Here is a 72,089-nt window from a genome sequence, read left to right as displayed (position 1 = left end):
AATGTAGTTTCCCTATCCCAGCATACCTTGGTACAATCCCACAATGCAACACTCTAATTGTTACTAAAGCACAGATTATAAATTTAACCACCACTAGATGGTGCTATAGCACAGCAAACCAAAACACTAATAGTACTAAACTTTAATGCATAATACGAACCACACTGTCCTTACTGGAATAGACAGAACACTCCCCGCTTGGCATCAACTGATGCCACCTACAGCTCTTTTGGCGAAAACAGTAAGACAAGTTCCACAACCGGTCTGAGGAATAATCTATTCTCCCCAGACTTGCCTATTTTGACCTCGACCTTACGCACCTTCCCGTCTTTGCTTGGGAATATTTTAGTGGCCACTCATTGCGGCGAGACTGGCTGTCTTTCATGAGAACGACATCACCTGTTTTGATGTTTGGTTTGTCGGTCTGCCACTTCTTCCTTTGTTGTAAGGTGGAGAGGTACTGCTTCCTCCATCTGTTCCAAAAGGTATTGGAGAGACTTTCTACTTGTCTCCATTGTCATCTGTAGAGGTCCTTGTTGCTAAATTCTTCAGGTGGAGCGCTGAGAACGCTGGCTTTCTGAGTAAGTAACATGGCAGGAGTGAGAATGGTCGGATCCCCAGAGTCACTAGAAAGTGAAGTCAATGGTCTAGCATTTTAATGATGACTGAAACTTCTGCCAAGAATGTGGTGAAACTTTCATGTGTGAGTCTTGCGCTACCTGCTTGCAAGAAAATGGAGTCAAGGATTCTGCGTGCCATTCCTATCATCCTTTCCCAAGCACCTCCGATGTGAGAAGAGTGTGGCAGATTGAAAGTCCAGGTGCATCCCTGCTCATTCAAGTATCTTTCCACACTGGCGGTGTCTAGGTTGGAAGGAATTTGAAGTTCTTTCACTGCTCCTACAAAGTTGGTACCTCTATCGGAGCGTATGTGCTTCACGGGGCCTCTGATGGCGATGAAACGTCAGAGTGCATTTATGAACCCTGAAGTGTCCATGGACTCAATTACTTCAATGTGGACTGCTCTGATGGACATACAGGTGAACATAACCGCCCAGCGTTTGGCGTTGACTTGGACTCTTCTAGTATGCTGTGTAACCACAGACCATGGCCCAAATACATCGAATCCGATGTTGGTAAAGGGAGGTTCTGTACTATGTCTGTCCGATGGCAGATTGGCCATCTTCGGCTTTTGAGTCCTGCCATGGAGTTTGCGACAAATCACGCAATTGTAAATGAGTTTACTCACGTATCTCTTTGCTCCAACTATCCATAGTCCAGCAGCTCGTAGATTTCCTTCGGTGAACAGTCGGCCCTGATGTTTCACCAAAACGTGGTGATGTTGCACAAACAGGGTCATGCATGATGATGTCCAGGAATTATTATAGAGCGTTTCTCTCCAAATTCCACTTCAGCTTCTTGAAGACGACCTCCAATTCTTAACAGCCCATCTTGGTCGATGATTGGATCAAGCTTCTTCAAGACACTGTCTCTAGAAATATTTTGGCCTTTATTGAGGTTATCTAATTCTTTGGGGTAAAATTCACATTGTATGGTGCGAATTATAACGTTCTTGGCATTTTCCATGTTTGGAACAGTAAAGGCAAGCTTGCAGTGGTACCAACCATTGCAAGGTTTCGGAATGGCGGGTGATGTTGACTTATAGGATCGAGCCACGTGAATCAAACAAATGAGGGCACGAACAAGCGAGTTCGAAGTTGAGAACTTGTTGAAATGGTGGGATTTGAGGTGATTGTCTTTAGTCACCGTACGTTGACTGGATACCTGAGGGCGGATTTCCTTATCTGCCTCTGGATCTACCAGTTCAAAGGTGTTTGACCCGTCAATGTATGGGGTTGAACGGTATAAGAATGTAGGGCCAGTAAACCAGGTTGTGTCCTTAAGGTGTCTTGCTTCAATGGATCTGGTCATGTGGTCCGCAGGATTGTGGTGTGTGGACACATAGTGCCACTGTTTAGGGTAGGTGGATCTCCTGATCCTTAGCACCCGATTCCTGACATAGACATAAAAGCGACGAGTTTCATTGCAAATGTACCCCAGCACTATCTTGCTGTCAGTGTAGAACTCGACTTCTTTGACTTCCAGGTTGATTGCTGTCGAGATAAGTTCAGCTAACTGCTGCTAGCACAGCTGCACAGAATTCCAGTCTGGGTATTGTGTGTTCACAAAGTGGGGCCAGTTTTGTCTGGCTCATAACAAGCCTTACATGGCATTGTTTGTTGATGTCGGTAATTTTCAAATACGCTACTGCTGCAATTGCTTTGGTTGAGGCATCACAGAAGGTACAAAGCCTTGCATCTTGACTTCTGTTGATGGCACAGAAGCATATGGTCATGTCACGTAGAGACTTGACAGGGCTTCTAAAGAGTTCTTCCATCGTACCCACAATTCTGTTTTCTCGCTGGGAAGCCGATCATCCCAATCAGACGTCTCTTGGGTGAAGTCTCTCAACATCATTTTACCTTGGATAGTTACAGGGGTTACAAATCCCAGAGGATCATACAAGCTGTTTACAACGGACAGGACACCTCTACGCATGAAGGGCTTCTCTTCTTCGCTGATCTGGAAGGTGAAAGCAGCCTTTTTCAAATCCCAGAGTAAACCTAGGCTCCGCTGCATGGGAAGGGAGTCCATGCTTAAATCCAAGTCTTTTAAATCGGTTGAGTAATCTTGAGAGGAAAAGGCTGCCATTAGTTTTGGGCTGTTGGAAGCAATTTTGTGCAACCTCAAATTAGACGAAGTGAGCATTTCGTGTGCCCTTTTTAGGAGACTGACTGCCAACTCATCTGTGGGTGTGGATTTCGGGCAGTCATCTACATAGAAATCCTTTTCTACAAACGATCTTACGTCTGATCCATACTTGGCTTCACCCTCTCTGGCTGAATGTCTATGGCCAAAGATAGCGACAGCAGGGGAGGGGCTGTTCCCAAAGATGTGTACCTTCATACGATATTCCTCAATATCCTTGTAGGGGTCATTATCGCGGTACCAGAAGAACCTCAAGTGGTTTCTGTGTTCTTATTTAACAAGGAAGCAGTGAAACATCTGTTGTATGTCGGCCATAAATGCTACTGCATCTTTGCGGAAACTAAGAAGTACTCCCAGAAGTCTGTTATTGAGGTGTAAACAAGACAGAAAGACATCGTTTAAAGAAACCCCTTCATATCTGGCACTTGAGTCAAATACCACTCTTATCTGACCTGGTTTCTTTGGATGATACATGCCGAAAATAGGTAAGTACCAACATTCCTTGGAATCTTGAAGTACAGGTGCAATTTCCGCGTGGCCACTCTGGAATATTCTCTCCATGAAGGTAAAGAAGTGTTCTCTTGTTTCTGGTGTCTTCTGCAGTTTGCGTGTAAGGGAGACAAATCGACTGTAGACAAGTTCTCTGTTGTCGGGTAAGCGTTGCCTCTGTGGTTTGAATGGTAAAGGTGCGACCCAACTCTTTGATTCATCTCTTACTATCTCTCGCTCCATGATGTCCAAGAACAGTCTATCCTCTATGGACGTTGCTACCTGGTTGTCTTCTCTTGTCCTGTGGAAAACTGTGCACCCTATATGATCTTGCTCACCGTCGTATGCATGGTCTTCACAGGAAGGATCAGCTAACGGACAAGGTGGAGGGGCGTTGTGTGGCAATTCTTTATTCAGGAAGCTGCTCTCGCATGGCTGGAAGAGAGACGGACGTCCATTTTCGAGAGTATTGGTGAGCATGTTGTTGACTGATGTCGGCCTGTGTGCTCCACCCAAACAGACGTCTCCCACGATGACCCATCCTAGGTCAAGTGTCTGGGCATATGGGGCATTTTGTGGGCCGTTAATCTGTCCTCTAGCCTTGTGGACCCGTAATATGTCTCTTCCGAGGAGTAAGAAGCGACCCCTGTAGAAGCCGCAGGAGAAATAAAACATGCACAGCTCTGTGTATCAGGAAAGCGCCGTCATGTGACATATTGTGCTTCACTATGATTGGACTGGGGATTGTAGCTACACGCCTATGGAAGTGGCTGTATCTATGACGAATGGAAATGCTTTGCAGTGATAGGTGGGGGATTGTTTGTTTATATTTTACTAACGGGACTCTTTGTGCTATTATGCTTTAAATTATGTGCATAAAAACGATCAGAGATAGCGGTTGGATGTTAGATCAGGCGATAATATAGTGGGATTGTTTTTATCTGTATATGTTTTTTTTTTTTATGTGATGGGATTGTGTTCCCAATTATGTGCATAGCCTATTGGTGTTTTGTTAATTAGTGGGTGTAACTTTGTGTATATAATGGTGGTTAGAACACTGTGTACTGTGCTTGAAAATGGTCTCTGGGCTTTCCCCCATCAGCAATATCTGCCATCATGGGAATGTACTCATGCCCCTCAGCTAGAATTAAACTTAATGGATCATTGACAGACTCGTTCCAGATCCACAACGGCACGAGGCAGGGCTGCCCCTTATCCCCGTTATTATTTGTATTATCAATTGAACCACTCTTACAAGCCATCCAACAATGTAATGAAATAACAGGCCTACAGATACAAGGAGCCCACTATAAAACTGCGGCGTTTGCGGACGATCTTTTATTGGTAATCTCTAGACCACTGAGGAGTATCCCAGCCGTACTAGCTATCCTGGAAAAGTTCAGCAAATTATCAAATTTCAAAATAAATGAAACAAAATCTGAATTCTTGAATTTAGGCCTGCCAATACATGTAGTAAATAAGCATAAACTAACATATTCATTCCCTTGGCAACCGAAAAGCCTTAAATACTTGGGTATACAGTTGTGCGCGTCAGACAAAGACTTATTTGAACTAAATTTCAATCAGCTACTGAGAAATACAACCGAAACCCTTCACTCTTGGAAGGATAAACATCTGTCATGGGTAGGCAGAAAAAATATACTAAAAAGCATAATCCTGCCAAAGTTTCTTTATGTATTTAACATGCTTCCTGTTATGATTAGGCAACTCAGTACCACAGTGAACATAGAGGTCAGAGCACATACAGTGATCTGACAATAATCCAAAAACATAGAACGAGCTCTGAGACGTGGGAACTCTGTTGACCGCAATCCCTAATCCTATCCAACAACACTAGAGGCAGCCGTGGATTGCGCCTAACGCTACCTATGCAACTCGGCACAGCCTGAGAAACTAGCTAGCCTGAAGATAGAAAATAAGCCTACCTTGCCTCAGAAATACCCCAAAGGAAAAGGCAGCCCCCCACATATGATGACTGTGAGTTAAGATGAAAAGACAAACGTAGAGATGAAATAGATTTAGCAAAGTGAGGCCCGACTTTCTGAACAGCGAGGAGAGGAAAGGTAACTTTGCAGTCAACACAAAACCCTAAAAACCACGCAAAGGGGGCAAAAAGACCCTCCGTACCGAACTAACGGCACGGAGGTACACCCTCTGCGTCCCAGAGCTTCCAGCAAACAAAAAGATAAGCTGGACAGAAGATAAGCAAACAAAATAGCAAAGGAAAACTTAGCTATGCAGAGCAGCAGGCCACAGGAACGATCCAGGAGGAAAACAAGTCCAATACAGGAACATTGACAGGAAGCCAGGATCAAAGCACTAGGTGGAGTTAAGTAGAGCAGCACCTAACGACCTCACCACATCACCTGAGGGAGGAAACTCAGAAGCCGCAGTACCACTTCCCTCCACCAACGGAAGCTTACAGAGAGAATCAGCCGAAGTAGCACTTGTGACCTCAGGAGGGAGCTCTGCCACAGAATTCACAACAGTACCCCCCCCTTGAGGAGGGGTCACCGAACCCTCACCAGAGCCCCCAGGCCGACCAGGATGAGCCACATGAAAGGCACGAACAAGATCGGGAGCATGGACATCAGAGGCAAAGACCCAGGAATTATCTTCCTGAGCATAACCCTTACACTTAACCAGATACTGGAGTTTCCGTCTTGAAACACGAGAATCCAAAATCTTCTCCACAATATACTCCAACTCCCCCTCCACCAAAACCGGGGCAGGAGGGTCAACAGAAGGAACCATAGGTGCCACGTATCTCCGCAACAATGACCTATGGAATACGTTTTGTATGGAAAAAGAATCTGGAAGGGTCAGACGAAAAGACACAGGATTAAGAACCTCAGAAATCCTATATGGACCAATGAAACGAGGTTTAAACTTAGGAGAGGAATCCTTCATAGGAATATGACGAGAAGATAACCAAACCAGATCCCCAACACGAAGTCGGGGACCCACACAGCGTCTGCGATTAGCAAAACGTTGAGCCTTCTCCTGGGACAAGGTCAAATTGTCCACTACCTGAGTCCAAATCTGCTGCAACCTGTCCACCACAGTATCCTCACCAGGACAGTCCGAAGACTCAACCTGTCCTGACGAGAAACGAGGATGGAACCCAGAGTTGCAGAAAAATGGCGAAACCAAGGTAGCCGAGCTAGCCCGATTATTAAGGGCGAGCTCAGCCAAAGGCAAAAAGGACACCCAGTCATCCTGATCAGCAGAAACAAAACATCTCAGATATGTTTCCAAGGTCTGATTGGTTCGTTCTGTCTGGCCATTAGTCTGAGGATGGAAAGCCGAGGAAAAAGACAAGTCAATGCCCATCCTACCACAAAAGGCTCGCCAAAACCTCGAAACAAACTGGGAACCTCTGTCAGAAACAATATTCTCTGGAATGCCATGTAAACGAACCACATGCTGGAAGAACAATGGCACCAAATCAGAGGAGGAAGGCAATTTAGACAAGGGTACCAAATGGACCATCTTAGAAAAGCGATCACAGACCACCCAAATGACTGACACCTTTTGAGAAACGGGAAGATCTGAAATAAAATCCATAGAGATATGTGTCCAAGGCCTCTTCGGGACTGGCAAGGGCAAAAGCAACCCACTGGCACGAGAACAGCAGGGCTTAGCCCAAGCACAAATCCCACAGGACTGCACAAAAGTACGCACATCCCGCGACAGAGATGGCCACCAAAAGGATCTAGCCACTAACTCTCTGGTACCAAAGATTCCAGGATGACCAGCCAAGACCAAACAATGAACCTCAGAGATAACTTTATTCGTCCACCTATCAGGGACAAACAGTTTCTCCGCTGGACAACGATCAGGTTTATTAGCCTGAAATTTTTGCAGCACTCGCCGCAAATCAGGGGAGATGGCAGACACAATTACTCCCTCTTTGAGGATACCCGCCAGCTCAGATACACCCGGAGAGTCGGGCACAAAACTCCTAGACAGAGCATACACCTTCACATTTTTAGAGCCCGGAAGGTATGAATTCACAAAGTCAAAACGGGCAAAAAACAACGACCAACGAGCTTGTCTAGGATTCAACCGCTTGGCGGACTCGAGATAAGTCAAGTTCTTATGATCAGTCAAGACCACCACGCGATGCTTAGCTCCTTCAAGCCAATGACGCCACTCCTCGAATGCCCACTTCATGGCGAGCAACTCTCGGTTGCCCACATCATAATTTCGCTCAGCAGGCGAAAACTTCCTGGAAAAGAAGGCGCACGGTTTCATCACTGAGCAATCAGAACCTCTCTGCGACAAAACAGCCCCTGCTCCAATCTCAGAAGCATCAACCTCGACCTGGAACGGAAGCGAAACATCTGGTTGACACAACACAGGGGCAGAAGAAAAACGACGCTTCAACTCTTGAAAAGCTTCCACAGCAGCAGAAGACCAATTGACCACATCAGCACCTTTCTTGGTCAAATCGGTCAATGGTTTAGCAATACTAGAAAAATTGCAGATGAAGCGACGATAAAAATTAGCAAAGCCCAAGAACTTTTGCAGACTTTTCAGAGATGTCGGCTGAGTCCAATCATGGATTGCTTTGGACCTTAACAGGATCCATCTCGATAGTAGAAGGGGAAAAGATGAACCCCAAAAATGAAACCTTCTGCACACCAAAGAGACACTTTGATCCCTTCACAAACAAAGAATTAGCACGCAGGACCTGAAAAACCGTTCTGACCTGCTTCACATGAGACTCCCAATCATCCGAGAAGATCAAAATGTCATCCAAGTACACAATCAGGAATTTATCCAGGTACTCTCGGAAGATGTCATGCATAAAGGACTGAAACACTGATGGAGCATTGGCAAGTCCGAATGGCATTACTAGATACTCAAAATGACCCTCGGGCGTATTAAATGCAGTTTTCCATTCATCGCCTCGCTTAATTCGCACAAGATTATACGCACCACGAAGATCTATCTTGGTGAACCAACTAGCCCCCTTAATCCGAGCAAACAAATCAGATAACAACGGCAAGGGGTACTGAAATTTAACCGTGATCTTATTTAGAAGGCAGTAATCTATACAAGGTCTCAGCGAACCATCCTTCTTGGCTACAAAAAAGAACCCTGCTCCTAATGGCGACGATGACGGGCGAATATGCCCCTTCTCCAGGGACTCCTTCACATAACTGCGCATAGCGGCGTGCTCAGGCACAGATAAATTAAACAATCGGCCTTTTGGGAACTTACTACCAGGAATCAAATTGATAGCACAATCACAATCCCTATGCGGAGGTAGGGCATCGGACTTGGGCTCATCAAATACATCCCGGTAATCAGACAAGAACTCTGGAACCTCAGAAGGGGTGGATGACGAAATTGACAGAAATGGAACATCACCATGTACCCCCTGACAACCCCAGCTGGACACCGACATGGATTTCCAATCTAATACTGGATTATGGACTTGTAGCCATGGCAACCCCAACACGACCACATCATGCAGATTATGCAACACCAGAAAGCGAATAACCTCCTGATGTGCAGGAGCCATGCACATGGTCAGCTGGGTCCAGTACTGAGGCTTATTCTTGGCCAAAGGCGTAGCATCAATTCCTCTCAATGGAATAGGACACTGCAAGGGCTCCAAGAAAAACCCACAATGCTTAGCATACTCCAAGTCCATCAAATTCAGGGCAGCGCCTGAATCCACAAATGCCATGACAGAATACGATGACAAAGAGCAGATCAAGGTAACGGACAGAAGAAATTTTGACTGTACTGTACCAATGGTGGCAGACCTAGCGAACCGCTTAGTACGCTTAGGACAATCAGAGATAGCATGAGTGGAATCACCACAGTAGAAACACAGCCCATTCAGACGTCTGTGTTCTTGCCGTTCAACTCTGGTCAATGTCCTATCGCACTGCATAGGCTCAGGTTTAAGCTCAGGTAATACCGCCAAATGGTGCACAGATTTACGCTCACGCAAGCGTCGACCAATCTGAATGGCCAAAGACATAGACTCATTCAAACCAGCAGGCATAGGAAATCCCACCATGACCTCCTTAAGGGCTTCAGAGAGACCCTTTCTGAACATAGCTGCCAGCGCAGATTCATTCCATTGAGTGAGCACGGACCACTTTCTAAATTTCTGACAATATAACTATCTCATCCTGACCCTGACAAAGAGCCAGCAAATTTTTTTCTGTCTGATCCACAGAATTAGGCTCATCGTACAGCAATCCGAGCGCCAGGAGAAACGCATCGATATTACTTAATGCAGGATCTCCTGGCGCAAGAGAAAATGCCCAGTCCTGAGGGTCGCCACGCAAAAAAGAAATAACAATCAAAACCTGTTGAACTGGGTCACCAGAGGAGCGAGGTTTCAAGGCCAGAAATAGTTTACAATTATTTTTGAAACTCAGAAACTTAGTTCTATCACCAAAAAACAAATCAGGAATAGGAATTCTTGGTTCTAACATAGATTTCTGATCAATAGTGTCTTGAATCTTTTGTACTCTTGCCGAGAGCTGATCCACAAATGAAGACAGACTTCTAATGTCCATCGCTACACCTGTGTACTGAACCACCCAAATGTGTAGGGGAAAAAAAGGCAAAACACAGTGCAGAGAAAAAAAAATGGTCTCAGAACTTCTTTTTTCCCTCTATTGAGAATCATTAGTACTTTGGCTTCCTGTACTGTTATGATTAGGCAAATCAGTACCACAGTGAACATAGAGGTCAGAGCACATACAGTGATCTGACAATAATCCAAAAACATAGAACGAGCTCTGAGACGTGGGAACTCTGTTGACCACAATCCCTAATCCTATCCAACAACACTAGAGGCAGCCGTGGATTGCGCCTAACGCTACCTATGCAACTCGGCACAGCCTGAGAAACTAGCTAGCCTGAAGATAGAAAATAAGCCTACCTTGCCTCAGAGAAATACCCCAAAGGAAAAGGCAGCCCCCCACATATGATGACTGTGAGTAAGATGAAAAGACAAATGTAGAGATGAAATAGATTTAGCAAAGTGAGGCCCGACTTTCTGAACAGAGCGAGGATAGGAAAGGTAACTTTGCGGTCAACACCAAACCCTAAAAACCACGCAAAGGGGGCAAAAAGACCCTCCGTACCGAACTAACGGCACGGAGGTACACCCTCTGCGTCCCAGAGCTTCCAGCAAACAAAAAGATAAGCTGGACAGAAGAAAAGCAAACAAAATAGCAAAGGAAAACTTAGCTATGCAGAGCAGCAGGCCACAGGAACGATCCAGGGGGAAAACAAGTCCAATACTGGAACATTGACAGGAAGCCAGGATCAAAGCACTAGGTGGAGTTAAGTAGAGCAGCACCTAACGACCTCACCACATCACCTGAGGGAGGAAACTCAGAAGCCGCAGTACCACTTCCCTCCACCAACGGAAGCTTACAGAGAAAATCAGCCGAAGTACCACTTGTGACCACAGGAGGGAGCTCTGCCACAGAATTCACAACAGCTTCCAATCCAAATCCCCTCATTCTTCCTCTCTAAAGTGCACTCCCTTTTTTTTAGTTATATCTGGCGGAAAAGTAAACCGCGAATTAATTCAAAAACTCTAACATTACCAAAAGAGATGGGAGGAATGAACGCTCCGGACATAATAAAATATCATGCAGCACACATTTCAAGAGCAATTAACTGGATCAGAAACACTGAAAGCAAACAATGGATAAATATAGAAGAAGAAATGTCGCCTCTCCCTTTGCGCTCTATACTACTCGGACAAAACGATGACCTTGCCCCAACAAAAATAAAAAACATTCACACCTTAGCCACAATTAAAGTATGGGAAAAATATCGCCATAATTTGGCTCCACCTTTATCCCCCTTAGCAAAAATCGCAGACTTGTTGGATTCCCTTCCAAAACAAGCTACACAAATCCCATTAGAGCGCATACTGAAAGATGGCGTCCCTATACCATTGGAAGATTTACACAAAATCCCAGGTCTCTCTGGCCTAACTTTCCTGCAGCACAGAAAACTCTCTCATATAGCAAATCAATATAGTCGCCAGGCCGATCTCAACAGACCATTAACCGCCTACGAAAGTCTATGTGCTGGACTGAGACCTCCTACCAAGGTTCTGTCAACTATCAATCCTTAATTAAAATAGACATAACATTGAAGCGCGCCTACCTGGCCAGATGGGAAAAGGACTTGGGTTGCACCTTTACTGACTCACAAATCAAACACATTTATAGGAACTCACACGGTCACTCAAAATGTGTGAGAATCCAAGAAAATTCTTTTAAACTAGTCACTAGATGGTATATCACACCCAAGCAGATCCAAAGATGGCATCATGCTGCGTCCGCTGACTGCTGGAGATGCGGCATTGAAGTAGGCAACTACTTACACATATGGTGGTCCTGCCCCTCTTTAGCCCCCCTCTGGAAAGAGGTTAATTCTATGATATATAAACTACTAAATAAGCGCACTACATGTAAACCCGAAAATATATTCCTACACATTCCAATTTGGACAAATACATAGTAACATAGTAAGGCCGAAAAAAGACATTTGTCCATCCAGTTCAGCCTATATTCCATCATAATAAATCCCCAGATCTACGTCCTTCTACAGAACCTAATAATTGTATGATACAATATTGTTCTGCGCCAGGAAGACATCCAGGCCTCTCTTGAACCCCTCGACTGAGTTCGCCATCACCACCTCCTCAGGCAAGCAATTTCAGATTCTCACTGCCCTAACAGTAAAGAATCCTCTGTGTTGGTGGAGAATCCTTCCCTCCTCCAGACGCAAAGAATGCCCCCTTGTGCCTGTCACCTTCCTTGGTATAAACAGATCCTCAGCAAGATATTTGTATTGTCCCCTTATATACTTATACATGGTTATTAGATCGCCCCTCAGTCGTCTTTTTTCTAAACTAAATAATCCTAATTTCGCTAATCTATCTGGGTATTGTAGTTCTCCCATCCCCTTTATTAATTTTGTTGCCCTCCTTTGTACTCTCTCTAGTTCCATTATATCCTTCCTGAGCACCATGCCCAAAACTGGACACAGTACTCCTTGTGCGGTCTAACTAGGGATTTGTACAGAGGCAGTATAATGCTCTCATCATGTGTATCCAGACCTCTTTTAATGCACCCCATGATCCTGTTTGCCTTGGCAGCTGCTGCCTGGCACTGGCTGCTCCAGGTAAGTTTATCATTAACTAGGATCCCCAAGTCCTTCTCCCTGTCAGATTTACCCAGTGGTTTCCCATTCAGTGTGTAATGGTGACATTGATTCCTTCTTCCCATGTGTATAACCTTACATTTATCATTGTTAAACCTCATCTGCCACCTTTCAGCCCAAGTTTCCAACTTATCCAGATCCATCTGTAGCAGAATACTATCTTCTCTTGTATTAACTGCTTTACATAGTTTTGTATCATCTGCAAATATCGATATTTTACTGTGTAAACCTTCTACCAGATCATTAATGAATATGTTGAAGAGAACAGGTCCCAATACTGACCCCTGCGGTACCCCACTGGTCACAGCGACCCAGTTAGAGACTATACCATTTATAACCACCCTCTGCTTTCTATCACTAAGCCAGTTACTAACCCATTTACACACAATTTCCCCCAGACCAAGCATTCTCATTTTGTGTACCAACCTCTTGTGCGGCACGGTATCAAACGCTTTGGAAAAATCGAGATATACCACGTCCAATGACTCACCGTGGTCCAGTCTATAGCTTACCTCTTCATAAAAACTGATTAGATTGGTTTGACAGGAGCGATTTCTCATAAACCCATGCTGATATGGAGTTAAACAGTTATTCTCATTGAGATAATCCAGAATAACATCCCTCAGAAACCCTTCAAATATTTTACCAACAATAGAGGTTAGACTTACTGGCCTATAATTTCCAGGTTCACTTTTAGAGCCCTTTTTGAATATTGGCACCACATTTGCTATGCGCCAATCCTGCGGAACAGACCCTGTCGCTATAGAGTCCCTAAAAATAAGAAATAATGGTTTATGACAGAGCAGCCGACAAATTAGCTCAATTCATCATAGCAGCTGGGAAATCCTTGATCCCATTGCACTGGAACACCAAGACAATACCCACAAACACCGAACTACATCTTAAAATAGAACAACTATATCATATCGAGGAACTGGCTGCCAGAGTCAATCATAATTTAGTAAACTTTAATTATGTCTGGAAACCTTGGACCCTCTACAGGACACAACAAGCTTTCCTCTCGAAGATAGCAGAAACAACACCTTAAGCCATTATACTAACATCCCAGGTATGAATCCCCCCCACCCCCATCCCTACTCTTTTAACCCTAACTTGCATTTCCTTTCTTCTTCTAACCTTTTTTTTCCTCGAATGTACAAATTGATTTCTCTTCTTACCAGATTTTTTAGTCAAATTTAGGTCAAGAATAGAGTATACTTGGTCAGACAATAAGATACTATATATGTTTGAATGTATATATATCTGACAAATAGCACTTAAAGAATTAGTAACAAGCGATATTCTTGTATTACACTCTATATTCTAAAGTTGATTTATGTCTTCGTTAACTCACTGAAAATGATTGTATTAACATGTTTTCAATAAAAAGAACATTGAAAGAAAGAAAGAAAATGGTCTCTGGACCGAAACGTCGCCAAAGGAGGCAGAATAAAATGTAAGATTTAATCTTCACTACATTTTGAGGCTCTGGTTTTTTGATTTATCCGTATCTGCAGCTAAACTAGTCTGTAGGTATTCCTTTAAGGCCTCCCTCTCGGGAATCGTCAGATTAAATAAACAACTCTAAGGAAGTGTGGCACCTGGGACGAACTCAATTGCGCAGTCGTAATCTCTATGGGGTGGTAGAGCTTGCGACTCAACCTCCGAAAATATCTTCCATAAATCCTGAATGGCTTTAGGTAGCTCCTTCTTTACAACAGCAGCAATGTGAACATTACAATAATTACCATAACACACCTTACCCCAGGACCTTATAGCACTAGACGACCAGTCCAGCAAAGGATTGTGCATTTTTAACCAGGGTAAACCCAGGACGACTGGGCAAGGTACATTAGCAAGGACAAACAAGTCTATGCACTCCTAATGTTCCATATTCACAATAAGTGGGAACCCGGTAACCATTCGATAAAATACACCGATGTTCCAGAGGACTGTTATCAATAGCCACAACAGGAATAGGAGATGACAATGGTTCAGAATCAAACTTATATTTGTCTAGGAATTGTTGATCAATGAAATTAAGTGCAGAACCACAATCCACCATTACCTGAAAATCAATGGAATGACCATGATATGTGGTATTACCAGAAAAAAAAAAACTCCTGCCAACTGTAAAAACGCAATATGAACTGGAGTGTTACTCCTACTGACCTTTGTTTTTTCTTTCCTTATAAGAACCTTACATTGCTTAATAAAATGGTCAGCCTTACCACAATACAAGCATAACCCTTCAGAAAACCTCTTCTCCCTCTCCTGGGAACAAGATGACATCGCCCCAAGTTGCCACGGTTCCCCGCTGTCAATGGGGCTATGCTGAGAGACTGGGTTCAGCATTATAAGAGCCTTCTCTTTATTCTGTCTGCCTCTTAATCTTCTATCCACACTGATAGCTAACTGTATCAGGTGCAAGATATGCAATGAGCAAATCTTTAACTCTCTCACTCAAACCTGCTAAAAACTGACTCTTGAGCACTGGGTCATTCCACCTCTGCGGACCATCGTCTGAACTGGGTGCAATACCTCCCAGCATCAGCAGAACCCTGTTTAAGCCGTCTGAGCTCTGCCTCATCTGATGTGACCCAAGCAGGATCATCATATAAGAACCCCATAGCAGAAAAAAATGCTTCTACTGATGTCAAACAAGGATCATCAGGATGTAATGAAAATGACCAGATTTGGGGTTCACTTCACAATAAAGACATAATAATCCCCAAACGCTGTAATACACTCTCTGAGGATCTGGGTCTAAAATATAATAAACATGCATTTTTAAACGTAAAAAATTCCTGCCGTTTACCAGAAAAAAAATCAGGTAATCCTACCTTTGGTTCTTCAGAGCGTGCTCCAGGGCAATTACTCACATGTTGTTGCAGGTTGGCTACTTCCAAAGTTAACCTTTGCAAACATTGAGCAAGTTCTAGGACGCTGCACGTATTGAAGGAATCCGGGAAAATATATATATTTTTTTATATATGTGGCTAGACAAACTGTTACGGAACTGCAACACAGAACTAGGATAGAAGGGGGAAATCTGACCCTGCACTGAGACTGGGCTGATACCCTACGATGGAGTGGGTGACCCATTCCTTGCAACTAGACCCACTGACGATCCTAGGTTAATCTCAAGCGAAGACCTATAGATAGGAGGAAGGAGGTCCCTAAAAGATCTAAGGACTGGGTATAAAAAATAGGTCACCTCCTAATAGAAAATACAGAGAAGGCTGCAGAAACCAAACAAAAACAAAAACTAAGGATAGCAGATTAACACTGTTGTCCAGCAAAGAATGGGAGGCAGGTGCTGGGTAATAAAGGGTGATACAATCACCTAACCTAAGGCAACCCAGCACCAGGGGAAAAAGACCAGCAGCCAGAATACCACAACAAGATGGCGGATGGTCAAAAACAAAACAGATTCTTACACTTGAACCCAACAGAAGAGAGAGAGGACCCTTCTTATAAGAGCTTACAATCTACTGGAGAGAGAGGACCCCACTGACCATAAGAGTTTACACTCTACAGGAGAGAGAGGACCCCACTGATCATAAGAGCTTACACTCTACAGGAGAGAGAAGATCCCACTGACCATAAGAGCTTACACTCTACAGTGGAGAGAGAGGACCCCACTTACCATAAGAGCTTACACTCTACAGGAGAGAGAGGACCCCACTGACCATAAGAGCTTACATTCTACAGGAGAGAGAGGATCCCACTGACCATAAGAGCTTACATTCTACAGGAGAGAGAGGATCCCACTGACCATAAGAGCTTACACTCTACAGGACAGAGAGGACCCCACTGACCATAAGAGCTTACACTCTACAGGAGAGAGAGGACCCCACTGACCATAAGAGCTTACACTCTACAGGAGAGAGAGGACCCCACTGACCATAACAGTTTACACTCTACAGGAGAGAGAGGACCCCACTGACCATAAGAGCTTACACTCTACAGGAGAGAGAGGACCCCACTGACCATAAGAGCTTACACTCTACAATAGAGAGAGGACCCCACTGATCATAAGAGCTTACACTCTACAGTGGAGAGAGAGGACCCCACTGACCATAAGAGCTTACACTCTACAGGAGAGAGAGGACCCCACTGACCATAAGAGCTTACACTCTACAGGAGAGAGAGGACCCCACTGACCATAAGAGCTTACACTCTACAGGAGAGAGAGGACCCCACTGACCATAAGAGCTTACACTCTACAGAATAGAGAGAATTCTGCTGACCATAAGAGCTTACACTCTACAAGAGAGAAAGAGGACCCCACTGATCATAAGAGCTTACACTCTACAGGAGAGAGAGGACCCCACTGACCATAAGAGCTTACACTCTACTGGAGAGAGAGGACCCCACTGACCATAAGAGTTTACACTCTACAAAATAGAGAGAATTCTGCTGACCATAAGAGCTTACACTCTACAAGAGAGAAAGAGGACCCCACTGATCATAGTAACATAGTAACATAGTTAGTAAGGCCGAAAAAAGACATTTGTCCATCCAGTTCAGCCTATATTCCATCATAATAAATACCCAGATCTACGTCCTTCTACAGAACCTAATAATTGTATGATACAATATTGTTCTGCTCCAGGAAGACATCCAGGCCTCTCTTGAACCCCTCGACTGAGTTCGCCATCACCACCTCCTCAGGCAAGCAATTCCAGATTCTCACTGCCCTAACAGTAAAGAATCCTCTTCTATGTTGGTGGAAAAACCTTCTCTCCTCCAGACGCAAAGAATGCCCCCTTGTGCCCGTCACCTTCCTTGGTATAAACAGATCCTCAGCGAGATATTTGTATTGTCCCCTTATATACTTATACATGGTTATTAGATCGCCCCTCAGTCGTCTTTTTTCTAGACTAAATAATCCTAATTTCGCTAATCTATCTGGGTATTGTAGTTCTCCCATCCCCTTTATTAATTTTGTTGCCCTCCTTTGTACTCTCTCTAGTTCCATTATATCCTTCCTGAGCACCGGTGCCCAAAACTGGACACAGTACTCCATGTGCGGTCTAACTAGGGATTTGTACAGAGGCAGTATAATGCTCTCATCATGTGTATCCAGACCTCTTTTAATGCACCCCATGATCCTGTTTGCCTTGGCAGCTGCTGCCTGGCACTGGTTGCTCCAGGTAAGTTTATCATTAACTTGGATCCCCAAGTCCTTCTCCCTGTCAGATTTACCCAGTGGTTTCCCGTTCAGTGTGTAATGGTGATATTGATTCCTTCTTCCCATGTGTATAACCTTACATTTATCATTGTTAAACCTCATCTGCCACCTTTCAGCCCAAGTTTCCAACTTATCCAGACCCATCTGTAGCAGAATACTATCTTCTCTTGTATTAACTGCTTTACATAGTTTTGTATCATCTGCAAATATCGATATTTTACTGTGTAAACCTTCTACCAGATCATTAATGAATATGTTGAAGAGAACAGGTCCCAATACTGACCCCTGCGGTACCCCACTGGTCACAGCGACCCAGTTAGAGACTATACCATTTATAACCACCCTCTGCTTTCTATCACTAAGCCAGTTACTAACCCATTTACACACATTTTCCCCCAGACCAAGCATTCTCATTTTGTGTACCAACCTCTTGTGCGGCACGGTATCAAACGCTTTGGAAAAATCGAGATATACCACGTCCAATGACTCACCGTGGTCCAGCCTATAGCTTACCTCTTCATAAAAACTGATTAGATTGGTTTGACAGGAGCGATTTCTCATAAACCCATGCCGATATGGAGTTAAACAGTTATTCTCATTGAGATAATCCAGAATAACATCCCTCAGAAACCCTTCAAATATTTTACCAACAATAGAGGTTAGACTTACTGGCCTATAATTTCCAGGTTCACTTTTAGAGCCCTTTTTGAATATTGGCACCACATTTGCTATGCGCCAGTCCTGCGGAACAGACCCAGTCGCTATAGAGTCACTAAAAATAAGAAATAATGGTTTATCTATTACATTACTTAGTTCTCTTAGTACTCGTGGGTGTATGCCATCCGGACCCGGAGATTTATCTATTTTAATCTTATTTAGCCGGTTTCGCACCTCTTCTTGGGTTAGATTGGTGACCCTTAATATAGGGTTTTCATTGTTTCTTGGGATTTCACCTAGCATTTCATTTTCCACCGTGAATACCGTGGAGAAGAAGGTGTTTAATATGTTAGCTTTTTCCTCGTCATCTACAACCATTCTTTCCTCACTATTTTTTAAGGGGCCTACATTTTCAGTTTTTATTCTTTTACTATTGATATAGTTGAAGAACAGTTTGGGATTAGTTTTACTCTCCTTAGCAATGTGCTTCTCTGTTTCCTTTTTGGCAGCTTTAATTAGTTTTTTAGATAAAGTATTTTTCTCCCTATAGTTTTTTAGAGCTTCAATGGTGCCATCCTGCTTTAGTAGTGCAAATGCTTTCTTTTTACTGTTAATTGCCTGTCTTACTTCTTTGTTTAGCCACATTGGGTTTTTCCTATTTCTAGTCCTTTTATTCCCACAAGGTATAAACCGCTTACACTGCCTATTTAGGATGTTCTTAAACATTTCCCATTTATTATCTGTATTCTCATTTCTGAGGATATTGTCCCAGTCTACCAGATTAAGGGCATCTCTAAGCTGTTCAAACTTTGCCTTCCTAAAGTTCAATGTTTTTGTGACTCCCTGACAAGTCCCCCTAGTGAAAGACAGGTGAAACTGCACAATATTGTGGTCGCTATTTCCTAAATGCCCAACCACCTGCAGATTTGTTATTCTGTCAGGTCTATTAGATAGTATTAGGTCTAAAAGTGCTGCTCCTCTGGTTGGATTCTGCACCAATTGTGAAAGATAATTTTTCTTGGTTATTAGCAGAAACCTGTTGCCTTTATGGGTTTCACAGGTTTCTGTTTCCCAGTTAATATCCGGGTAGTTAAAGTCCCCCATAACCAGGACCTCATTATGGGTTGCAGCTTCATCTATCTGCTTTAGAAGTAGACTTTCCATGCTTTCTGTTATATTTGGGGGTTTGTAACAGACCCCAATGAGAATTTTGTTACCATTTTTCCCTCCATGAATTTCAACCCATATGGACTCGACATCCTCATTCCCTTCGCTAATATCCTCCCTTAAAGTGGACTTTAGACAAGACTTTACATAGAGACAAACCCCTCCTCCTCTCCGATTTTTACGATCCTTTCTAAACAGACTGTAACCCTGTAAGTTAACTGCCCAGTCATAGCTTTCATCTAACCATGTCTCGGTTATTCCCACTATGTCAAAGTTACCTGTAGATATTTCTGCTTCTAGTTCTTCCATCTTGTTTGTCAGGCTTCTGGCGTTTGCGAGCATGCAGTTTAGAGGATTTTGTTTTGTTCCAATCTCCTCACTGTGGATTGTTTTAGAAATGTTCTTACCTCCCTTCTGAGTATGTTTTCATAAGAGCTTACACTCTACAGGAGAGAGAGGACCCCACTGACCATAAGAGCTCACACTCTACAGGAGAGAGAGGACCCCACTGACCATAAGAGCTTACACTCTACAGGAGAGAGAGGACTCCACTGACCATAAGAGCTTACACTCTACAGGAGAGAGAGGACCCCACTGACCATAAGAGCTTACACTCTACAAGAGAGGGAGAGGACCCCACTGACCATAAGAGCTTACACTCTACAGGAGAGAGAGAAGACCCTGCTGACCATAAGAGCTTACACTCTACTGGAGAGAGAGGACCCCACTGACTATAAGAGTTTACACTCTACAGGAGAGAGAGAAGACCCTGCTGACCATAAGAGCTTACACTCTACTGGAGAGAGAGGACCCCACTGGCCATAAGAGTTTACACTCTACAAAATAGAGAGAATTCTGCTGACCATAAGAGCTTACACTCTACAAGAGAGAAAGAGGACCCCACTGATCATAAGAGCTTACACTCTACAGGAGAGAGAGGACCCCACTGACCATAAGAGCTTACACTCTACAGGAGAGAGAGGACTCCACTGACCATAAGAGCTTACACTCTACAGGAGAGAGAGGACCCCACTGATCATAAGAGCTTACACTCTACAAGAGAGAGAGAGGACCCCACTGACCATAAGAGCTTACACTCAACAGGAGAGAGAGAAGACCCTGCTGACCATAAGAGCTTACACTCTACAGGAGAGAGAGGACTCCGCTGACCATAAGAGCTTACACTCTACAGGAGATAAAGGACCCCATTGACCATAAGAGCTTACACTCTACAGGTGAGAAAAAGAGTGGGCCCCACTGACCATAATGGTTTACACTTTACAGGAGAGAGAGATAAAGAATTCAGCCAACCACAAGAGCTTGAAAACAACAGGAGAGAGAGAGGACCCCGCTGACCATAAGGGCTTACACTGTACAGTAGATAGATGACCCCGCTGACCATAAGAGCTTACACTCTACAAAATAGAGAGAATCCTGCTGACCAAAAGAGCCTACACTCTTCAGGAGAGAGAGGACCCCACTGACTATAAGAGCTTACACTCTACAGGAGAGAGAGGACCCCACTGACCATAAGAGCTTACACTCTACATGAGAGAGAGGACCCCACTGACCATAAGAGCTTACACTGTACAGGAGAGAGAGGACCCCGCTGACCATAAGAGCTTACACTCTACAGGAGAGAGAGGACCCCACTGACCATAAGAGCTTACACTGTACAGGAGAGAGGACCCCACTGACCATAAGAGCTTAAACTCTACAGGAGAGAGAGAGGACCCCACTGACCATAAGAGCTTACACTCTACAGGAGAGAGGACCCCACTGACCATAAGAGCTTACACTCTACAGGAGAGAGAGGACCCCACTGATCATAAGAGCTTACACTCTACAGGAGAGAGAAGACCCCACTGACCATAAGAGCTTAAACTCTACAGGAGAGAGAGAGGACCCCACTGACTATAAGAGCTTACACTCTACAGGAGAGAGGACCCCACTGACCATAAGAGCTTACATTCTACAGGAGAGAGAGGACCCCATTGACCATAAGAGCTTACACTCTACAGGAGAGAGAAGACCCCACTGACCATAAGAGCTTAAACTCTACAGGAGAGAGAGAGGACCCCACTGACCATAAGAGCTTACACTCTACAGGAGAGAGGACCCCACTGACCATAAGAGCTTACACTCTACAGGAGAGAGAGGACCCCACTGACCATAAAAGCTTACACTCTACAGGAGAGAGAGAGGACCCCACTGACCATAAGAGCTTACACTGTACAGGAGAGAGAGGACCCCGCTGACCATAAGAGCTTACACTCTACAGGAGAGAGAGGACCCCACTGACCATAAGAGCTTACACTGTACAGGAGAGAGGACCCCACTGACCATAAGAGCTTAAACTCTACAGGAGAGAGAGAGGACCCCACTGACCATAAGAGCTTACACTCTACAGGAGAGAGGACCCCACTGACCATAAGAGCTTACACTCTACAGGAGAGAGAGGACCCCACTGATCATAAGAGCTTACACTCTACAGGAGAGAGAAGACCCCACTGACCATAAGAGCTTAAACTCTACAGGAGAGAGAGAGGACCCCACTGACTATAAGAGCTTACACTCTACAGGAGAGAGGACCCCACTGACCATAAGAGCTTACATTCTACAGGAGAGAGAGGACCCCATTGACCATAAGAGCTTACACTCTACAGGAGAGAGAAGACCCCACTGACCATAAGAGCTTAAACTCTACAGGAGAGAGAGAGGGCCCCACTGACCATAAGAGCTTACACTCTACAGGAGAGAGGACCCCACTGACCATAAGAGCTTACACTCTACAGGAGAGAGAGGACCCCACTGACCATAAAAGCTTACACTCTACAGGAGAGAGAGAGGACCCCACTGACCATAAGAGCTTACACTCTACAGGAGAGAGAGGACCCCACTGATCATAAGAGCTTACACTCTACAGGAGAGAGAAGACCCCACTGACCATAAGAGCTTACACTCTACAGGAGAGAGAGGACCCCACTGACCATACAAGCTTACACTCTATAGGAGAGAGAGAGGATCCCACTGACCATAAGAGCTTACACTCTACAGGAGAGAGGTCCCCACTGACCATAAGAGCTTACACTCTACAGGAGAGAGAGAGGACCCCACTGACCATAAGAGCTTACACACTACAAGAGAGAGTGTCATGATCCCAATGGCAGGGGATCATAAAAAGGACAAGCACAGATACAAACAAGCTCTAGGGCGATAGAACCTGAGCTGACCGTGACCCTGAACCTAACACACAAATAAAAGTAGCTGGGGAACGTGCCTACGATGATCCTAGACGTCTCGCTCCAGCCGAAGATCTAACTTCCCCTATCAGAAGAAACACAGACCTCTCTTGCCTCCAGAGAAATACCCCACAGCAAATAGCAGCCCCCCACATATAATGACGGTGAAATGAGAGGAAAGCACATACGTAGTATGAAAACAGTTTCAGCAAAATGAGGCCCGCTAAAGCTAGATAGCAGAGGATACAAAAGTGAACTGCGCGGTCAGCGAAAAACCCTTCAAAAAACCATCCTGAAATTACTTGAACTCATGTGCCAACTCATGGTACATGAAAAGCAATTTCAGCCCACAAGAGCAACCAGCAGCAGAGAATCACATATCTGCAGGCTGGACTAAAAACCAAATTAAGCAAAACACAAAACAGGAAAATCCAAACTTAGCTTGTCCAGAAGGTTCTAGGAGCAGGGAGCAGAGGTAACAAGACACACTGGATACATTGATAACCGGCGAGGAAATGCCAGCAAAGCCAGGTTAAATAGGAAACTCCCATATGCTGATGGAACAGGTGGAACCCAGAAACCCAGGAAAGACAAGTCACCCAGTACCATCAGTAACCACCAGAGGGAGCCCAAAAACAGAACTCACAACAGTACCCCCCCTTGAGGAGGGGTCACCGAACCCTCACGAGAACCACCAGGGCGACCAGGATGAGCCCTATGAAAAGCGCGAACCAAATCATCAGCATGAACATCCGAGGCAACCACCCAAGAATTATCCTCCTGACCATAACCCTTCCACTTGACCAAATACTGGAGTTTCCGTCTGGAAACACGAGAATCCAAGATCTTCTCCACAACATACTCCAATTTTCCCTCCACCAGCACTGGAGCAGGAGGCTCAAGAGAAGGAACAACAGGTACCTCATACTTCCGCAACAACGACCGATGAAACACATTATGAATAGCAAACGATGCCGGGAGATCCAAACGAAACGACACAGGGTTAAGAATTTCCAAGATCCTATAGGGACCGATGAACCGAGGCTTGAACTTAGGAGAAGAGACCTTCATAGGAACAAAACGAGAAGACAACCACACCAAGTCACCAACAAGAAGTCGAGGACCCACTCGGCGACGGCGATTAGCAAACTGCTGAGCCTTCTCCTGGGACAACTTCAAATTGTCCACCACATGACTCCAAATCCGATGCAACCTATCCACCACCATGTCCACTCCAGGACAATCAGAAGGTTACACCTGACCAGAGGAAAAACGAGGATGAAACCCCGAATTACAAAAGAAAGGAGAAACCAAGGTAGCAGAACTAGCCCGATTATTAAGCGCAAACTCGGCCAGCGGCAAAAAGGTAACCCAGTCATCCTGATCAGCAGAAACAAAACACCTTAAATAAGTTTCCAAGGTCTGATTAGTTCGTTCAGTCTGGCCATTCGTCTGAGGATGGAATGCAGACGAAAAGGACAAATCAATGCCCATCTTAGCACAGAAAGTCCGCCAAAATCTAGACACAAACTGGGATCCCCTGTCAGAAACGATGTTCTCAGGAATCCCATGCAAACGAACCACATTCTGAAAAAACAGAGGGACCAACTCAGAGGAGGAAGGCAACTTAGGCAAGGGTACCAGATGAACCATTTTAGAAAAGCGATCACACACAACCCAGATGACGGACATTTTTTGAGAGACAGGGAGATCCGAAATAAAGTCCATGGAAATGTGCGTCCAAGGCCTCTTCGGGATAGGCAAAGGTGACAACAATCCACTGGCCCGAGAACAGCAAGGCTTAGCCCGAGCACAAACCTCACAAGACTGCACAAAAGAACGCACATCCCTCGACAAGGAAGGCCACCAAAAAGACCTGGCCACCAAGTCTCTAGTACCAAATATTCCAGGATGACCTGCCAACGCAGAAGAATGGACCTCGGAGATGACTCTACTGGTCCAATTATCCGGAACAAACAGTCTCTCAGGCGGACAACGATCAGGTTTAGCCACCTGAAACTCCTGCAAAGCACGTCGCAAGTCTGGGGAGACAGCAGACAAAATCACCCCATCCCTAAGGATACCAGAGGGCTCAGAATTTCCAAGGGAGTCAGGCACAAAACTCCTAGAAAGAGCATCCGCCTTCACATTCTTTGAACCTGGCAGGTATGAAACCACAAAATTGAAACGAGAGAAAAACAGTGACCAACGAGCCTGTCTAGGATTCAGACGCCTGGCAGACTCAAGGTAAATCAAATTTTTGTGATCAGTCAAGACCACCACACGATGTCTAGCACCCTCTAGCCAATGACGCCACTCCTCAAATGCCCACTTCATGGCCAAAAGTTCCCGATTACCAACATCATAATTCCGCTCAGCCGGCGAAAACTTTCTAGAAAAAAAACGCGCATGGCTTCATCACTGAGCCATCGGAGCTTCTCTGTGACAAAACCGCCCCCGCTCCAATCTCGGAAGCATCAACCTCAACCTGAAAAGGGAGCGAAACATCTGGCTGACGCAACACAGGAGCAGAAGAAAACCGGCGCTTAAGTTCCTGAAAGGCCTCCACAGCCGCAGGAGACCAATCAGCAACATCAGCACCCTTCTTAGTCAAATCCGTCAAAGGCTTAACAACACTAGAAAAATTAGTTATAAAACGACGATAGAAATTAGCAAAGCCCAATAACTTCTGTAGACTCTTAAGAGATGTAGGCTGCGTCCAGTCACAAATAGCCTGAATCTTGACGGGATCCATCTCAATAGTAGAAGGGGAAAAAATATACCCCAAGAAAGAAATCTTCTGGACTCCAAAGAGACACTTTGAGCCTTTTACAAACAAGGAATTGGCCCGCAGGACCTGAAACACCTTCCTGACCTGCTGAACATGAGACTCCCAGTCATCAGAAAAAACCAAAATATCATCCAAATACACAATCATAAATTTATCCAGATATTCACGGAAAATATCGTGCATAAAGGACTGGAAGACTGAAGGAGCATTAGAAAGTCCAAAAGGCATTACCAAATACTCAAAATGGCCCTCAGGCGTATTAAATGCGGTTTTCCACTCATCACCTTGCTTTATTCGTATAAGATTATACGCACCCCGAAGATCAATCTTAGTGAACCATTTAGCCCCCTTAATGCGAGCAAACAAATCAGTCAACAATGGCAAAGGATACTGATATTTTACGGTAATCTTATTCAAAAGACGATAATCTATACAAGGCCTCAAGGAACCATCTTTCTTGGCCACGAAAAAAAAACCTGCTCCCAAAGGGGACAAAGATGGACGGATATGTCCCTTTTCCAAGGACTCCTTAACATAATCCCGCATAGCAGTATGCTCTGGCACTGACAGATTGAACAAACGACCTTTAGGAAATTTACTGCCCGGAATTAAATTTATAGCACAATCGCAATCCCTGTGAGGAGGAAGCGAACTGAGCTTAGGCTCCTCAAAAACATCCCGATAGTCAGACAAAAACACAGGAATCTCAGAAGGAGTAGATGAAGCGATAGAAATCGGAGGTGCATCATCATGAACCCCCTGACAACCCCAGCTTAACACAGACACTGATTTCCAGTCAAGGACTGGATTATGAGTTTGTAACCATGGCAGACCAAGTACTAGAACATCATGCAAATTATACAGTACCAGGAAGCGAATCACCTCCTGATGAACGGGAGTCATACGCATGGTCACTTGTGTCCAGTACTGAGGTTTATTCATAGCCAAAGGTGTAGAGTCAATTCCCTTCAAAGGAATAGGGACTTCCAGAGGCTCCAGACTAAACCCACAGCGATTGGCAAATGACCAATCCATAAGACTCAGGGCAGCACCTGAATCCACATAGGCATCGACGGAAATGGATGATAATGAACAAATCAGAGTCACAGACAGAATGAACTTAGACTGTAAAGTACTAATGGCAACAGACTTATCAACCTTTTTTGTGCGTTTAGAGCATGCTGATATAACATGAGCTGAATCACCACAATAAAAGCACAACCCTTTTTTCCGCCTATACTTTTGCCGTTCACTTCTGGACTGAATTCTATCACATTGCATTATCTCAGGTGACGGTTCAGACGACACCGCCAAATGATGCACAGGTTTGCGCTCCCGTAAACGCCGATCAATCTGAACAGCCATAGTCATAGACTCATTCAGACCAGCAGGCGCAGGGAACCCCACCATAACATCTTTAATGGCCTCAGAAAGGCCATCTCTAAACTTTGCAGCCAGAGCGCACTCATTCCACTGAGTAAGTACCGACCACTTCCGAAATTTTTGACAATAAATTTCTGCTTTATCTTGCCCCTGAGAGAGGGCCAACAAAGCTTTTTCAGCCTGAATCTCTTGGTTAGGTTCCTCATAGAGCAAACCCAATGCCAGAAAAAACGCATCTGCATTAAGCAACGCAGGGTCCCCTGGTGCCAATGCAAATGCCCAATCCTGAGGGTCACCCCGCAGGAAAGATATAATTATCTTGACTTGCTGAGCAGGGTCTCCAGAGGAGCGAGATTTCAAAGAAAGAAACAACTTGTAATTGTTCCTAAAATTCAGAAAACGAGATCTATCTCCAGAAAAAAACTCTGGGACAGGAATTCTAGGTTCAGACATAGGAGCATCTACAACAAAATCCTGTATATTTTGAACCTTAGTGGCAAGATTATTCAGGCTGGAAGCCAAACTCTGGACGTCCATGATAAACAGCTGAGATCAGAGCCATTCAAAGATTAAGAGGAGGAGGAAGTAGCCAGGCTGCAATAAGGCTAGGCAGCAAACTCTGAGGGGGAAAAAAAAAAAAAAAAACTTCCTCAGACTACTTATCCTCCTACTTCAGCCAATACAATTAACACTTTGTGGGCCGGTTATACTGTCATGATCCCAAAGGCAGGAGATCACAAAAAGGACAAGCACAGATACAAACAAGCTCTAGGGCGATGGAACCTGAGCTGACCGCGACCCTGAACCTAACACACAAATAAAAGTAGCCGGGGAACGTGCCTACGATGATCCTAGACGTCTCGCTCCAGCCGAAGATCTAACTTCCCCTATCAGAAGAAACACAGACCTCTCTTGCCTCCAGAGAAATAACCCACAGCAAATAGCAGCCCCCCACATATAATGACGGTGAAATGAGAGGAAAGCACATACGTAGTATGAAAACAGTTTCAGCAAAATGAGGCCCGCTAAAGCTAGATAGCAGAGGATACAAAAGTGAACTGCGCGGTCAGCGAAAAACCCTTCAAAAAACCATCCTGAAATTACTTGAACTCATGTGCCAACTCATGGTACATGAAAAGCAATTTCAGCCCACAAGAGCAACCAGCAGCAGAGAATCACATATCTGCAGGCTGGACTAAAAACCAAATTAAGCAAAACACAAAACAGGAAAATCCAAACTTAGCTTGTCCAGAAGGTTCTAGGAGCAGGGAGCAGAGGTAACAAGACACACTGGATACATTGATAACCGGCGAGGAAATGCCAGCAAAGCCAGGTTAAATAGGAAACTCCCATATGCTGATGGAACAAGTGGAACCCAGAAACCCAGGAAAGACAAGTCACCCAGTACCATCAGTAACCACCAGAGGGAGCCCAAAAACAGAACTCACAACAAGAGAGGACCCCACTGACCATAAGAGCTTACACTCTACAGGAGAGAGAGGACCCCACTGACCATAAGAGCTTACACTCTACAGGAGAGAGAGAGGACCCCACTGACCATTAGAGCTTACACACTACAAGAGAGAGGACCCCACTGACCATAAGAGCTTACACTCTACAGGAGAGAGAGGACCCCACTGACCATAAGAGCTTACACTCTACAGGAGAGAGAGGACCCCACTGACCATAAGAGCTTACACTCTACAGGAGAGAGAGGACCCCGCTGACCATAAGAGCTTACACTCTACAGGAGAGAGAGGGCCCCACTGACCATAAGAGCTTACACTCTACAGGAGAGAGAGGACCCCACTGACCATAGGAGCTTACACTCTACAGGAGAGAGAGGAGCTCACTGATCATAAGAGGTTACACTCTACAGGAGAGAGAGGACCCCACTGACCATAAGAGCTTACACTCTACAGGAGAGAGAGGACCCCACTGACCATAAGAGCTTACACTCTACAGGAGAGAGAGGAGCTCACTGATCATAAGAGGTTACACTCTACAGGAGAGAGAGGACCCCACTGACCATAAGAGCTTACACTCTAAAGGAGAGAGAGGACCCCACTGACCATAAGAGCTTACACTCTACAAGAAAGAGAGGACCCCACTGACCATAAGAGCTTACACTCTACAGGAGAGAGAGAGGACCTCACTGACCATAAGAGCTTACACTCTAAAGGAGAGAGAGGACCCCACTGACCATAAGAGCTTACACTCTAAAGGAGAGAGAGGACCCCACTGACCATAAGAGCTTACACTCTACAGGAGAGAGAGGACCCCACTGACCATAAGAGCTTACACTTTACAGGAGAGAGAGGAACCCAGTGACCATAAGAGCTTACACTCTAAAGGAGAGAGAGGACCCCACTGACCATAAGAGCTTACACTCTACAGGAGAGAGAGGACCCCACTGACCATAAGAGCTTACACTCTACAGGAGAGAGAGGACCCCACTGACCATAAGAGCTTACACTCTACAGGAGAGAGAGAGGACCTCACTGACCATACGAGCTTACACTCTACAGGAGAGAGAGAGGACCCCACTGACCATAAGAGCTTACACTCTACAGGGAAAAGAGAGAGGACCCCGCTGACCATAAGAGCTTACACTCTACAGGAGAGAGAGGACCCCACTGACCATAAGAGCTTACACTCTACAGGAGAGAGAGGAGCTCACTGATCATAAGAGGTTACACTCTACAGGAGAGAGAGGACCCCACTGACCATAAGAGCTTACACTCTACAGGAGAGAGAGGACCCCACTGACCATAAGAGCTTACACTCTACAGGAGAGAGAGGACCCCACTGACCATAAGAGCTTACACTCTAAAGGAGAGAGAGGACCCCACTGACCATAAGAGCTTACACTCTACAGGAGAGAGAGGACCCCACTGACCATAAGAGCTTACACTCTACAGGAGAGAGAGGACCCCACTGACCATAAGAGCTTACACTCTAAAGGAGAGAGAGGACCCCACTGACCGTAAGAGCTTACACTCTAAAGGAGAGAGAGGACCCCACTGACCATAAGAGCTTACACTCTACAGGAGAGAGAGGACCCCACTGACCATAAGAGCTTACACTCTACAGGAGAGAGAGGACCCCACTGAACATAAGAGCTTACACTCTACAGGAGAGAGAGGACCCCACTGACCATAAGAGCTTACACTCTACAGGAGAGAGAGGACCCCACTGACCATAAGAGCTTACACTCTACAGGAGAGAGAGGACCCCACTGACCATAAGAGCTTACACTCTACAGGAGAGAAAGGACCCCACTGACCATAAGAGCTTACACTCTACAGGAGAGAGAGGACCCCACTGACCATAAGAGCTTACACTCTACAGGAGAGAGAGGACCCCACTGACCATAAGAGCTTACACTCTACAGGAGAGAGAGAGGACCTCACTGACCATAAGAGCTTACACTCTACAGGAGAGAGAGGACCCCACTGACCATAACAGTTTACACTCTACAGGAGAGAGAGGACCCCACTGACCATAAGAGCTTACACTCTACAGAAGAGAGAGGATCCCACTGACCATAAGATCTTACACTCTACAGGAGAGAGAGGACCCCACTGAACATAAGAGCTTACACTCTACAGGAGAGAGAGGACCCCACTGACCATAAGAGCTTACACTCTACAGGAGAGAGAGGACCCCACTGACCATAAGAGCTTACACTCTACAGGAGAGAGAGGACCCCACTGACCATAAGAGCTTACACTCTACAGGAGAGAGAGGACCCCACTGACCATAAGAGCTTACACTCTACAGGAGAGAGAGAGGACCTCACTGACCATAAGATCTTACACTCTACAGGAGAGAGAGGACCCCACTGACCATAACAGTTTACACTCTACAGGAGAGAGAGGACCCCACTGACCATAAGAGCTTACACTCTACAGAAGAGAGAGGATCCCACTGACCATAAGATCTTACACTCTACAGGAGAGAGAGGACCCCACTGAACATAAGAGCTTACACTCTACAGGAGAGAGAGGACCCCACTGACCATAAGAGCTTACACTCTACAGGAGAGAGAGGACCCCACTGACCATAAGAGCTTACACTCTACAGGAGAGAGAGGACCCCACTGACCATAAGAGCTTACACTCTACAGGAGAGAAAGGACCCCACTGACCATAAGAGCTTACACTCTACAGGAGAGAGAGGACCCCACTGACCATAAGAGCTTACACTCTACAGGAGAGAGAGGACCCCACTGACCATAAGAGCTTACACTCTACAGGAGAGAGAGAGGACCCCACTGACCATAAGAGCTTACACTCTACAGGGAAAAGAGAGAGGACCCCGCTGACCATAAGAGCTTAAACACTACTAGGAGGAGAGAAAGATAGAATCTTGTTGATCATATGAGCTTACATTGTACAAGTAAAGACCCAGTAACCATAACAGTTAAACTACAGAAGAGAGAGATTAATCCAGTGACTCTGCCATACAACCTGTGCTCCACTGGGAACTGCTGATCTGTGATGGCCTAAGTACTGACCACCACTGTACAAAGTATGTTAATTCATAAGATGTCATAGTTGCAGGGCATTAGGGGGAGGCCCCTGCAGAAACGTAAAAAGACATTAGTGCACTCTCTGATGCTTCAAACTTTGGCCAAGTTTTTATTTTGCGAAGCTCAAATTGAATCTCAAAGTGTTCGAAACGTGCATGATACCACAAATTTCATGAAATTTGTCTCAAACTTGATCTTCCATGGATTGATCCGCTCAACTCAAATCGAAATGTATAGTATGCAGCACATGAATATAACAAAATCTTTTTTTTATTCAAAAGTTGTTCATCTTGCACCAGATTGCTTAGGAAATGCTGAATTAAGAGCAACGTAAAAGAGGACACGACTGTATTATAAACACATCCAGCTTTTCTAAGCTCTCATTCATCTGTATGCAGTAAAAAAAAAAATTAGAAGAAATTAATTGCAAAATGTTTCAAAACTTTTTACCATTCCCTCAATATTTACAAGTTCCATGCAACATGTGAAAAAAATCTATAGATAATATGGAAACATGTGTCACATGAACACATAGAAAAAAGATCCTTTAAAGGTTCATAGCTAGTGATGAGCGAGTGTACTCGTTACTTGAGATTTCCCGAGCACACTCAGGTGTCCTCCGAGTATTTTTTAGTGCTCGGAGATTTTGTTTTCTTTGCCGCAGCTGGATGATTTACAGCTATTAGTCTGCTTGATTGCATATGTGGATTCCCTAGCAACCCGGCAACGCCCACATGTACTTAGCCTGGCTAATAGCTGTAAATCATTCAGCTGCGGCGATGAAAACTAAATCTCCAAGCACTAAAAAATACTTTGAGGCCACCTGAGCGTGCTCGAGAAATCTCGAGTAACGAGTATACAGTGGGGCAAAAAAGTATTTAGTCAGTCAGCAATAGTGCAAGTTCCACCACTTAAAAAAATGAGAGGCGTCTGTAATTTACATCATAGGTAGACCTCAACTATGGGAGACAAACTGAGAAAAAAAAATCCAGAAAATCACATTGTCTGTTTTTTTAGCAATTTATTTGCATATTATGGTGGAAAATAAGTATTTGGTCAGAAACAAACAATCAAGATTTCTGGCTCTCACAGACCTGTAACTTCTTCTTTAAAAGTCTCCTCTTTCCTCCACTCATTACCTGTAGTAATGGCACCTGTTTAAACTTGTTATCAGTATAAAAAGACACCTGTGCACACCCTCAAACAGTCTGACTCCCAACTCCACTATGGTGAAGACCAAAGAGCTGTCAAAGGACACCAGAAACAAAATTGTAGCCCTGCACCAGGCTGGGAAGACTGAATCTGCAATAGCCAACCAGCTTGGAGTGAAGAAATCAACAGTGGGAGCAATAATTAGAAAATGGAAGACATACAAGACCACTGATAATCTCCCTCGATCTGGGGCTCCACGCAAAATCCCACCCCGTGGGGTCAGAATGATCACAAGAACGGTGAGCAAAAATCCCAGAACCACGCAGGGGGACCTAGTGAATGAACTGCAGAGAGCTGGGACCAATGTAACAAGGCCTACCATAAGTAACACACTAGGCCACCATGGACTCAGATCCTGCAGTGCCAGACGTGTCCCACTGCTTAAGCCAGTACATGTCCGGGCCCGTCTGAAGTTTGCTAGAGAGCATTTGGATGATCCAGAGGAGTTTTGGGAGAATGTTCTATGGTCTGATGAAGCCAAACTGGAACTGTTTGGTAGAAACACAACTTGTCGTGTTTGGAGGAAAAAGAATACTGAGTTGCATCCATCAAACACCATACCTACTGTAAAGCATGGTGGTGGAAACATCATGCTTTGGGGCTGTTTCTCTGCAAAGGGGCCAGGACGACTGATCCGGGTACATGAAAGAATGAATGGGGCCATGTATCGTGAGATTTTGAGTGCAAACCTCCTTCCATCAGCAAGGGCATTGAAGATGAAACGTGGCTGGGTCTTTCAACATGACAATGATCCAAAGCACACCGCCAGGGCAACGAAGGAGTGGCTTCGTAAGAAGCATTTCAAGGTCCTGGAGTGGCCTAGCCAGTCTCCAGATCTCAACCCTATAGAAAACCTTTGGAGGGAGTTGAAAGTCCGTGTTGCCAAGCGAAAAGCCAAAAACATCACTGCTCTAGAGGAGATCTGCATGGAGGAATGGGCCAACATACCAACAACAGTGTGTGGCAACCTTGTGAAGACTTACAGAAAACGTTTGACCTCTGTCATTGCCAACAAAGGATATATTACAAAGTATTGAGAAGAAATTTTGTTTCTGACCAAATACTTATTTTCCACCATAATATGCAAATAAAATGTTAAAAAAACAGACAATGTGATTTTCTGGATTTTTTTTTCTCAGTTTGTCTCCCATAGTTGAGGTCTACCTATGATGTAAATTACAGACGCCTCTCATCTTTTTAAGTGGTGGAACTTGCACTATTGCTGACTGACTAAATACTTTTTTGCCCCACTGTATATCACTATTCATAGCATATAAATAAGGAGCAGAGTTGAGCAAAATTATTTGCAGCACGTTGGTCTTGTAGCCACATCAGTAGACTTTGCCAGCCAAACTAGAGCATTGTGTTATGAACTGGTGGTTTAGGAGCAACATGGGACGAGCTCTGAAGGAGGTGGTACCTGTACTGACCGCAGTCCCTAAGCTCAACACAGCACTAGAAGTAGCCGTGGGATGCTCCTGTCACTCCCTAGGCACCTCGTCACAGCCTGAGAACTAACTACCCCTAAAGATAGAAACAGGAAAACTATCTTGCCTCAGAGAAAATCCCCAAAGGATAGATAGCCCCCCACAAGTAATGACTGTGAGTGGAGAGGAAAAAGACATACGTAGAATGAAACCAGGATGTAGCACAGGAGGCCAGTCTAGCTAGATAGATAGGACAGGATGGAATACTGTGCGGTCAGTATTAAAAACTACAAAAATCCACACAGAGTTTACAAAAATCTCCACACCTGACTAAAGGTGTGGAGGGTAAATCTGCTTCCCAGAGCTTCCAGCTTAACCGAATTAATCCATACTGACAAGCTGGACAAAACATAGAATGCACAGAACGAATAAGTCCACAACATGTGGACAGAAAAGAGCAAAGAAAGGACTTATCTTTGCTGAACTGGTCAGGATATCAGGGAAATCCAAGAGAGATGTGAATCCAACCAGGAACCATTGACAAGTGGCACTGGCTGAAGGAAAGAGCCAGGCATAAATAGCCAAGCAGAAAGACAATCAGTGGAAGCAGCTGCAGACTGCTAAATCCAAGGAGCAGCTATTCCACTTAAAACCACCGGAGGGAGCCCAAGAGCAGAACTCACAAAAGTGCCACTTACAACCACCGGAGGGAGCCCAAGAGCGGAATTCACAACACGTGAGCCTCCTACTTAGGTTGGCATTTGCCGTGCCTCTTCTGATTAGCAATGTCATTAATATGTGGTCAAATTCACACATCAAATAATGAAATCAAACTTATCAAAAAAAGAACCAGAGATGCCGCTGATAAAAAAAAGTTTCACGGTGCTCAGTTCTGGACATGGACAACGGATGTGACCACTGGACCAGGACCCTGAAAATCTAATTACTCAACTCAAATGATGAATATTACAAGCAAATACAATCCATTTGCACTCAGAGTCTAATAAAATACTTTTTACCATATAATTTTATCAATGGTTTATTTTATTGCTGTTATACATGACACATTTATTGATTATTTCCTTTAGAGATTTCTTGATGTCCTTATTCCTCAGACTGTATATAATGGGGTTGACCAATGGAGTGAATACAGTATATAGCAGGGATAGGATCTTACTGATGTTCACAGTCTGCTCTCCTTTCGGGAAAAGGTAAACGCTCAATAAGGTACTGAAGAATATGGAGACCACAATGAGGTGGGCGCTACAGGTGGAGAAGGCTTTCTGTCTACTGACATTGGACTGAAATCTCAAGATGGTGACAATTATTTTAGCATAAGATACAATAATAACCGCGAGAGGCATGAACAACACGATGAAACACATTACAAAGATCTCTAACTCAAGAGCGTAAGTACTTGAGCAGGAATTTTCAAATAAAGGAACGTAATCGCAGAAAAAGTGGTCAATGATATTTGGTCCACAGAAACTCAACATCGATATTGTTACAGAATACATCAACGCGACAGAACAACCCATCGCCCAGCAAATGGTGGACAATATAACACAGCGATCCCTTGTCATGATAGAGGTGTAACGAAGGGGATTACAAATGGCCACGTATCTGTCGTAGGACATCACAGCGAGAAGAAGACAGTCAAATACTTCTGAGACACTGAAAAAATATAACTGAGTCATGCAACGTGTAAAAGAAATTGGCTGTCCATTTTTCAGTAGGATTTGGAGCATATTGGGGACAATATCGATGGATAGCAAAAGGTCGCTGATGGAAAGGTGTGAGATGAAGAAGTACATTGGAGTGTGGAGGATCTTGCTGGTGGACACCAGGGTGATGATCAGGAGATTCCCACATAATGTCCCACAGAAAGCCACCAGGAGTAGACAGAAGAGGAAGATAGTTGAATGGTGGTTGCTTTGAAATCCTAAAAGGAAAAAATGTGTTTCTGTGGTCAAATTGTTCACCTGAATAGATAGCAAAAGAAGAAAGTAAATAAGTAAAAACATTAATTCAAACAAATGTATATGTATAATATAATACAGTGCAAGACCAGGAATACCCCTAATGCCATTTTTAAGAGGTTATCTGGTCCAAATTAATAAGTCTGCAGTGACTCTGTGTGACTGCAGACTTATGAATCCCCCCAGCGCATGCACTGTCCACTGCCGGGATTCGTTGGTTTCCGAACCGGGACCGGAGGGTATGTATAAGTTATAAAATCTCCCGGCCAGTGGATGAAGCCTAGCTCTCCTGAGACTTGTATGGAGCAAGACTACACCCACTGACCGGGGGTTTGTAAAACTCATGCATACCCTCCAGTCCCGGGTTAGAAACCGGCGACTCCCTGCAGCACACAACACATGCGCTGGTGCGGGATTCATACGTCTGCAGTCACACAGAGTCACTGCAGACTTATTGATTTGTCCTGGACAACCCCTTTATCTCAGTCTCAAGGACTTAAGGTACCTTCACACTGAGTAACTTAACAACGATATCGCTAGCGATCCGTGATGTTGCAGCGTCCTGGATAGCGATATCGTTGTGCTTGACACGCAGCAGCGATCTGGATCCTGCTGTGCCATCGTTGGTTGGAGCTAGAAGGCCAGAACTTTATTTCGTCGCTGGATCTCCCGCAGACATCGCTGAATCGGCGTGTGTGACGCCGATTCAGCGATGTCTTCACTGGTAACCAGGGTAAACATTGGGTTACTAAGCGCAGGGCCGCGCTTAGTAACCCGATGTTTACCCTGGTTACCATTGTAAATGTAAAAAACAAACAAACACTACATACTTACATTCCGTGTCTGTTCCCTCGCCGTCAGCTTCCCACACTGACTGTGAGCGCCGGCCGGCCGTAAAGCACAGCGGTGACGTCACCGCTCTGCTTTACGGCCGGCCGGCGCTGAAACAGTGCAGGGAAGCTGAGGCCGGGGGACTGACACTGGAATGCGCTTAGTAACCCAATGTTTACCCTGGTTACCAGGGGACTTTGGCATCGTTGGTCGCTAGAGAGCTGTCTGTGTGACAGCTCTCCAGCGACCATACAGCGACGAAACAGCGACGCTGCAGCGATCGGCATCGTTGCCTTTATTGCTGCAGCGTCGCTTAATGTGACGGTACCTTTACAGTACAGTTATCTGTGATTGTAGCATTTCAAAACCCATTGCACCAAATGAGGAGAGAGTTTTCTTGGTTTCTTCTCTTTGCTAAAAAAAAGAGTGGGAGTTCAGGCCTGATTTGGATTTTTGTTTTATATGTACGAGTTCTATATTTTTCACAGATGGAAAATGTACCCATTATACTCTATGGAGCTATCCACATCGCCATATTTTTTTTTTTTTATTGCAGACCTTGTATCTGCAAAATAAAATAATCATAAAGAGATTTATTGTTACATATATGGAAATCACTGATGGAACTCAGATCTAAAACACTGAGGAAAATCCGTCCATGTATAAACGTAAGAGACAACAATCACAAACATCTGAAGGAGGCCTAAATGGCAAAGATTTTTTTTTTTCGTTCTCTGGTCATGAAGATCATTCTTAGACAGCTGAGAATCTGGCCCAAGGTTACACAACACATCTGGACTCTGCAGTAATATAAAGCTCTGGTGGGTTCAGCTGTCATTAATATGTACGGCTAGGTTTATTTTAGAGCTCGTCTTTGCAGAATCTTATACTCAGAACGACAAGTATGGAAAGCGAGAACTCCAACACCAGGCCGGACCTCGGACGAGGAGAGAATTTACTCTGCCTAATACCCTAAATAGTATTCTTCTAAGTGAATAATATGCACATACAAATACAACTTTTTATATCAGGTTAAGAAAAAAAGTATAATTCTGATTTTTTTCCCCCCCCAGAAAGTTACTAAAAATAATGCCAAAAACAATAATCTCATTTTTGTAGTGCACTTTGTTAAATAATTGCCAAAAACCATTAACTAATATACAGGTGCTTCTCGCAAAATTAGAATATCATCAAAAAGTGAATTTATTTTTAGTTTAAAAAAAAAACAACAACTCCTATAATATATAGAGTCATTACATACAGAGTGATCTATTTCACGTGTTTATTTCTGTTAATGTTGATGATTATGGCTTACAGCCAATGAAAACTCCAAAGCCATAATCTCAATAAATTAGAATAATTAACACAAAACTCCTGCAAAGGCTTCCTAAGTGTTTATAAAGGTCCCTTAGTCTGTTTCATTAGGCTCCACAATCATGGGGAAGACTGCTGACCTGACAGATGTCCAGAAGGCAGTTATTAACACACTCCACAAGGAGGGGAAGCCACAAAAGATCATTGGTAAAGAAGCCGGCTGTTCACATAGTGGTGTATCCAAGAATGTTAATAGAAAGTTGAGAGGAAGGAAAAAGTGTGGTACAAAAAGGTGCACAAGCAACTGGGATACCGCAGCCTGGAAAGGATTGTTAAGAAAAGGCCATTCAGTAATGTGGTGGAGATTCACAAGGAGCGGACTGCTGCTGGAGTCATTGCTTCCAGAGCCACCACACAGACGTGTCTAGGACATGGACTACAAGTGTCACATTCCTTGTGTCAGCTCCTCATGACCAATAGAGAATGCCAGAAGCCCCTTACCTGAGCCAAGGAGAAGAAGAACTGGACTGATGCTCAGTGGTCCAAAGTGTTGTTTTCAGATGAAAGTAAATTTTACATTTTATTAGGAAATCAAGGTCCCAGAGTCTGGAGGAAGAGTGGAGAGGCCACAATCCAAGCTGCTGGAGGTCTAGTGTGAAGTCTCCACAATCAGTGATGGTTTGGGGAGCCATGTCACCTACTGGTGTAGGTCCACTTTGTTATATCAAGGCCAAAGTCAGTGCAGTCGTCTAACAGTAAATTTTAGAGCACTTCATGCTTTCCTCTGCCAACAAGCTTTTTGGAGATGGAAATGTCATTCTCCAGCAGGACTTGGCCCCTGTCCACACTGCCAAAAGTACCAATACCTGGTGTAAAAACAACAGTATCACTGGGCTTGATTGGCAGCAAACTCGTCTGACCTTAAGCCCATAGAGAATCTATAAGGTAATGTCAAAAGGAAGAAGAGAGACACCAGACCCAACAATGCAGACGAGCTGAAGGCTGCTATCAAAGCAACCTGGGCTTCCATAACCCCTCAGCAGTGCCGCAGGCTGATCTCCTCCATGCCACGCCATATTGATGTAGGAATTGTTGCAATAGGAGCCCCGACCAAGTATTGAGTGCATTTACTGAACATACGTTTCATTAGGACAACATTTCAGATTTTACAATCATTTTTCAGTCTGGTGTTATAAAGTATTCTAATGTACTGAGATAATGGCTGTTGGGTTTTCATTGGCTGTAAGCAATATTCATCAACATTAACAGAAATAAACACGTGAAATAGATTACTCTGTAATGACTCTATAGAATATAGGAGTTTAACTTTTTGTAATGAAGAACTGAAATCAATTAACTTTTTGATGATATTCTAATTTTGTGAGACTCATCTACTTGGTATCCTTGCAATCCCATAATTACAGTGAACATTTTGCTAAGGGTTATCAATAAATGGTGTAAAATAAAAGTAGATAATTTGTTTTTTTTTTTGCATTTAACCCATAATAAAAGTGAATGTAACTGCAACACTTATGTGTGTGTCGTGTAAACTGCAGCTTATCGTTCAGAAAACAAGTCCTCGCCTGCAAATGTTTTCATAAAGGCAAAATGTTATGGCTGCTCCAATATTCAATGTTGGAATGATAAACTAAAAAAAAAAAAAATCTTCTGCCTGTGCAAAGAGAGTGTGTGTAATGAAAAGTGCAAGTCTTATGTGAATGAGCGGGTTTATCTAGGCTTGTCTCTATCCTTACGTGTCTCTTTCCTTTACACTTATTAAAATCATAAGAATTAATATTCATAAATCAACGACCGCAAGCAGACAAACAATAATATTTCTACGTCATAATTGTTCATCAGCTTCTATAATGAAAATGTACTTACATCAGATTCTCCCATCTTCCTGCATAATCTATTCTCTGTTACCGATTTTGCCCAGTTCTCTCGTTGCTTGTGAATAACGATGGTCAATTAGACTTGGATGATGACGCAGCTTTTCCCGGCATAGTGGTCTTCCGTGAGATCGGACGCACAGTTACTCCCGCTGCTTATATATCCACAGTGGAGGAAACACTAGGACAAGTTTTCCATTACATCATGTGTCTCCTGTGTTCTAAATCAATAAAGAGGAAAACTTTTAATGAGTAATAACGTTCTTCAAAGATCACCAAGGTTTAAAAAGTGAAACTTTATAAAAAAGCATTCCACTTTAAAAAGTTTCTAACAATCCAGGAGACTTTCCAGAATCATCTGTAATGTGTATGAACATGAGGAATAACACAATTTCTGGTAGATGACTTGTAACTTACAGTCTTCACTAGAGTTGAGCAACTTTTACTTTTTTAGGATCGAGTCGGGTTTCGCGAAACCCGACTTTGTCAAAAGTCGGGTCGGGTGAAATCGGCCGATTATTGCGAAAAGTCGGGGATCGACCGAAACTCGAAAGTCAATGCAAGTCAATGGGGAATCAAAGTCGGCAGTGAGTGGAGGACAGAAAAACATGTACAGTGCCCAATTTTATGCCAAAAACATCAATTCTTATTTCTTAAGCTTGTCAATCTTACATAGTAACATAGTAACATAGTTAGTAAGGCCGAAAAAAGACATTTGTCCATCCAGTTCAGCCTATATTCCATCATAATAAATCCCCAGATCTACGTCCTTCTACAGAACCTAATTGTATGATACAATATTGTTCTGCTCCAGGAAGACATCCAGGCCTCTCTTGAACCCCCCGACTGAGTTCGCCATCACCACCTCCTCAGGCAAGCAATTCCAGATTCTCACTGCCCTAACAGTAAAGAATCCTCTTCTATGTTGGTGGAAAAACCTTCTCTCCTCCAGACGCAAAGAATGCCCCCTTGTGCCCGTCACCTTCCTTGGTATAAACAGATCCTCAGCGAGATATTTGTATTGTCCCCTTATATACTTATACATGGTTATTAGATCGCCCCTCAGTCGTCTTTTTTCTAGACTAAATAATCCTAATTTCGCTAATCTATCTGGGTATTGTAGTTCTCCCATCCCCTTTATTAATTTTGTTGCCCTCCTTTGTACTCTCTCTAGTTCCATTATATCCTTCCTGAGCACCGGTGCCCAAAACTGGACACAGTACTCCATGTGCGGTCTAACTAGGGATTTGTACAGAGGCAGTATAATGCTCTCATCATGTGTATCCAGACCTCTTTTAATGCACCCCATGATCCTGTTTGCCTTGGCAGCTGCTGCCTGGCACTGGCTGCTCCAGGTAAGTTTATCATTAACTAGGATCCCCAAGTCCTTCTCCCTGTCAGATTTACCCAGTGGTTTCCCATTCAGTGTGTAATGGTGATATTGATTCCTTCTTCCCATGTGTATAACCTTACATTTATCATTGTTAAACCTCATCTGCCACCTTTCAGCCCAAGTTTCCAACTTATCCAGATCCATCTGTAGCAGAATACTATCTTCTCTTGTATTAACTGCTTTACATAGTTTTGTATCATCTGCAAATATCGATATTTTACTGTGTAAACCTTCTACCAGATCATTAATGAATATGTTGAAGAGAACAGGTCCCAATACCGACCCCTGCGGTACCCCACTGGTCACAGCGACCCAGTTAGAGACTATACCATTTATAACCACCCTCTGCTTTCTATCACTAAGCCAGTTACTAACCCATTTACACACATTTTCACCCAGACCAAGCATTCTCATTTTGTGTACCAACCTATTGTGCGGCACGGTATCAAACGCTTTGGAAAAATCGAGATATACCACGTCCAATGACTCACCGTGGTCCAGCCTATAGCTTACCTCTTCATAAAAACTGATTAGATTGGTTTGACAGGAGCGATTTCTCATAAACCCATGCTGATATGGAGTTAAACAGTTATTCTCATTGAGATAATCCAGAATAACATCCCTCAGAAACCCTTCAAATATTTTACCAACAATAGAGGTTAGACTTACTGGCCTATAATTTCCAGGTTCACTTTTAGAGCCTTTTTGAATATTGGCACCACATTTGCTATGCGCCAATCCTGCGGAACAGACCCTGTCGCTATAGAGTCCCTAAAAATAAGAAATAATGGTTTATCTATTACATTACTTAGTTCTCTTAGTACTCGTGGGTGTATGCCATCCGGACCCGGAGATTTATCTATTTTAATCTTATTTAGCCGGTTTCGCACCTCTTCTTGGGTTAGATTGGTGACCCTTAATATAGGGTTTTCATTGTTTCTTGGGATTTCACCTAGCATTTCATTTTCCACCGTGAATACCGTGGAGAAGAAGGTGTTTAATATGTTAGCTTTTTCCTCGTCATCTACAACCATTCTTTCCTCGCTATTTTTTAAGGGGCCTACATTTTCAGTTTTTATTCTTTTACTATTGATATAGTTGAAGAACAGTTTGGGATTAGTTTTACTCTCCTTAGCAATGTGCTTCTCTGTTTCCTTTTTGGCAGCTTTAATTAGTTTTTTAGATAAAGTATTTTTCTCCCTATAGTTTTTTTAGAGCTTCAATGGTGCCATCCTGCTTTAGTAGTGCAAATGCTTTCTTTTTACTGTTAATTGCCTGTCTTACTTCTTTGTTTAGCCACATTGGGTTTTTCCTATTTCTAGTCCTTTTATTCCCACAAGGTATAAACCGCTTACAGTGCCTATTTAGGATGTTCTTAAACATTTCCCATTTATTATCTGTATTCTCATTTCTGAGGATATTGTCCCAGTCTACCAGATTAAGGGCATCTCTAAGCTGGTCAAACTTTGCCTTCCTAAAGTTCAGTGTTTTTGTGACTCCCTGACAAGTCCCCCTAGTGAAAGACAGGTGAAACTGTACAATATTGTGGTCGCTATTTCCTAGATGCCCGACCACCTGCAGATTTGTTATTCTGTCAGGTCTATTAGATAGTATTAGGTCTAAAAGTGCTGCTCCTCTGGTTGGATTCTGCACCAATTGTGAAAGATAATTTTTCTTGGTTATTAGCAGAAACCTGTTGCCTTTATGGGTTTCACAGGTTTCTGTTTCCCAGTTAATATCCGGGTAGTTAAAGTCCCCCATAACCAGGACCTCATTATGGGTTGCAGCTTCATCTATCTGCTTTAGAAGTAGACTTTCCATGGTTTCTGTTATATTTGGGGGTTTGTAACAGACCCCAATGAGAATTTTGTTACCATTTTTCCCTCCATGAATTTCGACCCATATGGACTCGACATCCTCATTTCCTTCGCTAATATCCTCCCTTAAAGTGGACTTTAGACAAGACTTTACATAGAGACAAACCCCTCCTCCTCTCCGATTTTTACGATCCTTTCTAAACAGACTGTAACCCTGTAAGTTAACTGCCCAGTCATAGCTTTCATCTAACCATGTCTCGGTTATTCCCACTATGTCAAAGTTACCTGTAGATATTTCTGCTTCTAGTTCTTCCATCTTGTTTGTCAGGCTTCTGGCGTTTGCGAGCATGCAGTTTAGAGGATTTTGTTTTGTTCCAATCTCCTCGCTGTGGATTGTTTTAGAAATGTTCTTACCTCCCTTCGAAACGTAATATATATAAGAATATATATATATAAGAATATATATATACTAGATTGTGACCCGATTCTAACGCATCGGGTATTCTAGAATATGCATGTCCCCGTAGTATATGGACAATGATGATTCCAGAATTCGCGGCAGACTGTGCCCGTCGCTGATTGGTCGAGGCAACCTTTATGACATCATCGTCGCCATGCTGTGCCCGTCGCTGAATCAGAAACGTGGGATGTCTACGTCCTTTATGACATCATCGTCGCTTTCCCCGTTGCTGATTGGTCGAGGCCTGGCGGCCTCGACCAATCAGAGATGCGGGATGTCTACGTCCTTTATGACATCATTGTCGCTTTGCCCGTCGCTGATTGGTCGAGGCCTGGCGGCCTCGACCAATCAGAGACGCAGGATTTCCTGGACAGACAGACAGACAGACAGACGGAAAATCCCTTGGACAATTATATATATAGATATAAGAAACGTGATGCCATGTTCGGCACAGTTTACCAACAGATGCAGGCACAGGAGGGAGAGGTGCTGCTGAGCTAGGGACAAAGTGCAAGTGCAAAGTGCAAAGCTGCATAGAGGAAGGGATTAGACACAATTAGGCCGGGGTCACACTTGCGAGTGCAATGCGAGAAACTCGCGCATCAATACCAAGCACTGCCCACGGCACTTGGGACCGGAGCGTGCGGCTACATGTATTTCTATGCAGCTGCACACTCCGGTCCCAAGTGTCGGCGGCAGTGCCGGGTATTGATGCAAGAGACTAATGCGAGTTTCTCACATTGCACTGCACTTGTAAGTGTGAACCCGGCCTTAATGTTTCAACTTCTACAACAGCCCTTCTAAATATCTAAATAGTATTCTTATTCTTTCCAGGAATATTGCATTGATTCTTTGGTACATGAAGATAAATCTAAATGTAAGAAAGTAAAGTATTTATATATTCCTTTCAATTAATGGTAAGCTAAAAATGAAAAAAATTCTTATTCTACAATTATTAAAAAATATTTGAAAAATATTGAAAAATATGTATAATAGTCTAATTTTAATGCACTACATTTTAATTCACATATACATTTGATATCTCTGTGTACAATTATAGAATGTAGTGAACAAATTATTTATGGTAATCTGTAAATGGCACAAATAAATGATGTGATTGTTTTACATCCTTCATTAAACCTATGAAAAGTTAACACAGATGTTATGGTTAAAGAAGTGTTTTGTGATAATAGACTTAAAAACCTGTAGCTAATCTCCTAAAAAACAAGAATGCATTATGTGTAGTGTTGAGCGATACCTTCCGATATTCGGAAATATCGGTATTGGATTGGTTCGGCCGATATAAAAAAAATTTCGGGTATCGCCGATACCGATACCCAATACAAATGCAAGTCAATGGGACAAAAATATTAGAATTAAAATAAACACTTTCTTTCCTTGTAGGTTAATTCTACATGAAGGAAAACAACTAAGAATAATGTAGGATGTATTGGGGGAGGTGGCGGAGACATTAAAGGCATAGAGGTTTAGCCCAATCAAATGGAATAGCAGGAATTATTTTTTTTTTAAGACGTTCGGAGTTACAAAGATATTGACTATGTTTAGATTTTTTTATTTTGTCAGATATTTATGTTTCACTACTTCCATGCTCTACACCTTCTTTTTTACTTCTCCCACACTTTCTTCTTCATCATCCTCAGCAGCAGCATCTTTTTCATCAACTTCTCCTTCACCTTATTCATCTTCTTCTTCATCTTCTTCCTATTATTCTTTTTTTACATTCTTCATATTCTTTTTATTCAACTATTATTCTTCTTCATATTCTACTTCTTCATCTTCATATTCTTCTTCTTCATCATATTCTTATTTGTGACAGGCATTCCTGTAGTTGTTATCTATAAAAGTTTGAAGATTACACCTTCCGTTCTGCCTGTCACCAAAGATTTACAACAGGATTTGTCCACGTTCAGTTTGGCCTGCAGCAGCAGATTGTTTCCAGGGGCACCACGAGGAGGAAAGGACTCACCCCCATACACTGCTTAGTCTTCTTCTGCTTATAATTTAGATAATATCTTTTGCTCTGATTTTTAGTCTTATGCTTAATGTTCTTCTGCTTTTTGTTCTGCAGCTTCTTGTTCTTCTGCTTCTTCGTCTTCAGGGTCATCTCCTGGGTCGTCGTCTCCAGGGTCGTCGTCTCCAGGGTCGTTGTCTCCAGGGTCGTCGTCTTCTTCGGGGTGGTCTTCAGGGTCATCTCCAGGGTCTTCGTCTCCGGAGTCGTCGTCTCCGGGGTCATCGTCGTCTTCTTCGGGGTGGTCTTCAGGGTCGTCGTCTTTAGGGTCTTGAACTTGGAAATGTAGCAGAAGGTACAAGAAGGCTGAGGAACTGCCAAGAACCAACTGATGGTACTGAACCCAGATGGCTACCCGAAGGTACAAGAGCCAATGGAACTACCGAGGACCAGCTGACGGTACTGGAACCCAGTTACAAAGCAGGAGGTACCTGTGTCAGAAAGCACTACCAAGGAACACCAGACGTTTGTGGAACTCGGATACCCAGAAGGAAGCACCTAAGCCAAAGGCTCTGCATGGAATCAGCTGACGGTACTGGAACCAGGATGGGGAGCAGAAGGTGCAAGAGACAAAGACACTGCCGAGAACCAGCTTACGGTACTGGAACCCGGATGGGTAGCCAAAGGTACAAGAGCCAATAGAACTACCGAGGACCAGCTGACGGTACTGAAACACGGTTACTAAGCAGGAGGTACCTGTGCCAGAAAGCACTACCAAGGACCACCAGACGTTGGTGGAACTCGGATACCCAGAAGGAGGCACCTTAGCCAAAGGCTCTGCCTGGAACCAGCTGACGGTACTGGAACCAGGATGGGGAGAAGAAGGTACAAGAGCAAAAGACACTGCCAAGAACCAGCTGACGTGAATGTAACCCAGATGGGTAGCAGAAGGTACAAGAGCCAATGGAACTACCAAGGACCAGCTGACGGTACTGAGACCCGGTTACTAAGCAGGAGGCACCCGTGCCAGAAAATACTACCAAGGACCACCAGACATTGGTGGAACTCGGATACCCAGAAGGAGGCACCTAAGCCAAAGGCTCTGCCTGGAACCAGCTGATGGTACTGGAACCAGGATGGGGAGCAGAAGGTACAAGAGCAAAAGACACTGCCGAGAACCAGCTGACAGTACCACATAGGAAGCACCTAAACTGCAGGCACCATAGAGTTGGCTATCCCAACCGCAACCCGATAGGACAACGTATTGGAGGCAAAGACACTTCTCAGCAGCAATTGGCGGTGTTGGAGCCCAGGGATTACAGGAGAAACAGAGTGTAGGCTGAGGCCTAATTGGAGCAAGTTTAAAATCTGTAGTGGTGTCAATGTGGAGGGAGCAGGAAATATTGCCGCACACACAGCTGGTGATCAGCTGATGTTACTGAACCCCAAAACACTGGAGTATGTGTTGACTGAGCAGACGACACTTCCGAGCAGCAACTGGCGGTGTTGGAGCCCAGGGATTACAGGAGAAACAGAGTGTAGGCTGAAGCCTACCTTCGAGGCAGTTTAATATCTGTTGTAGTGTGAGCGTGGACGGAGCAGGACAAATTGCCAGATACACAGCTGGGGATCAGCTGACGTTACTGAAACCCAATTACATGGCAGCAAGTGTTGACTGTGCAGACGGAACTTCCAAGCAGCAACTGGCGGTGTTGGAGCCCAGGGTCAATGCTAGAAACTGAGTAAAGAAATTGCCGCACACACAGCAGGGGAGCAGCTGGCGTTACTGAACCCCAATAACAAAGGAGCAACTGTTGACTGTGCAGACAGCACTTCCGGGCAGGAACTGGCGGTGTTGGAGCCCAGGGTCAATGCTAGAAGCATAGTGTAGGCCAAGGCCTAATTGGAGCAAGTTTAATATCTGTTGTAGTCTTAGTGTGGAGGGAGCAGGAGAAATTGCCAGATACACAGCAGGGAAGCAGCTGTTGTTACTGAACCCCAATAACAGAGGAGCAATTGTTAACTGTGCAGACAGCACTTCTGAGCTGCAACTGGCGGTGTTGGAGCCCAGGGTCAATGCTAGAAACTAAGTGGAGAAATTGCCGCACACACAGCAGGGGAGCAGCTGGTGTTACTGAACCCCAAAAACAGAGGAGCTACTGTTGACTGTGCAGACAGCACTTCCGGGCAGCAACTGGCGGTGTTGGAGCCCAGGGTCAATGCTAGATGCATATTGTAGGCCGAGGCCTAATTGGAGCAAGTTTAATATCTGTTGTAGTCTTAGTGTGGAGGGAGCTGGAGAAATTGCCGGATACACAGCAGGGAAGCAGCTGATGTTACTGAACCCCAATAACAGAGGAGCAGTTGTTGACTGTGCAGACAGCACTTCTGAGCTGCAACTGGCGGTGTTGGAACGCAGGGTCAATGCTAGAAACTGAGTGGAGAAACTGCCGCACACACAGCATGGGAGCAGCTGGCGTTACTGAACCCCAATAACAGAGGAGCAACTGCTGACTGTGCAGACAGCACATCCGGGCAGCAACTGGTGGTGTTGGAGCCCAGGGTAAATCATGGTGTAGGCCGAGGCGTAATTGGAGCAAGTTTAATATCTGAAGTAGTGTGAGTGTGGAGGTAGCAGGAGCAATTGCCGGATACACAGCAGGGGACCAGCTGGCATTACTGAACCCCAATAACAGATGAGCAATTGATGACTGTGCAGACAGCACTTCCGGGCAGCAACTGGCGGTGTTGGAGCCCAGGGTCAATGCTAGAAACTGAGTGGAGAAATTGCCGCACACACAGCAGGGGAGCAGCTGGCGTTACTGAACCCCAATAACAGAGGAACCACTGTTGACTGTGCAGACAGCACTTCTGGGCAGCAACTGGCGGTGTTGGAGCCCAGGAAATCCAGGAGAAACAGAGTGCAGGCTGAGGCCTACACTCGAGGCAATTTAATATCTGTTGTAGTGTGAGCATGGACGGAGCAGGACAAATTGCCAGATAAACAGCTGGGGATCAGCTGACGTTACTGAAACCCAATAACACGGCAGCAAGTGTTGACTGTGCAGACGGCACTTCCGAGCAGCAACTGGCGATGTTGGAGCCCAGGGTCAATCAGAGTGTAGGCCGAGGCCTAATTTTAATATCTGATGAAATATGAATGTGGAGGGAGCAGGAGACATTGCCGGACACACAGCAGGGGAGCAGCTGACGTTACTGAACCCCCCACTAACACAGGAGCTAGTGTTTTTCTCTGTGCAGACGGCACTTTCGAGCAGCAACTGGCGTTGTTGGAGCCCAGGGTCAATCAAGATGTAGGCCGAGGCCTAATTGGAGTAAGTTTAATATCTGATGTAATGTGAATGTGGAGGGAGCAGGAAACATTGCCGGACACACAGCAGGGGAGCAGCTGACGTTACTGAACCCCACTAACACAGAAGATAGTGTTTTTCTCTGTGCAGACGGCACTTCTAAGCAGCAACTGGCGGTGTCGGAGCCCAGGGTCAATCAGGGTGTAGGCCTAGACCTAATTGGAGCAAGTTTAATATCTGATGTAATGTGAATGTGGAGGGAGCAGGAGAAATTGTCGGATATACAGCTGGGTGTCAGCTGACGTTACTGAAACCCTATAACACTGGGTCATGTGTTGACTGTGCAGATGGCACTTCTGAATGTGGAGGGAGCAAGAGACATTGCCGGACACACAGCAGGGGAGCAGTTGATGTTATTGAACCCCACTAACACAGGAGCTAGTGTTTTTCTCTGTGCAGACGGCACTTCCAAGCAGCAACTGGCGGAGTTGGAACCCAGGGTCAATTAGGCCGAGGCCTAGTTGGGGCAGGTTTAATATCCGTTGTAGTGAGAGTATGGACGGTGCAGGAGAAATTGCCGGATACACAGCTGGGGATCAGCTGATGTTACTGAAACCCTATAACACTGGGTCATGTGTTGACTGTGCAGATGGTACATCTGAGCAGCAACTGGCGGTGTTGGAGCCCAGGGTCAATCAGGGTGTAGGCCGAGTCCTAATTGGAGCAAGATTAATATCTGTTGTAGTGTGAGTGTGGTCGGAGCAGGAGAAATTGCCAGATACACAGCTGGGGATCAGCTGACATTACTGAAACCCTATTACACTGGGTCATGTGTTGACTGTGCATACGGCACTTCTGAGCAGCAACTGGCAGTGTTTGACCCCAGGGATTACAGTTCAGGTGGTAGAAACATGAACACTACAGGAGACCTGGATACTGTTGCCAACCAATTATTTAATCTGGAAGAGGAGTGTTATGTTTGCTAATGACAGGTGTTATGAAGGCAATCCAGAAACACAGTGTGCATAGCGATCAGAGCGCACACAGTGATCTGACAAATACCCAAAAATACAAGAACGAGCTCTGAGACGTGGAAACTCTGTAGACTGCACACCTGATCCTATCCTAAACACAACTAAAAGCGGCTGTGGATTGCGCCTAACAACTACCTAGGCAACTCGGCACAGCCTAAGAAACTAGCTAGCCTGAAGATAGAAAAATAGGCCTGACTTGCCCCAGAGAAATTCCCCAAAGGAAAAGGCAGCCCCCCACATATAATGACTGTGAGTAAGATGAAAAGACAAAACGTAGGGATGAAATAGATTCAGCAAAGTGGGGCCCGATATTCTAGGACAGAGCGAGGACAGTAAAGCGAACTTTGCAGTCTACAAAAAACCCTAAAGCAAAACCACGCAAGGGGGGCAAAAAAAAACCACCGTGCCGAACTAACGGCACGGCGGTACACCCTTTGCATCTCAGAGCTTCCAGCAAAACAAAAGACAAGCTGGACAGAAAAAAAGCAACAAAAAAACAAAAAGCACTTAGCTATACAAAGCAGCAGGTCACAGGAACAATCAGGAGAAGCTCAGATCCAACACTGAAACATTGACAAGGAGCAAGGATAGCAGCATCAGGCGGAGTTAACCCCTTAGCGACCGCCGATACGCCTTTTAACGGCGGCCGCTAAGGGTACTTAAACCACAGCGCCGTTAATTAACGGCGCTGTGGAAAAAGTGTATAGCGCCCCCCACAGGCCGATTTTCTCCGGGGTCTCGGCTGCCGAGGGTAGCCGAGACCCCAGAGAACATGATTCGGGGGGTTTTTAACCCTCCCCGCATTTGCGATCGCCGGTAATTAACCGTTTACCGGCGATCGCAAAAAAAAAAAAAAAAAAAGCGATCTCTTTTTAATTTCTCTGTCCTCCGATGTGATCGCACATCGGAGGACAGAGAAAAGGGGTCCCAGGTGGCCCCCCAATACTCACCTAGCTCCCCCGATGCTCCTCGTGTCTCCCGGTGGGTGCCGCCATCTTCAAAATGGCGGGCGCATGCGCAGTGCGCCCGCCGGCCGGCACCGGGAGAATCTTTGGGGTCTCGGCTGCCTGGGGTAGCCGAGACCCCAAAGAGCATGATCGGGGGTCGGTTTTAGCGACCCCTGTTTTGCGATCGCCGGTAATTAACTGTTTACCGGCGACCGCAAAAAAAAAAAAAAAAAAAGTAAAGTGTAATTCTCTGTCCTCTGATGTGATCGCACATCAGAGGACAGAGAAATAGGGGGATTCGGGGACCCTAGCATACTCACCTAGGTCCCTGGATCCTCTTGCTGCTCCTCCTGGCCGCCGGCAGAAGAACATGGCGGACGCATGCCCAGTGCGCCCGCCATCTGTCTCCATCTGCCGGCCGGCAGGAGAACAGTGGTTAGGGCTAAAATTAGGGTTAGGGGTAGGGTTAGGGGTAGGGTTAGGGGTAGGGTTAGGGGTAGGGTTAGGGGTAGGGTTAGGGTTAGGGCTAGGGTTAGGTTAGGGGTAGGGTTAGGGTTAGGGGTAGGGTTAGGGGTAGGGTTAGGGGTAGGGTTAGGGTTAGGGTAGGGGTAGGGTTAGGGGTAGGGTTAGGGGTAGGGTTAGGGGTAGGGTTAGGGTTAGGGTAGGGGTAGGGTTAGGGCTAGGGTTAGGTTAGGGGTAGGGTTACGGCTAGGGTTAGGTTAGGGGTAGGGTTAGGTTAGGGTTAGGGGTAGGGTTACGGCTAGGGTTAGGTTAGGGGTAGGGTTAGGTTAGGGTTAGGGGTAGGGTTAGGTTAGGGTTAGGGGTAGGGTTAGGGGTAGGGTTAGGTTAGGGGTAGGGTTAGGTTAGGGTTAGGGGTAGGGCTAGGGTTAGGGGTAGGGTTAGGGCTAGGGTTAGGGCTAGGGTTGGGGCTAAATTTAGGGTTAGGGTTGGGGCTAAATTTAGGGTTAGGGTTGGGGCTAAATTTAGGGTTAGGCTTCTTTCACACTTACGTCGGTACGGGGCCGTCGCAATGCGTCGGCCCGACATACCGACGCACGTTGTGAAAATTGTGCACAACGTGGGCAGCAGCTGTAGTTTTTCAACGCATCCGCTGCCCAATCTATGTCCTGGGGAGGAGGGGGCGGAGTTACGGCCACGCATGCGCGGTCAGAAATGGCGGATGCTACGTACAAAAAAACGTTTCATTGAACTTTTTTTGTGCCGACGCTCCGCCAAAACACAACTGATCCAGTGCACGACGGACGCGACGTGTGGCCATCCGTCACGATCCGTCGGCAATACTATGGGCAAAAAACGCATCTTGCGGGCACATTTGCAGGATCCGTTTCTTGTCCAAAACGACGGATTGCGACGGAATGCCAAACAACGCAAGTGTGAAAGTAGCCTTAGGGCTAGGGTTAGGGTTGGGGCTAAAGTTAGGGCTAGGGTTGGGGCTAAAGTTAGGGTTAGAGCTGGGATTAGGTTTAGGGTTTGGATTAGGGTTGGTATTAGGGTTAGGGTTGGCATTAGGGTTACGCTTGGGATTAGGGTTAGGTTTGGGATTAGGGTTAAGGTTAGGGTTGTGATTAGGGGTGTATTGGGATTAGGGTTAGGTTTGAGGTTAGGGTTGAGATTAGGATTAGGGGTGTGTTGGATTTAGGGTTTTGATTAGGGTTATGGTTAGGGTTGACATTAGGGTTGTTTTGGGGTAAGGGTTGTGATTATGGTTAGGGTTAGTGATTAGGATTATGGATCAGGTTGGGATTAGGGTTAGGGGTTGGAGCTAGAATTGGGGGGTTTCCACTGTTTAGGTACATCATGGGGTCTCCAAACACGACAGCCAATTTTGCGCTCAAAAAGTCAAATGGTGCTCCCACCCTTCTGAGCTCTGCCGTGCGCCCAAACAGTGGGTTACCCCCACATATGGAGCATCAGCGTACTCGGGATAAATTGGACAACAACTTCTGGGGTCCAATTTCTCTTGTTACCCTTGTGAAAATAAAAACTTGGGGGCTACAAAATCTTTTTTGTGAAAAAAAAAAATATTTTTTATTTTCACGACTCTGCATTCTAAACTTCTGTGAAGCACTTGGGCATTCAAAGTTCTCACCACACATCTAGATAAGTTCCTTGGGGGGTCTAGTTTCCAAAATGGGGTCACTTGTGGGGGGTTACTACAGTTTAGGTATATCAGGGGCTCTGCAATCGCAACATAATGCCCACAGACCATTCTATCAAAGTCTGCATTCCAAAAAGGCGCTCCTTCCCTTCCGAGCTCTGCCGTGCGCCCAAACAGTGGTTTACCCCCACATATGGCACATCAGCGTACTCGGGATAAATTGGACAACAACTATTGCAGTCCAATTTCTCCTATTACCCTTGTGAAAATAAAAACTTGGGGGCTACAAAATCTTTTTTGTGAAAAAAAAAATATTTTTTTATTTTCATGACTCTGCATTCTAAACTTCTGTGAAGCACTTGGGCATTCAAAGTTCTCACCACACATCTAGATAAGTTCCTTGGGGGTCTAGTTTCCAAAATGGGGTCACTTGTGGAGGGTTTCTACTGGTTAGGTACATCAGGGGCTCTGCAAATGCAACATAATACCCGCAGACCATTCTATAAAAGTCTGCATTCCAAAACGGCACTCCTTCCTTCCGAGCTCTGCCGTGCGCCCAAACAGTGGTTTACCCCCACATATGGGGTACCAGCATACTCAAGACAAATTGGACAACAACTTTTGGGGTCCAATTTCTCTTGTTACCCTTGTAAAAATAAAAACTTGGGGGCTACAATATCTTTTTTGTGGAAAAAAAAATATTTTTTATTTTCACGGCTCTGCATTATAAACTTCTGTGAAGCACTTGGGCATTCAAGGTTCTCACCACACATCTAGATAAGTTCCATGGGGGGTCTAGTTTCCAAAATGGGGTCACTTGTGGGGGATTTCTACTGTTTAGGCACATCAGGGGCTCTCCAAACGCGACATGGCGTCCGATCTCAATTCCAGCCAATTCTACATTGAAAAAGTAAAACGGCACTCCTTCTCTTCCAAGCTCTGCGGTGCGCCCTAACAGTGGTTTACCCCCACATATTGGGTATCAGCGTACTCAGGAGAAATTGCACAACAACTTTTGTGGTCTAATTTCTCCTGTTACCCTTGTGAAAATAAAAATTTGTGGGCAAAAAGATCATTTTTGTAGAAAAAATGCGATTTTTTTTTTCACGGCTCTACGTTATAAACTTCTGTGAAGCACATGGGGGTTCAAAGTGCTCGCCACACATCTAGATAAGTTCCTTAAGGGGTCTAGTTTCCAAAATGGTGTCACTTGTGGGGGGTTTCCACTGTTTAGGCACATCAGGGGCTCTCCAAACGCGACATGGCGTCCAATCTCAATTCCAGCCAATTCTACATTGAAAAAGTAAAACGGCGCTCCTTCACTTCCAAGCTCTGCGGTGCGCCCAAACAGTGGTTTACCCTCACAAATGGGGTATCGACGTATTCAGGAGAAATCGCACAACAACTTTTGTGGTCTAATTTCTCCTGTTACCCTTGTGAAAATAAGAATTTGTGGGCAAAAAGATCATTTTTGTGTAAACAAAAGCGATTTTTTTATTTTCACGGCTCTACGTTATAAACTTCTGTGAAGCACTTGGGGGTTCAAAGTGCTCACCACACATCTAGATAAGTTCCTTAAGGGGTCTAGTTTCCAAAATGGTGTCACTTGTGGGGGGTTTCCACTGTTTAGGCACATCAGGGGCTCTCCAAACGCGACATGGCATCCAATCTCAATTCCAGCCAATTCAACATTGAAAAAGTAAAACGGCGCTCCTTCACTTCTAAGTTCTGCGGTGCGCCCTAACAGTGGTTTACCCCCACATATGGGGTATTGGAGTATTCAGGAGAAATTGCATAACAAAATTTATGGTTACATTTCTGTTTTTACACTTGTGAAAATAAAAAAAATGGTTCTGAATTAAGATGTTTGCAAAAAAAAGTTAAATGTTCATTTTTTCCTTCCACATTGTTTCAGTTCCTGTGAAGCACGTAAAGGGTTAATAAACTTCTTGAATGTGGTTTTGAGAACCTTGAGGGGTGTAGTTTTTAGAATGGTGTCACACTTCATTATTTTCTATCATATAGACCCCTCAAAATGACTTCAAATGTGATGTGGTCCCTAAAAAAAAATGGTGTTGTAAAAATGAGAAATTGCTGGTCAACTTTTAACCCTTATAACTCCCTAACAAAAAAAAATTTTGTTTCCAAAATTGTGCTGATGTAAAGTAGACATGTGGGAAATGTTATTTATTAACTATTTTTCGTGACATATCTCTCTGATTTAAGGGCATAAAAATACAAAGTTTGAAAATTGCAAAATTTTAAAAATTTTCGCCATATTTCCGTTTTTTTCATAAATAATCGCAAGTAATATCGAAGAAATGTTACCACTAACATGAAGTACAATATGTCACGAAAAAACAATCTCAGAATCAGCGGGATCCGTTGAAGCGTTCCAGAGTTATAACCTCATAAAGTGACAGTGGTCAGAATTGCAAAAATTGGCTCGGTCATTAAGTACCAAATTGGCTCTGTCACTAAGGGGTTAAGTAATGAAGTAGTTAACGAGCTCACCAGAACACCTGAGGGAGGAAGCTCAGAAGCTGCAGTACCACTTGTGACCACAGGAGTGAATTCAGCCACAGAATTCACAACAGTACCCCCCCCTTGAGGAGGGGTCACCGAACCCTTACCAGAGCCCCCAGGCCGACCAGGATGAGCCGCATAAAAGGCACGAACAAGATCGGAAGCATGAACATCAGAGGCAAAAACCCAGGAATTATCTTCCTGAGCATAACCCTTCCATTTAACCAGATACTGGAGTTTCCGTCTAGAAACACGAGAATCCAAAATCTTCTCCACAATATACTCCAATTCCCCTTCCACCAAAACCGGGGCAGGAGGCTCAACAGATGGAACCATAGGTGCCACGTATCTCCGCAACAACGACCTATGGAATACATTATGTATGGAAAAGGAGTCTGGGAGGGTCAAACGAAAAGACACAGGATTGAGAACCTCAGAAATCCTATACGGACCAATAAAACAAGGTTTAAATTTAGGAGAGGAAACCTTCATAGGAATATGACGAGAAGATAACCAAACCAGATCCCCAACACGAAGTCGGGGACCCACACGGCGTCTGCGATTAGCGAAAAGTTGAGCTTTCTCCTGGGACAAGATCAAATTGTCCACTACCTGAGTCCAGATCTGCTGCAACCTATCCACCACAGAATCCACACCAGGACAGTCCGAAGACTCAACCTGTCCTGAAGAGAAACGAGGATGGAACCCAGAATTGCAAAAAAATGGAGAAACCAAGGTAGCCGAGCTGGCCCGATTATTAAGGGCGAACTCAGCCAACGGCAAAAAGGACACCCAATCATCCTGGTCTGCAGAAACAAAACATCTCAGATATGTTTCCAAGGTCTGATTGGTTCGTTCGGTCTGGCCATTAGTCTGAGGATGGAAAGCCGAGGAAAAGGATAGGTCAATGCCCATCCTACCACAAAAGGCTCGCCAAAACCTTGAAACAAACTGGGAACCTCTGTCAGAAACAATATTCTCAGGAATGCCATGCAACCGAACCACATGCTGAAAGAACAAAGGTACCAAATCAGAGGAGGAAGGCAATTTAGCCAAGGGCACCAGATGGACCATTTTAGAAAAGCGATCACAGACCACCCAAATGACTGACATCTTTTGAGAAACGGGAAGGTCAGAAATGAAATCCATCGAAATATGTGTCCAAGGCCTCTTTGGGACCGGCAAGGGCAAAAGCAACCCACTGGCACGAGAACAGCAGGGCTTAGCCCTAGCACAAATCCCACAGGACTGCACAAAAGTACGTACATCCCGTGACAGAGATGGCCACCAGAAGGATCTAGCCACTAACTCTCTGGTACCAAAGATTCCAGGATGACCAGCCAACACCGAACAATGAAGTTCAGAGATAAGTTTATTAGTCCACCTATCAGGGACGAACAGTTTCTCTGCTGGACAACGATCAGGTTTATTCGCCTGAAATTTTTGCAGCACCTGCTGCAAATCAGGGGAGATGGCAGACACAATGACTCCTTCCTTGAGGATACCCGCTGGCTCAGATAAACCCGGAGAGTCGACCACAAAACTCCTAGACAAATCATCCGCCTTCACATTTTTAGAGCCTGGAAGGTACGAAATCACAAAGTCGAAGCGGGCAAAAAATAACGACCAACGGGCCTGTCTAGGATTCAAGCGCTTGGCAGACTCGAGATAAGTCAAGTTCTTATGATCAGTCAATACCACCACGCGATGCTTAGCTCCTTCAAGCCAATGACGCCACTCCTCGAATGCCCACTTCATGGCCAGCAACTCTCGATTGCCCACATCATAATTACGCTCAGCGGGCGAAAACTTCCTGGAAAAGAAAGCACATGGTTTCATCACTGAGCAATCAGAACCTCTCTGTGACAAAACCGCCCCTGCTCCAATCTCAGAAGCATCAACCTCGACCTGGAACGGAAGAGAAACATCTGGCTGACACAACACAGGGGCAGAACAAAAACAACGCTTTAACTCCTGAAAAGCTTCCACAGCAGCAGAAGACCAATTAACCAAATCAGCACCCTTCTTGGTCAAATCGGTCAATGGTTTGGCAATGCTAGAAAAATTACAGATGAAGCGACGATAAAAATTAGCAAAGCCCAGGAACTTTTGCAGACTTTTCAGAGATGTCGGCTGAATCCAATCCTGGATGGCTTGGACCTTAACTGGATCCATCTCGATAGTAGAAGGGGTAAAGATGAACCCCAAAAATGAAACTTTCTGCACACCGAAGAGACACTTTGATCCCTTCACAAACAAAGAGTTAGCACGCAGGACCTGAAAAACCATTCTGACCTGCTTCACATGAGACTCCCAATCATCTGAGAAGATCAAAATGTCATCCAAGTAAACAATCAGGAATTTATCCAGATACTCACGGAAGATGTCATGCATAAAAGACTGAAACACAGATGGAGCATTGGCAAGTCCGAACGGCATCACTAGATACTCAAAATGACCCTCGGGCGTATTGAATGCAGTTTTCCATTCATCTCCTTGCCTGATTCTCACCAGATTATACGCACCACGAAGATCTATCTTAGTGAACCAACTAGCCCCCTTAATCCGAGCAAACAAGTCAGATAACAATGGCAAGGGATACTGAAATTTAACAGTGATCTTATTAAGAAGGCGGTAATCAATACACGGTCTCAGCGAACCATCCTTCTTGGCTACAAAGAAGAACCCTGCTCCCAGTGGTGATGACGATGGGCGAATATGTCCCTTCTCCAGGGATTCCTTCACATAACTGCGCATAGCGGCGTGTTCAGGCACGGATAAATTAAATAATCGACCTTTAGGGAATTTACTACCAGGAATCAAATTGATAGCACAATCACAATCCCTATGCGGAGGTAGAGCATCGGACTCGCGAAGACTCGCTACACTCATCAGGAGGGCGTTAAACTAGAAGAAGAGGGGACGGGAAGAAAAACATTAGACTCGAACAAAGACGACCCAGGAAAACATACTCAGAAGGGAGGTAAGAACATTTCTAAAACAATCCACAGTGAGGAGATTGGAACAAAACAAAATCCTCTAAACTGCATGCTCGCAAACGCCAGAAGCCTGACAAACAAGATGGAAGAACTAGAAGCAGAAATATCTACAGGTAACTTTGACATAGTGGGAATAACCGAGACATGGTTAGATGAAAGCTATGACTGGGCAGTTAACTTACAGGGTTACAGTCTGTTTAGAAAGGATCGTAAAAATCGGAGAGGAGGAGGGGTTTGTCTCTATGTAAAGTCTTGTCTAAAGTCCACTTTAAGGGAGGATATTAGCGAAGGGAATGAGGATGTCGAGTCCATATGGGTTGAAATTCATGGAGGGAAAAATGGTAACAAAATTCTCATTGGGGTCTGTTACAAACCCCCAAATATAACAGAAAGCATGGAAAGTCTACTTCTAAAGCAGATAGATGAAGCTGCAACCCATAATGAGGTCCTGGTTATGGGGGACTTTAACTACCCGGATATTAACTGGGAAACAGAAACCTGTGAAACCCATAAAGGCAACAGGTTTCTGCTAATAACCAAGAAAAATTATCTTTCACAATTGGTGCAGAATCCAACCAGAGGAGCAGCACTTTTAGACCTAATACTATCTAATAGACCTGACAGAATAAAAAATCTGCAGGTGGTTGGGCATTTAGGAAATAGCGACCACAATATTGTGCAGTTTCACCTGTCTTTCACTAGGGGGACTTGTCAGGGAGTCACAAAAACACTGAACTTTAGGAAGGCAAAGTTTGACCAGCTTAGAGATGCCCTTAATCTGGTAGACTGGGACAATATCCTCAGAAATGAGAATACAGAAAATAAATGGGAAATGTTTAAGAACATCCTAAATAGGCAGTGTAAGCGGTTTATACCTTGTGGGAATAAAAGGACTAGAAATAGGAAAAACCCAATGTGGCTAAACAAAGAAGTAAGACAGGCAATTAACAGTAAAAAGAAAGCATTTGCACTACTAAAGCAGGATGGCACCATTGAAGCTCTAAAAAACTATAGGGAGAAAAATACTTTATCTAAAAAACTAATTAAAGCTGCCAAAAAGGAAACAGAGAAGCACATTGCTAAGGAGAGTAAAACTAATCCCAAACTGTTCTTCAACTATATCAATAGTAAAAGAATAAAAACTGAAAATGTAGGCCCCTTAAAAAATAGTGAGGAAAGAATGGTTGTAGATGACGAGGAAAAAGCTAACATATTAAACACCTTCTTCTCCACGGTATTCACGGTGGAAAATGAAATGCTAGGTGAAATCCCAAGAAACAATGAAAACCCTATATTAAGGGTCACCAATCTAACCCAAGAAGAGGTGCGAAACCGGCTAAATAAGATTAAAATAGATAAATCTCCGGGTCCGGATGGCATACACCCACGAGTACTAAGAGAACTAAGTAATGTAATAGATAAACCATTATTTCTTATTTTTAGTGACTCTATAGCGACAGGGTCTGTTCCGCAGGACTGGCGCATAGCAAATGTGGTGCCAATATTCAAAAAGGGCTCTAAAAGTGAACCTGGAAATTATAGGCCAGTAAGTCTAACCTCTATTGTTGGTAAAATATTTGAAGGGTTTCTGAGGGATGTTATTCTGGATTATCTCAATGAGAATAACTGTTTAACTCCATATCAGCATGGGTTTATGAGAAATCGCTCCTGTCAAACCAATCTAATCAGTTTTTATGAAGAGGTAAGCTATAGGCTGGACCACGGTGAGTCATTGGACGTGGTATATCTCGATTTTTCCAAAGCGTTTGATACCGTGCCGCACAAGAGGTTGGTACACAAAATGAGAATGCTTGGTCTGGGGGAAAATGTGTGTAAATGGGTTAGTAACTGGCTTAGTGATAGAAAGCAGAGGGTGGTTATAAATGGTATAGTCTCTAACTGGGTCGCTGTGACCAGTGGGGTACCGCAGGGGTCAGTATTGGGACCTGTTCTCTTCAACATATTCATTAATGATCTGGTAGAAGGTTTACACAGTAAAATATCGATATTTGCAGATGATACAAAACTATGTAAAGCAGTTAATACAAGAGAAGATAGTATTCTGCTACAGATGGATCTGGATAAGTTGGAAACTTGGGCTGAAAGGTGGCAGATGAGGTTTAACAATGATAAATGTAAGGTTATACACATGGGAAGAGGGAATCAATATCACCATTACACACTGAACGGGAAACCACTGGGTAAATCTGACAGGGAGAAGGACTTGGGGATCCTAGTTAATGATAAACTTACCTGGAGCAGCCAGTGCCAGGCAGCAGCTGCCAAGGCAAACAGGATCATGGGGTGCATTAAAAGAGGTCTGGATACACATGATGAGAGCATTATACTGCCTCTGTACAAATCCCTAGTTAGACCGCACATGGAGTACTGTGTCCAGTTTTGGGCACCGGTGCTCAGGAAGGATATAATGGAACTAGAGAGAGTACAAAGGAGGGCAACAAAATTAATAAAGGGGATGGGAGAACTACAATACCCAGATAGATTAGCGAAATTAGGATTATTTAGTCTAGAAAAAAGACGACTGAGGGGCGATCTAATAACCATGTATAAGTATATAAGGGGACAATACAAATATCTCGCTGAGGATCTGTTTATACCAAGGAAGGTGACGGGCACAAGGGGGCATTCTTTGCGTCTGGAGGAGAGAAGGTTTTTCCACCAACATAGAAGAGGATTCTTTACTGTTAGGGCAGTGAGAATCTGGAATTGCTTGCCTGAGGAGGTGGTGATGGCGAACTCAGTCGAGGGTTTCAAGAGAGGCCTGGATGTCTTCCTGGAGCAGAACAATATTGTATCATACAATTATTAGGTTCTGTAGAAGGACGTAGATCTGGGTATTTATTATGATGGAATATAGGCTGAACTGGATGGACAAATGTCTTTTTTCGGCCTTACTAACTATGTTACTATGTTACTATGTTACTTGGGCTCTTCAAATACATCCTGATAATCAGACAAGAACTCTGGGACCTCAGAAGGGGTGGATGACGAAATCGACAAAAATGGAACATCACCATGTACCCCCTGACAACCCCAGCTGGATACCGACATGGAATTCCAATCCAATACTGGATTATGGGTTTGTAGCCATGGCAACCCCAACACGACCACATCATGCAGATTATGCAACACCAGAAAGCGAATAACTTCCTGATGTGCAGGAGCCATGCACATGGTCAGCTGGGCCCAGTATTGAGGTTTATTCTTGGCCAAAGGTGTAGCATCAATTCCTCTCAATGGAATAGGACACCGCAAAGGCTCCAAGAAAAACCCACAACATTTAGCATAATCCAAATCCATCAGATTCAGGGCAGCGCCCGAATCCACAAACGCCATGACAGAAAACGACGACAAAGAGCATATCAAGGTAATGGACAGAAGGAATTTGGACTGTACAGTACCAATGACGGCAGACCTAGCGGACCGCTTAGTGCGCTTAGGACAATCAGAAATAGCATGAGTGGAATCACCACAGTAGAAACACAGACCATTCAGACGTCTGTATTCCTGCCGTTCAACTCTAGTCATAGTCCTATCGCACTGCATAGGCTCAGGTTTAACCTCAGGCAGTACCGCCAAATGGTGCACAGATTTACGCTCGCGCAAGCGTCGACCGATCTGAATGGCCAAAGACAAAGACTCATTCAAACCAGCAGGCATAGGAAATCCCACCATGACATCCTTAAGAGCCTCAGAGAGACCCTTTCTGAACAAAGCTGCCAGCGCAGATTCATTCCACTGAGTGAGTACTGACCATTTCCTAAATTTCTGACAATATACTTCTATATCATCCTGACCCTGGCACAAAGCCAGCAAATTTTTCTCAGCCTGATCCACTGAATTAGGCTCATCGTACAGCAATCCGAGCGCCAGGAAAAACGCATCGACACTACTCAATGCAGGGTCTCCTGGCGCAAGAGAAAATGCCCAGTCTTGAGGATCGCCGCGCAAAAAAGAAATAATAATCAAAACCTGTTGAATAGGATTACCAGAAGAATGAGGTTTCAAGGCCAGAAATAGCTTACAATTATTTTTGAAACATAGAAACTTAGTTCTATCTCCAAAAAACAAATCAGGAATAGGAATTCTTGGTTCTAACATAGATTTCTGATCAATAGTATCTTGAATTTTTTGTACATTTATAACGAGATTATCCATTGAAGAGCACAGACCCTGAATATCCATGTCCACACCTGTGTCCAGAATCACCCAAATGTCTAGGGGAAAAAAAAAAAGTGAACACAGAGCAGAAAAAAAAAAAAAAAAAAATGATGTCAGAACTCTTTCTTTCCCTCTATTGAGAATCATTAGTTAGGCTCCTTGTACTGTTATGTTTGCTAATGACAGGTGTTATGAAGGCAATCCAGAAACACAGTGTGCATAGCGATCAGAGCGCACACAGTGATCTGACAAATACCCAAAAATACAAGAACGAGCTCTGAGACGTGGAAACTCTGTAGACTGCACACCTGATCCTATCCTAAACACAACTAAAAGCGGCTGTGGATTGCGCCTAACAACTACCTAGGCAACTCGGCACAGCCTAAGAAACTAGCTAGCCTGAAGATAGAAAAATAGGCCTGACTTGCCCCAGAGAAATTCCCCAAAGGAAAAGGCAGCCCCCCACATATAATGACTGTGAGTAAGATGAAAAGACAAAACGTAGGGATGAAATAGATTCAGCAAAGTGGGGCCCGATATTCTAGGACAGAGCGAGGACAGTAAAGCGAACTTTGCAGTCTACAAAAAACCCTAAAGCAAAACCACGCAAGGGGGGCAAAAAAAACCCACCGTGCCGAACTAACGGCACGGCGATACACCCTTTGCGTCTCAGAGCTTCCAGCAAAACAAAAGACAAGCTGGACACAGAGAAAAAGCAACAAAAAAACAAAAAGCACTTAGCTATACAAAGCAGCAGGTCACAGGAACAATCAGGAGAAGCTCAGATCCAACACTGAAACATTGACAAGGAGCAAGGATAGCAGCATCAGGCGGAGTTAAGTAATGAAGTAGTTAACGAGCTCACCAGAACACCTGAGGGAGGAAGCTCAGAAGCTGCAGTACCACTTGTGACCACAGGAGTGAATTCAGCCACAGAATTCACAACAGAGGAGTGGCAAATTCCTGCGAGATCCAGGCCTTGTTCATTTTTTAGAAAAGTAAGCCGGTCAACATTATTGGAGTATAGTTGCATGCGATGGTCTGTTAGTGCACCACCTGCGGCACTAAAGACGTGTTCTGATAATACACTAACAGCAGGGCAAGCCAGCACCTCCAATGCATACTGGCTAAGCTCTGGCCATGTATCCAGCTTAGAGACCCAAAACTTGAAAGGGGAAGAGCCGTCTGGGAGTAAACTGAGAGGGCAAGACATGTAGTCTGTCACCATGTGATGGAAACATTGCCTCCTGCTGACTGAAGCCGTCTGTGATGGTGTAGACATTTGTGGTGGGCACACAAAACTTTGCCACAGTTGGGCCATACTGGTCATGCCTTGTGCTGAGGCACTGCTCCCACCTTGCAGGGATCAACTCTCCCCCTGGCCCCCTCCATGCATGGCTCATCTGCTCCCCGCTGCTCCCATCTTGCAGTGCTCATCTCTCCCCCCTGCTCCCATTTTGCAGGGCTCATCTCTCCCCTTGGCCCCCTCCATGCATGGCTCATATGCTCCCCGCCGCTCCCATCTTGCAGGGCTCATCTCTCCCCCGTGGCCCCCTCCATGCATGGCTCATATGCTCCTCGCCGCTCCCATCTTGCAGGGCTCATCTCTCCCCCTGGTCCCCTCCATGCATGGCTCATCGCCTCCCGCCGCTCCCATCTTGTATGGCTCGGCTCCCCGTCCTCCTTCATCCTCTCCCCGTCCTCCTTGGCTGTCAACAGTCATACTCACCTTTCCACACCGCCCGCGCAGAACAGAATCCTCCACCTCTGTCCCCGCGCAGCACCTTCTGCCTGCATGAGCAGTCACGTGGTAAAGCTCATTAAGGTGATGAATATGCATCCCTATTCATCACCTTAATGAGCGGTACCACGTGACAGCTCACACAGGGCTAGATGCCGTCGCTGAGACCAGACCAGGCATCGCTGGAATAGGTGAGTATGAATCATACTGTATGATGTCTTCAGGGAGGCAAGCAAGTGGGAGAGCAGCCGGGGGTTTAAGTTGACCCCAGACTTTATATAAAAAAACCCCTTGCTTGGGTGCCGCCCCCCCGCATTGTCCCGCCCTAGGCACTTGCCCTCAAGTGCCTAGTGGCAAATACGGCCCTGCTTGCAGACAGCCATAAACGGTGCTGCAAGGCCTAAAAAAGCTCCTCTATGTACTCCTACATAGTGTTTTTCCACAATCTAGCAGGATAAGGATGGAAACCCACTAATAGGATAAATCAGGACAAAATGTGCAGCAGGCAGCACTAATTGAAAAAAGGACAATGGAACAGTATGAGGCAGTGACGCACACTGAGCTGTCTACAACCGGCTGTGGCTGCAGATCAGACTACAGAGTGAGCTGCACTCACACACACAGAGACCTTGCAGACAGCTGTGAACAGCGCTGCAAGGCAAAAACAAGGTTCTCACACAGTGGTTGCTAAATTAGCCTGGGTAAAGCACAATGAAGCAAATCGCTATCTCAAACTGGCCCTCAGTCAGAACACAGTGTCCTGTCCCTAACTGAATTCACAGCAGAGTGATCCCAAAATGGCGGCGGCAACTTTTATAGTGCATCATGATATCATTTCAGCAGCCAATCACAGCCATGCCAGTAGTTACATGACTAACATGCATAACATGATGTGCTCACACTTCTTAGGATTCCTCATTGGCTGAATTAAATCAAACTGGCTCATTGAATTATGGGAACTTCCGATTCCGGTATCCGATATTGAGAAAGTATCGGAACTCGGTATCGGAATTCTGATACCGCGAATATCGGCCGATACCCGATATTTGCAGTATCGGAATGCTCAACACTAATTGTGTGAAGAACAAAAAAAAAAAGTTATGCCTCTTCCAACTATGAATGAAGCAAAGAAATGGAAAGTGGGGGAAAGTAAAGAAGAGGAGAGGAAAGAAAAGGAAAGGAAAAAAAAGAGGAGAGGAAAGGAAAGTAGGGGAAACTAAAGAAGAGGAGAGGAAAGGAGAGTAGAGTAGAGTAGAGGAAAGGAAAGGTGAGTAGAGGAAAGGAAAGAAGAGGAGAATAAAGTAGAGGAAAGGAAAGAAGAAAATAGGAAAGGAAAGTAGAGGAAAGGAAAGGAACAAGAGGAGAGGAAAGGAAAGTAGGGGAAAGTAAAGAAGAGACGAGGAAAGGAGAGTAGAGGAAAGGAAAAAAGAGGAGAGGAAAGGAAAGTAGAGGAAAGGAAAGAAGAGGAGAGTGAAGAAGAGGAAAGGAAAGCAAAGAAGAGGAGGTGAAAGTAGAGGAAAGGAAAGAAGAAAAGAGGAAAGGAAATGAAGGAAGAAAATCATGTCTGTTCTGCATATGTATGTGCTGTGTATTTGTGCATGTTTTATACATACTTGTATACATGTGTGTAATGTTTTAATATATACTTTTTATTTTCTTTCTAACCTTTTGATATCCTTTTGGTTCCATAAAGTGTCATTTTTCTGATTCCATGCAAAAGAAAATTCCCTTAAAAATCTGCATTTTGGCGAAAGTGGATATTTGTAAACTTTGAGCAGAATTCAATTGCACCGGAATATATTCTTCCATCTTATCTCAGGGCATTGGACCAGAAATGTCAATGACCTGACTCTGCATAGATCTGCAGATAAGCTATAGTAGTTTTCTTTGTCATTTAAAATGTTATTCAATAAAAGGTAATAGTAAGTCTTGTCTAAATTGTTGGGCCTTTTCAAAGCCTTTATGTAACATAGTAACATAGTAACATAGTTAGTAAGGCCGAAAAAAGACATTTGTCCATCCAGTTCAGCCTATATTCCATCATAATAAATCCCCAGATCTACGTCCTTCTACAGAACCTAATAATTGTATGATACAATATTGTTCTGCTCCAGGAAGACATCCAGGCCTCTCTTGAACCCCTCGACTGAGTTCGCCATCACCACCTCCTCAGGCAAGCAATTCCAGATTCTCACTGCCCTAACAGTAAAGAATCCTCTTCTATGTTGGTGGAAAAACCTTCTCTCCTCCAGACGCAAAGAATGCCCCCTTGTGCCCGTCACCTTCCTTGGTATAAACAGATCCTCAGCGAGATATTTGTATTGTCCCCTTATATACTTATACATGGTTATTAGATCGCCCCTCAGTCGTCTTTTTTCTAGACTAAATAATCCTAATTTCGCTAATCTATCTGGGTATTGTAGTTCTCCCATCCCCTTTATTAATTTTGTTGCCCTCCTTTGTACTCTCTCTAGTTCCATTATATCCTTCCTGAGCACCGGTGCCCAAAACTGGACACAGTACTCCATGTGCGGTCTAACTAGGGATTTGTACAGAGGCAGTATAATGCTCTCATCATGTGTATCCAGACCTCTTTTAATGCACCCCATGATCCTGTTTGCCTTGGCAGCTGCTGCCTGGCACTGGCTGCTCCAGGTAAGTTTATCATTAACTAGGATCCCCAAGTCCTTCTCCCTGTCAGATTTACCCAGTGGTTTCCCGTTCAGTGTGTAATGGTGATATTGATTCCCTCTTCCCATGTGTATAACCTTACATTTATCATTGTTAAACCTCATCTGCCACCTTTCAGCCCAAGTTTCCAACTTATCCAGATCCATCTGTAGCAGAATACTATCTTCTCTTGTATTAACTGCTTTACATAGTTTTGTATCATCTGCAAATATCGATATTTTACTGTGTAAACCTTCTACCAGATCATTAATGAATATGTTGAAGAGAACAGGTCCCAATACTGACCCCTGCGGTACCCCACTGGTCACAGCGACCCAGTTAGAGACTATACCATTTATAACCACCCTCTGCTTTCTATCACTAAGCCAGTTACTAACCCATTTACACACATTTTCCCCCAGACCAAGCATTCTCATTTTGTGTACCAACCTCTTGTGCGGCACGGTATCAAACGCTTTGGAAAAATCGAGATATACCACGTCCAATGACTCACCGTGGTCCAGCCTATAGCTTACCTCTTCATAAAAACTGATTAGATTGGTTTGACAGGAGCGATTTCTCATAAACCCATGCTGATATGGAGTTAAACAGTTATTCTCATTGAGATATGTCACTTTTCTGGTGTAAAAACTTTGATGTGTCAGTTCTTCTGTTACTAGATGGAATAGATAACCAACATATATCTTATATGGTATATTTCTTTTATGATTCTTTTTATCTTGAGAGTGACCACTTACTATTACCAGTGTATTTTTTGAATCCTTAATGGATTAGTACACAGAAAATCCCTAACGTGACACGAACATCTCCGTAGAATTACTCTACTGAACACAACACCTATAAATACAGGCAGCGCTTTATCCTCTGTGATATATGGAAAGTCTTTATGTCTCATCTACACAAATCCACATGAGCAGATAAATCTATGTTATTTGAATAAAATAAAAACTAGCAGGAAAAATGCTGAGAAATGAAATTTAGGTTTCACACATTTCATTTAAATTTGTTTGGGAAAGAAAAGGATCATGAAAATGTTTGATGTAAGTATTGACCCGAGTGTTTAGATGAGTTCATATTTTGAAAGTCATAAATAATTTTCTAAATTCAATATAATGTCTATTATTATTTTTACTCATGAAATGTCAGGATTATAAAAGGAAGTGCTTGAGTGTTGCAATGAGCTTTGGGGTCAAGAAAGATGTCAGAGGAGCGGGATTTGATGACCGATCACATTCCTGGTTACCTTGATCAGGGCTCAAAGAACCCCAGAGATCCTGGAAAGCTATGTCGGGAAAAAACATGAAATATAGGAAGACGGCCCTGATACATAAGACTTGCATTGTTCAGACCACTCGATGAATGGGGGTTATAATTGCTAGGCCTCTCCGCCACTCATTTACTCCAACTCACCAAAATTACTCCACTTAAGTGGCGTAGCTTTCCTTGAATTAGATTTGTGGGCTTAGACTCGCTGTGTCGTAACACTGGACATGCTCCGTTCATTTTTGCCTAGCTGGCTGCTACTGGCATGAAAACAACAAAACTGAATACAATTTTGTGAATCTTGCTCACCAACTTTGGTAAATGACTGGCAAAACAACCAGTTTGCGGATATGATTTATCAGGAGGTTGAGTAAAATTGTAGACAGCTTTCAAATAAAAGATTGACAGCTGTCTGGAGACCTTTGGATTAAAGGTTGGGTGGGATGTTGGCTGGTCAACTGAGAAGATGTACACAACTTGTTGGTTGTGTACAAAGAATACGAGGACGCCCTGATATTGATTGTTTGGTAAAAAGCCCTTGGACCGTCCTCTTCCCGTGTAAATTTACTTTGCTCAAATCACCCATTGAGTAAAGCGTGCTTTTGGCAATAATAGGGATAGATGCATGCATATATTAATTCTGTGTGAAAAGCCAAAGATAGTAAAAGGTAAACTGTATGCTCATGACATGGATGCCTCACATTTTAGATTAATAGCTTAATCCCTAAAAACATCTTGTCTTCAGGTTATTGAGTGCTTCCATCAGAAAAGCCTTATCATAAGGACCTCATAACGACCTCTTAAGGACCTTTTTGTTACCCTATCATTGTCTTTTTTATGTACTTTTAAACAGGAGCAAAATCAGACTACTGTGAATGGATTTTATCTTTTAGGATTTCAAGCTAGTTACACTTTCAGAATAATTCTGTTCTTCCTACTCTTTCTGGCTTACTGTGGGACGATATGTGGGAACCTCCTGATCATCACCCTGGTGTCCACCAGCAAGAACCTCCACACTCCAATGTACTTCTTCATCTCGCAACTGTCCATCAGTGACATCTTGTTGACCACGGACATTGTCCCCAACACTCTTCACATCCTACTGAAAAATGGGGCGACCATTACTTCTATTGGTTGTATTACTCAATATTGTTTGTACTGCTCTTCGGAAGCATTTGAGTGTTTTATCCTCACGGTGATGTCTTATGACAGATATGTCGCCATTTGTAATCCCCTCCACTATACATTTATCATGACAAGTGAATATTGTGTGAAACTGACCGTTATATGCTGGTTGGGAGGTTTCTCCATTACACTGAGTGACATGTTAACAACTTCGATGCTAAACTTTTGTGGCTCTAATATCCTCAACCATTTCTTCTGTGATCTCATCCCATTGTTAGATATTTCCTGTTCTAATATCTTTACAGTTCAGCTAAATATCTATTTGACCAGCATTCCTTTAGTATTCATCCCAACCATTATCATTGTTATCTCTTATGGTAAAATCATTTTTACTATTTTAGGAATTCCATCCAGTACCGGTAGACAGAAAGCCTTCTCCACCTGCAGCTCCCACCTCATTGTGGTCTCCTTATTCTACTGGACTATTTTTGGTGTTTATATTTTTCCAACAAAAGGTCAAACCCTGAACATTAGTAAAATGATGTCATTACTCTATACTGTATTTACCCCTATGATTAATCCCATTATATACAGTTTAAGAAATATAGATATTTGGAAAGCCGTACAGTTAACCAAAAAGAAGCTGGGACTGGCAATGAGCGTTGTGGAGTAAAGCTCCAGCTGGAGTGGGGCGAATGGAACAACAGTGAGAAAGAGCTCCTCTTCTATATTATCTCATGGGCAAGAATGCAGAACTTGGGCCATCTAGTAACCATGTATAAGTATATAAGGGGACAATACAAATATCTCTCCAAGGATCTGTTTATAGAAAGGTGACGTCACAAGGGGGCATTCTTTGCGTCTGGAGGAGAGAAGGTTTTTCCACCAACATAGAAGAGGATTCTTTACTGTTAGGGCAGTGAGAATCTGGAATTTTTTGCCTGAGGAGGTGGTGATGGCGAACTCAGTCGAGGGGTTCAAGAGAGGCCTGGATGTCTTCCTGGAGCAGAGCAATATTGTATCATACAATTATTAGGTTCTGTAGAAGGACGTAGATCTGGGGATTTATTATGATGGAATATAGGCTGAACTGGATGGACAAATGTCTTTTTTCAGCATTGCTAACTATGCTAACTTGGGTCTGATTTAGTAGATTTTATTCATATCTCCTGTTATTATTTCCATTTTTTGTTCCATTTTTGGAAATAAAATGAGCCTGTCCATTCTTTGACATGGGGGCAGAAATGTTACAAACCGTAACTAATGTTAGTACAATTAATTGTAAAAGAGGAGTAATTCCCATCCGCTCACCACTGCAGGCAGTCATCCATAATGGGAAAATCCCGGGTCCTGTGCCAGATAAACAGTCAAAGTGAGTGAAAACAGGTATCCAACTATCACCAAACAATTAGCATATTAAATTGGCTTAAAAACTTTATTTATTGATATGCTTACAATATGTTAAGGACTGGCGGAACGCACCAAGTACAAGATGAAATGGAACTAGGTGCGTTCGCAGTCCGAGGTCCACCGTGCAGGTAAAAACCCTGCTGCTAGTAAAGACGGACTATATGGCGGTACTATAAGAATACACACATGGGTTAACTTCACCCTGTGTGAAGGAAGCGACCCTGTTGCGTCACAGGACCGCGGTACCGCACATAGAGCGCAAGCAAGAAGTCTCTAATCTCAAACCCGAGACTGAGGGTTTGAGTTCAGAAGATCTCATGCGCTCGACACCGCAACTGGGGTGTCAGAGGAACATAAATAAGAATATAAAGGCACAAGAGTGCGTGCGGTGCCGCACTGACGGACGCCACTAACCACCCAGGCTTGGGTCAGGAAAGCGCAGAGCAAGCGCACGGCGCCGTACTGGCGGACACAGCAACTGGTAGCTGTAATGTGTTTTATGTGCTGTTGGATAAGTCGGGCGCTAGATAGCAAACATACACCTTCCGCGTACAGTCATCCAATAGGGAGGGTATTTTAAAGAGCGACTTTCACTCACAACACACACACATATTTACAAGACAATACTAGCGCATGGCCGTGCGGTCATGCGCAGTTTATATAGTTGCAGCACAGGAAGCTGCTACCGAAGTTTTGCCCTTTCAGGACCTTCCTGGAGGACCAATGGGATGTGCTGCAGTACCTGAGCATGTGACCCTCGATCTCCAACGGGAGATCTTGCCCTGGGCATGCTCAGAGTGTGAAAATAAGGACTTAGTCCCAGAGAAGCTCGCTCGCCGCAGATCAGTGCAGGGTACAACAGGAGAGCCAGAAAAGGCAGCAGTAACCCTATGCACAGAATCAGTCCCAGCAAGACGCTGGGAGCGACGCCTCCGCTGAGCAGACCCCCCTGCGGCCGAAGCAGAATGGGAGA

The 72,089-nt window shown here is 44.3% G+C and overlaps 2 protein-coding genes across 2 annotated transcripts; one reads left to right on the top strand and one right to left on the bottom strand.

Moving 5' to 3' along the window:
- Nucleotides 1-35,144: 35,144 nt before the first annotated feature.
- Nucleotides 35,145-38,262, bottom strand: LOC138674850 (olfactory receptor 2D2-like). Its single transcript, XM_069762667.1, has 2 exons — nucleotides 38,239-38,262; nucleotides 35,145-36,095 (listed from the first exon to the last, which is right to left on the bottom strand). The coding sequence occupies exons 1-2, from the start codon at nucleotides 38,260-38,262 to the stop codon at nucleotides 35,145-35,147; spliced, it is 975 nt and encodes a 324-aa protein (XP_069618768.1).
- A 30,033-nt stretch (nucleotides 38,263-68,295) lies between these two features.
- LOC138674383 (olfactory receptor 11L1-like) lies at nucleotides 68,296-70,618 on the top strand. Its single transcript, XM_069762231.1, has 2 exons — nucleotides 68,296-68,358; nucleotides 69,435-70,618. Exons 1-2 carry the CDS (start codon nucleotides 68,344-68,346, stop codon nucleotides 70,377-70,379), a joined length of 960 nt encoding a protein of 319 aa, XP_069618332.1. The 5' UTR covers nucleotides 68,296-68,343; the 3' UTR covers nucleotides 70,380-70,618.
- The last annotated feature ends 1,471 nt before the right edge of the window (nucleotides 70,619-72,089 follow it).

This window comes from Ranitomeya imitator, chromosome 4 (genome assembly GCF_032444005.1).
Source record: "Ranitomeya imitator isolate aRanImi1 chromosome 4, aRanImi1.pri, whole genome shotgun sequence".
Classification (NCBI taxonomy): Eukaryota; Metazoa; Chordata; class Amphibia; order Anura; family Dendrobatidae; genus Ranitomeya; species Ranitomeya imitator.
The sequence above is the reverse complement of the archived record's forward strand: the minus strand, read 5'-3'. Positions and strand labels throughout refer to the sequence as shown.

Coding starts and splice junctions, on each gene's coding strand:
- LOC138674850 (XM_069762667.1), bottom strand. CDS start 38,262: ATGGCTTTGGAGTTTTCATTGGCT. Junction 36,096..38,238: donor CTTTGGAGTTTTCATTGGCT/GTAAGCCATAAT, acceptor CTATCTATTCAG/GTGAACAATTTGACCACAGA.